Below are 72,089 nucleotides of genomic sequence, written 5' to 3' on the forward strand. Positions count from 1 at the left end.
TCTGAGTGCTCCGTCCTTTTTAGCGACAAGCACAACTGGTGAGGCCCATGGACTTGTGGACGGCTGGATGACATCATCGCGGAGCATTTCATCAACTTGCGCCCGAATAGCCTCTCGTTCTTTCGGCGATACTCGGTAGGGGTGTTGGCGGATAGGGCGCTCGGTGGGATCAACTATAATTCGATGTTTGGTTACTGACGTCTGCTTCACTTTGGAAGTGACGGCAAAGCAGTCACGGTAAGTGTCCAGAATTGCTTGAAGGCGGCGTTTCTGAGTAAGAGACAAAGCTGGGTTCACGTCAGTTTGAACAGTATGTCCAGTGCTCTCGGGAGGGTTCTCGTTGGCCAGCGAAAGGGCGCAATGGGCGGATGGCGCACTGACTTCGTCAAAATAAGCGATAGCTGTACCTTGCGGTAAGTGGCGGTATTCGGCACTAAAGTTCGTTAAAAGCAGTACAGTTCGTTTATTTCTCAAGGCAAAGATCCCCCGAGCGACGCAGACTTGTAGGCTCAACAATAAATTCACGTTCGTTTCCGCGAGGCCTTGCAAGGCGGAAGGGTTGTCGCACTGCGCTGTAACAAACAAGCTGGTGCGTGGAGGTAGAGTGACATGGTCGTCGCACACTCGGAAAACTGGCCTGTCTGTGTAGTCGTCGTTGTGCTGTCTGTACTCGTCGGAAATTGCGCGGTGAGTGGAAAACGTCACCATGAAGTCACGGAGGTCGATGATTGCTTCGTTTTCTCTAAGAAAATCAAGGCCGAGAATCAGGTCTTTGGAGCACTCTGCTAGCACAACAAAGCAGCACGAGAAAGTTACGTGGTGAATCTCGACGCGAGCGGTGCACACTCCGAGCGGCGTTACCACGTGCCCTCCGGCTGTCTTTATCGGGGCTCCGTGCCAAGGAGTCAGGACTTTTCGCAGAATGGTAGCAAGGCCATGACTCATAACGAAAAAATCAGCGCCGGTATCTACAAGGGCAGTGGTGTTGTGGTTATCAACGACGATCGGTATCTCGGCGGAATGTAGCTCACCGTCGACAAAGTGCGGCGTGTCAGGGATCGTCGGGCTGACGGGTCGTTCGTTGCGTCGAATTACGGCGTCGAAGGTAAGCTTCTGTGATCGTCGAGAGGTCGTCGGACTCGTTGGTCGTGCGGTGCGTCGATTGGGGGCGTCGGAGGAAAACATCGGCGATCGTCGAAAAGTGGTCGGACTGTTGGTCGGAGCGAAGGGTCGGAGGTCGGTCTGTGTGATCGAATCGGTGAGCGGAGGATGTTGGTCGTAGTGTCCATCGACGGCGGCCCTACCCCCGAGGGTCGCCGTCTTCAGTTTTCCCGGTGCGGACTTGGGGACTGCCTGAGGAAAGAATGGCGGCTGGTGGAAAACTGTCTCGGCGGTGGTGACCTGGACTGGCGTCGCTGGAGGGACGCAGGTGGGACGTGGTCGCCGCAATGTTATCGTACTGGCGCCGCCCTGTGGCGAGCTCGGGAGACTGGCACGCGCTCGTCTTGTGCACAGGTGTCGTGTCCACGGTGTGTAGATGGGCGTAGGGGGCAGCCAGAGGCTCTTCGTACATGGGATTTACCCGGAAGCTCCACCAAAAATGTCACAGAAGCCAGTGAAACTGGTTCACCAGGTTTACTTAGGATTAAGTAAAAGCACCGGCAAGATCAGGCACGGAACCGACTAGCGGGCGAGCACCGAGAGCGAAGAAGACGAGCGCGTGCCACTCTCCCGAGCTCGCCACAGGGCGGCGCCACTACGATAACATTGCGGCATTATGCTACTGAAATTTTAGGCCTAATTAATAAATCAAAGTGGCCTCGTCCATACGGTGGACAGTGCTTTTCATGACGACACTGCTCTGTGTCGATTGCATTGCGTTGCCTCTTTAGTTTCAGCTTTGTTTGCTTAGGCTCAAGTGCTGGACAGCTCTCGAGAGCTCCTGTTAACCCCACGTAGCACAAAGTGGGCTACGAAGGGTGGGCCCAGGAGGGTCCTATGTAGGCAATGCAGGATAGCCCGGTGGTCTCAATGTGGGTGCTGCAAGAGGGGTCGACGTGGGCCTGAAGGGGGCTGTCGACTAAGCCCCGATGGGCCCCACTAGGGACCGATGCAGGCAGCCCTTGCGGGGCTGCCCACATTTTTCCCGCATTGCCAAAAAGGCACATCCCGCCAACTCCCCTCGAGAGTCCTACTTTGGACAGATTCAGGCAGCCGCTCTGGATGAACATTTTTTTTTATTTCGCTTAGCCCCTCAGATAATGACATAGGACCGATGCGGGTTCTATAGCGCAAGCCTCGACTACTGTTCCCAAGGACGCGGGATCGAATGCCGGCCCCGGCGGCTGCTTTTCGATGGAGGCGAAAAGCAAGGCGCCCGTGTGCTGTGCGATGTCAGTGCACGTCAAAGAATCCCAGGTGGTCGATATTTCCGGAGTCCTCCACTACGGCGTCTCTCATAGCCTAAGTCGCTTTGGGAGGTTAAACCTCACAAAACAAAACAAAACTATAGCGCAAGCCGCACTTGGGCTTGCCCACATTATTCTTATAGGGGTCCGACGCAGGAAATTGATGGGAAGCCCTAGTCCATGTGTTCCCAATCAATATTTAGGCACAGTCATTATTTTATACCTGTCTGCACTTTCTAAACAGCCACAATATGAAATTTTACAACAATCATAACATTAATCTAGCCTAAATGGTTTCATGTGTTAAGAAAAAAGTTCATGTACATCTTGTTCAGGCTATGGCGATGTGTGTTCTGAACAGTAATATTGCGCTAAGAGTTGCAGGCTGTCCACAGCAACCACATAAGGGACAACAGTTTGCAGTCAGTATGTTTTAATATTTTTAGCGCAATCTGCATGAGCGCGAGAACTAAAGCCATGTAAATTTCTAACCGACTAAACATGGCAACAAGTGTTATACAAATATTCTATAATAGTAACTTAGGGCAAATCTAATACAAATAAACATTGAAAATAATGATTACACAATTGCACACACGCCTTCTAGCCCTATTAAGGCTGATGTGGAACCTACAGCGGTTTTGTGTGGGCAGCCCCAACTGGGCTGGGTGTTGTTTTTGAACCTAAAGCCCACTTGCTGTTGCACGTGTCTTCAAATTCCCCACAAGGGACCGATTTTGGTATCATGCAGGCCCTCCCGCCTTCCAGCCCCATTACGGCCTATGCGCTATCCTAAAGCGGTTTAGCTAAAGCTGCCTCATTTGGGTTTCACGAGAGCTTGCCCAAATTGAGCTCTTATTCATATTTCGCCTGCACTCAAGTAACCTACTAGGGGCCAATTGGGGCAGCGTGCGGGTATATCCGTCTTTTGCTCCACTACGGCCGATGTTGGTCCCACAAAGATTTAATGGGGGCGGCCTCATTTTGGGTTTATGAGGGCTTTCCGATAAAAAGCCAACATTTAGGTAGGATTGCCCTCAAATAACCGACAAGGGCTCCTTGTGGTCTGGATGCAGGAATGTGCTCTGCCTTAGCCCGAGCAACGCCGCTATGGGACCCATGCAGAAGGAACAGGGGCAAGCCCAAATGGGGCGGGCTTGCCCTCCTTTGGCCCATCGGGGACCGATGCAGGTTTTATAATGGTTGCCCCAGCCCCACTTGCCTACATCAGACCTACTGGGGCCCCACATTGTGTGCTACCTGGGACGCTGGTGACTTGTCTTACTTGGTTGCTTGCTGGGTGTGCCGCTTCATCTGGGCTCCATATTCAGTCCCCAGCTTGTCGATAACTTTGATTAATTAGGCTCCCAATGGTGCGAAAACAGCATTTGAAGGTTACATGGTGCGTTTTAGTGAATTCAAGCGTATATTCCGGTTTACTAGCCAAATCCGCTATTGCTACCTGCCAAAATTTCCCTTCTTGTTCTCTTTTTCGTTTTAGTACTCTCTTTCACCCTCGATAGCAGGCCCTTTTTGGCTAGAGGGCGCGAAAAACAAAGCATTCTATCTTATCGATACACTCAGCGCTAGTTCTTTTCCCACTATGCGAGTGCGTCGGCTGTGTCTTAAAATAAGCGTTAATAGGCGCTTTCTGTGATGCGTGAATTTCAAGAATAAAAATACGTTGAATGTTTCTACTGCCCCATGGCAACCAAACTTGCTGCGAGGTTTCTTTATTACGTGAACAATTCAAAATGGAAAATTTGACAACATATCTGCTTGGTGAAAATTGTGATTTCAGATGCGACCCCTCCCCCTCTCCTCGTTAGGTTGGGAGGATTATATATAGCGTGGTTACTCGTTTATTATCAAAATGCTTTCATAAGAAGGAAGGTGATTACAAGAACTCGCTTCTCAAAGCGGCAAGACCACACTGCCAAAGATGTTTTTTGATCAGCTATAATCTGCTTAAAAGCCTATTTATTCCTAGTACAGCTAATAGCTATCCTACAATACATTTCACACAATATCTTTACAAGGTGTTGAAAATGCAGCTTCTGGGGCCATTGACGACTATCTCACAATTATGTACATGTCTCTATGATGTAAATCGTGTCTCCCAATAACACTTGCAGCATATACAGCAGTGACACAGTAATAAACAGACAGGGAAAGGATGCCGATATGTTTCATTATTGATGTTGATGCAGGAGCTAAAACTGCGTTGAAAGAATGCAGTGAGCCGTTCTTGTTGGAAGAAAAAAAAAAGTCTTTTTTTTTTTTTCACAAGGGGGGGAAATTGATTTCCCTTACGGATGTCGTAGAAAGAAATATGTGAAATTTGGTGATTGTAGGATGTTTGAGGTCGTACAGGTTGAATGTTACTCAATAACGGTACTCGAGGACAGTACAGGAAAGCTTAACTATTTATTATTAACTAATAAACCGACAGACAAGATACAAGGAACAGGAAGAAATATTTGCATTTGACTAATTTGTAGTTTTACCTGACGAAACCAGCTCTCGGTCCTATCAAAACATCTTGTTTTAAACCTAATGCCCTTGCCCTACTAGAGTAATACCCAATCAGATAAGTTCACAAGTAGTCTTCCAATAAATCACTAGGGAAAAGAGAACGTAACCAATCAATGATTGGGGATATGCAACACAATCAATGAAGTACAGGGGAAAGAACACACGTCATCGCGACAAACACATACTCTGCAATCCTATACACTTTCCACTACCCAGATGACCGATTATTCCCCTATCTTCCCACAGACATCGCGAACACTCTCGCTTTCCCACGTGTACACGTTCTTCTCAGCCTGAAGAAGGTAATGTGTAAACACAGTTTCAAGGAAAGGCAACGTCCGAGCCCCATCTAATGATGTATCATCACTCCTAAACAATCTATCAACATGCGGACTATACCTAATGCACGGAGAACGCCTCCCCCATATTTCTCCAAATAACGCGGCCCTGTGTTAGCTGCATCCACCTGACCCTTGCGAACTTCTTAGCCTCGTCCGCCCACAAAACATTCTGCCGCCCCTTGCTACGCTTTTCTTCCCTTCGAATAAAGTTTGTTACACTACGCGACCATCGATTATCCTCTCTTAGCACTACATGTCGTGCCCATTCCCATTTCTTTGTCACGATTGCACTAGAATATCAGTAACTTGAGTTATATCTCGGACCCACTCTGCACGCTTCCTATCTCTTAACGTTACACTAACATTTTTCGTTCTGCAGCCCTCTGTGTTCACCTAAACTCTCAGCATGCACCAAAGACAGGTGCAAACGCGCGTTATTATTCCAGCTGCCAGCATCGCCACTGTCTCTTTTAGAGCGCACTGAAAAGCAGAACTGCAGAGAGTGAACAACGACATGACGCTGATTATAATGGCTCGTCGCCTCTCGCACGTACCTGCTAACTCGCACGCCGTCTAACTACCAGAGGTTGTCCCCTTCGATCATTTCCGTATTCGCGGAATCCTCCGCTCTCCCGTTGCCAGGACCGAGCTTGATCGCGACAGTCACTTCCTTCTTTGCTATTAACCATAGGGCAGGAAAGCACTGAAGTAGTTCCTTTCCTTCCTCCGGGTGTTTGGTCACGACAAACAGGTAACGCCGGCAGTTCACTGGCGAGAAGCATATAAGGCAGACAGACATATCTTATTTGGAGAGAATGAGCGACCAATCTACATTAAGAGAGCATATCACACACTGTCTGCATCACACGCTGCTCTCATATTTTCGCCGTACTCCCCTAGGTTCACCTAATACTCAACGACACTGTGGGTAGGCTCTTCAAGCGCGACCGCGACAAGCCACTGGCAGGCACTTCCAGCAAAGCCGCTGCCAGTTCCTCCCGCTGCGCATTCAGTGTTTGCACGATAAGCAGCTGCACTCTATAGGGTGACTTTTGCGCCGCCACGCTGCATTTATTCAACGGCTTCGCTGCCATGTGACGTAGCTCAGTCCCCCTGGAGGCACATCCATAAAATGTGGCGATAAAACTTTAATAGCTACCTTTTCAGTTCGGGTATTTGGATACGAATGAAGGCTGCCTTTTGATCAATGAAATTTATTGTGGGCGAGGAAACATCCGTACGGAAGTAAACAGCTCAGCTTATGCGGCTCCTTCAACCGGGACGCCCACCGACAATATTCTGGTAAATCCACGAGCACTGTTTTCATTTCTGGTACTTAGATAAGAATGAGGTCTGTCTTTTGATCAATGAAATTCATTGCGGGCGTGAAAAGATTCTCAGTGATGTAAGAAGCTTCGCTTATGTTGCCCCGTTTGATGGCTGCAGTTTTTTATGTTTAAGAAGTGTTGTTGTGTAAGAAGACGCTAGAGACACGAGCACTGCTTTAGACCAAGTCCCCATTTTCTCAGTGAAAATTCTGCCATCTCCTGACTTTAGACAGCCGGCGTTGCTTCAGAACGTAGGCTAGAGACCTTATCAGCCTCCCTCTCGGCTGTTATCGGTGTGCAAGCCAAGTGAAATTCTATATATGTAGCGTTTCTCCACTTTCTTACTCGCCTGCATCGTGGCGCGAAAAAGCGATTATCGCCAGCTTACATTGCGGTCTAGAAAATATCTCTGCCTTTTGTCGCCGGTAGTTTCGGTATGATAGTATTTGATAGTTTCCCGACTTCCTGCACTCTCGCACTCTTCTTGGACGACTGCCGGCAGCAGCGTAGAATCGAAGCATGCTCTGGTGTAGCCTACTGCGAACAGCCTTCGCGGCCCTTTTTCTTCTTCTTCTGAATAGTGCTGGTGAGTGAATATGCAGCACAAAGTGTACATTTTTGCACCGTACTATTTGCTTTGCTGATTTCATTGCATACAATATTCTGCTAATGGCGTAAACATGGTGTCACTTTCACTCGAAAAGCCGTAGGGTTTAACATAGCGGAAATAATTGTCACTTGTATTTGTAAAATTGCAAGCTTAACAAGTTTCGCTCGTCGGCTGGTGCCTACACTCTATCAATTTTAATCTTTAGAACACCAGATTGCTCACCGTGAGCGCTGCTGTGTACAGGCCAGTTGAAGGCGGCGTTCTCTTTAATAGTGTAGTACACTCGCTCAGTACCAGATCTCCCCAGCCTCTACGTGCGATTCGACATAACGTCATAAAACTTACGCAAAGCACAGTTTTACAAATGGGACTTCACAAGACGTTCTCAGCACCAGTAGAATGCGATGAATTTGGTCATCTCAGAAAAACAAAAGAAACACCTGCATGCCTGGATCTCTGTGTATTTGATGCGAGAGGCTGAGAATGCAGGATGTGACAAAGACTGTGGTTAAGCAGCTTCCCACTCTACTTTATGTTTTTGTGTTTTTACTGTTCTTTGCCTTTTACTATACCATAGTGCGAAAAAGCAGCATGTCGCTGATACCTACTTCACTTTGTTTACCTGTAATCCTTGGCTGGTTCTTTGTACTGTATTTGAAGCTTTATTTTTGCTCGCAAGGTGCTCTATGCTACCCCTCGAGCGAATGCGTAAACGAAAATTAGGCTTTAGTACGAGCAACAAACCATCATTCAACATCCTGACTTGTTTTATAACAATAGTAGGACGAACTGATTTTCCATTCATTATGTTATGTGACATTCGCACTTTTCACAAGAACTTGTACCACCATAATAGAAATAAAATTGCTTATTTTCAAACGCTTAGCCAAATATATTAAGCTATGTTTCGCTTTGAACCAACGTGCAGTAGGAAAATCACCTACGAGCCTTCCAGTCTAAGCCAAAGGGCAAGCATAACAGTGGGCTCCATTGCTGTTTTCCCCTACGCAGGTTTAGCATATGAGGAAAAGAATGTATCCTGTCCACATTTGGCTCACGATGAAGCAGACCTCCCTCCTACAGCACTTTGCAATGGATGGATTGATTGCGTTAAAGGGGCCAACGTGAGTGACCAGGAGCTTTATGACGAGAGTCCTGACATTTGCGGTGAGATTCGCCTGCTTTATTAGCGCGTTCATTCTGTTTCCCCATATATGACACATAACAATGGTAATCGCACAAATCCTGTTTGATAGCGGTGTTATTAACGCCAATAAATAATCACTGTATTGATTGCAGCTCCACTACCCTACCTGGAGAAAGCGGTTGAGCTGAAGAGCCGAGGCGTAACCAGTACGTCTGCACAGCTTTCTTGGTCGAATATAACCAGAAACATCCCAGGCTTCAGCTTAAAACTTGCTGGCTTTTTTCTGTCTGGGACGTCGACTCCTCACTCGTTTCAAAACTCTATATCAGCGCGCATGACATCGTATCATGTGGACTGGTTGACACCATGGACATACTACAGGATAATCCTCAGACCTTTCTACACTCAGAGTGGAAAGCCTGAAAAGGCCTACAAGCTCGGAAGGGCGGCAATGGTGACTCTACGCACGCTCTCATCTGGTGAGTAGCAAAAATAATTGCTATAGTGCATAGAGTATTGAGGAAAACCTGTTTCATTGAACTATTTCGTTTAATTGAGTGCTTATTCACAACGCCTCTAAATGACCATTGAGTGCCACAAATTTAGCGGTGACGAATAGTTGCAGTCGATGTTTTGAGTAAATTAACGTTGACCGCATGTTAGCAGAATTAAAACATACCTATGCAGAAACTGAAAGAATTGAGACAAAGAATAAAATTCGACGGCGGTCGAAATCATAGTAAGTCGATCATATACGTTACTTCGGACATATATGCTACTACATACAAAAGGAAGAGAATAAAACTTCAGGGGTATATTCAGTAAGGTAGAAGCACATCATTGCAGTCATACTCATAATAGTAAGAATATAATAGCATCACAGCATTGAGGAAATTGCGTAGAAATTAATGGAAGTAAAAATGATGTCTCTAATTACTGGGTAGCACATGTGGATATTTTACCAGTATAAATATATGCCATAACATTGTGGTGTCCGAGTATTATCTCTGTTTTTGATATATTGATGAAATGTATGTGACACGTTTAAATGTGCAGGAGGGTGACTTTAAAGGTACCTAACTGGCTGTGGCTAATATTCGATACTGAGCGGAAAATATTTAAGCAGCCATTTTTGTCCTTTTTACACGCCGTCCCTCACTAAATATTTGGCGGAATATGGGATTGCCAGGCGTGAAGTAGCAGTATCTGCCTAACTTAGTCTATTATTTGACCTCTATTTTCCATGTGATTACTAATAAAGCCTCTGTTTCTAGCCCCAATTGAATGCGAAGCAAGGGACTATGGTTCGGTCTCACATGAGATCCACGGGAGTGTGCTAAGAACCTCTGGCTATGAACAGGTAGACCTGCTAGCGTAAACCTGTAGGCTTTATCCCTGGGACCGTAATCGTTGATTCACGGAATCAGGAAAAAGAGGCTCACATGTAAACACGACGAAATATATTCGAAAATAATGCCGAAATACATTACAATATATCGCTAGTGACTCCCCAGACGCCTAAAGTTTCATAAATCAGCATTGAAAGCCCAAAAATGAGGGATGTCAGCCAGGTGTACGTGATCCCTCCCGTATTATTCGTCGCATATTTATAGAACGTACTAAATGACCGGGCACCACATCCTAACAGGATATCTTAACGAGAAAGCCTTTAGGCGCCGATACTCGTGGTGACCGTCTGTCCGTAAGAAGAAGAAGAAGGCGCTCATACTCGCGGTGACCGCCAAATCCGTTACTTGCAAAAGCTGGAAGAGGAAAAGAAGAAGAAAACCGCAGGTGAAAATAAAACCACGGTAGTTGCCACCTTGGAAGAGAGGAACAAGAACGAGTTGCTAGGCAAACGGCGCACACCCTCCTCGCTCCTCGGCGACAGGTGGCAGCGCCTATTTAATGCACAGCTGCGCATAGTAACAGGGATGTCACCTGCACCGGCAGGCGGAGCGGGTATGCGCTGCGAAGGCGCTTCTCCAAGCGGCGGAGGGCCGGAGCTCCTTCATCCGCTGGTGAAAATTAAAGGTTCTGCTCTCTCTCTTCGCCAGAAGTGTAGTTGCAGTCGAGTGAGTGAGTCAGATGGCTCCCAAGCGGCTCAGTGATTTCGCACCAAGTGGTTCGGATAAGCGCAGGAAGGCGCCCCAACATCAAACAGCGGAAGATCAATGAACGATTGCGTCAATGGCGGCTCCAGGCTTCTCGTGAGACTAAGGCGAGCGATGCGGAATGAAAGCGTTTGCGACAGTGTAATGCTCTGCCTGGGACGAAAGTAAGACAGGCAGAAAGGAAGCGCCAACCGCGACTAAATGGCATTCATTAACAGTCGAAGTGGCGCGGCATTGGCTTTCGCCTAGTGCACTTTAGGCTGGCAAAGTGCACCCATAGTTTTTCACAGATAATAATTAGGAACAGTTTCACATGCAAGGTAACGAATGTAACCTGTTTCCTCAATACGCCGATTACACTAACCTTTTAAATAACCTATGAAACGAGTCGCTAAATAAGATCAATGATATTGGCAAGACAAAAGGAAGGTTGGGCATAACAGTAAATTTGTGAAAATTTCAATCAAATGCTCTACAATGTGTAAAAATGTGAAATTGACTATTTATAGCGAGGCGATGGCATAGACAAAAGAATAATTCTAATGTGAAGAGGTAATGACCATTGCCTCGGCCACGCAATTGATATAACGAAGAAAAATTAGTGAGGTGAAAACATACAGAACATATTGGCCTTGTAGTTGGAATATGTATGATAATGATTAATACATCTTGCCTGCGTCCACAATATGGCACTGTTATCATTGTTCATTTTCTAGTGTTTAGGCTAATGTACAGCAGCCCAGAGACTTTAAACGAATGACTAGCGTACTTCGGCGAGGCGTTCACTTTTCTCACGACCACAATAAGAAACTGGAAAGGGAATGGGGAGGGGGGGGGGAGACAAAAGAGTAATCAACATGCCAAAATTGGATGAATTGAGAATGTAGAACAAAAAATCGCTGTATTTCGTTATAGAGAAGTTGGGAAAAACTGTTTGCCAAATTGCAGTCCACCTTGCACAAAAACGAGGGGTTGTCAGTGTTCAAGCAGACTTCAAGAGTAATGGCTAGCTAATATTCTAGGATAGCGAAGAGCAAAAGCGTGAGATGTTTCGAATTGCACATACGCTCCATCAACATTCGTTAATATGAAGCATTTCTTTTCAGCCTATAACCTTTCTTTTGCATTAGGAGGGGCATACATGGGAGCCCATAATAAGGGGATTGTGTATGGGTACAAGTGCTTCTTTCGTATTAACAGTTATGTTCGGATGGATATTTTTTATCTACAATAGGACCTCAGTAGACTAACGTAGGACCATTCAGAATGACCTATATATACTGGCGTATTCAGTGTCAGACAGCTTTGTATGGCAAGAATTTGTTGCATCTGGTATTTCGGGTGCCCCGACCTTTCAAGTGGCAAGCACCAATGAAACGTCCATGACTCCACACACTTTAGGCCCCTAACAAGAAAACAATATTTGTATAAATGGCAACGTATCTTTTAATGTTCAAGCATCGTGCATGTCCGCAATACATTAGGTTATTTTGTGTTCGGGTGGAGATTTCCCGCTCATATGTAAGGTAATTTAAATTAACTCAATTTGTACTTTCCTAGATATATAACCTGTTGTCAAGGCGTTCATCGCTTGCTTTTTGTTCTTGTTACATTACAGGCCAACTGGCGCTAAACGTAGAAAACATCGTCTTTTATTAAGTGCCCTAACTGTTTTCAGCACTTAGATTTCAATTTTATTGTTTACTTCCAGGCGCACCAACGCTTTAGAAATTTATAATCTAAATTGCAAAGTTTTCTTGCGACAGAAAACCGCCACTCCCTTTTCTTTGCAGAAGCATGTGAATTATATGGTATGTTATGGGCATGCTTTTAGAAAACTGCTACTAAGGTTCACGCCTTCCTTAAAGTCCCGAATCAATGTGCATGTTATTTTTCCCATTTTGTGGCAGATGTTGTGCGCTGATTATTATGTAATGTGCGCTTCTGAAAAAAAAAATTATTGCCTATTTTTCTGCGCTCGGTGTATAATATGGAATTTTACCTGCCTATTTTGGTGAATAAAAATGCAATCTTGTGTCTAAAAATCTGGCTTGTAATCGTGACACATTTTCGGTCGCACATTCGACAGCAGCTACGGAAGGAGAAGCCGTGCGAACTTACGAGACGTCAGCAGAGTAACAGCCGGAGCGCAATGACGGCAACGCAATATTCGGCACAGAATGGAAGCGGAAAGTACCATTGCTCCTAACTAGCATTGATAGCATCTCACATTCACTTATTAGCGACATTTGAACGCAGGCACTAAAACACACATCTCTTATTGTCCAGAACAAAAAAATGCAAACCAATAAAGAAATATTATTTTCTTGCTGTACTAAACAGAGAGCTACAAAAAGTCAATGAACAACCTGCGTGGTAGAACGTGCCCACAAAACGTATGGTTGCGTAATTATTTTTATTTTGTGAAACTTAAGCAAATGGGGTGTCTGTATGCATACTCGAACAAATTGTTTACAGGAAAAAACATCAAATGTGGCAAGCAAACATATGTCAGGAACGTGGAAGATACAGTCCTTTTTTGAATAAAAGAGGCTATCAGTAATTTTCATTCTCTTTTCCATCGTTTAAACGCTTTTAATCTCATTGACATTGAATTGAAGGCATAGCGGTAGCCAAAACCAGGCAGGTACCCTTTCCTTGTAAGACAACTTCCGACATCTGTGAAGCCGTGTGTGAACATGTGTGTAAAGCCGAGCATCACAAACTGTCGCACACACAAATATTCCAGATACAATTAAGAGGCATCAATACAGAGCTCGAAGAGAACACGAACACCTAAACGTATAAGATACTGCAAATAATGAAAATGGTATTGAATTAATTTCCATTCATTCAAAGCCTATGAGAATTTTACAAAATGGATGAACAGATAAATTCAGCCCCTGCCTCTTTGTGTATAATGAAGTCATACAGCAGTGATGCAGGCAGGATCTTGATGGGAAAAGCACAGGCACACGGAAGGACATAATAGCAGAGAAAAAAGGAAAGAGATTCATTCTGATGAGGCTCACAGCTGAATATTTGGGAGGCAGGAAGGAAGCCAGCAGTAGTGATCTGGCAAATGACTATAATATTGGGACCAACGTCTTACCAGGCAGGGAACTATAGTGCCAAGCTCTCATTACTCACGCAATTTGCGACCAGTTCAGAAATGCCAAATAATGAGGCTAGCAATTAAACAAATGTAAGCCGAACTTTCACTACAGCGATCACGCCGTGAAACCCCGCTGATCTGAACGATGACCAGAACACAGATAGTTCGACATTCAAGGCGGTCGTTGGTAATCCTGCGCCGCGTGTCGCCGCGAGGTTCCTTGCACAGCCACCTCAACATATTAGTGCTCAGGTTCTCGCACTCACGCGCCATACAGAAAGAGAATTGGAAAGAATCGCGGTGCTTTCTTAAGTTCCTCTTCCGGCGCAGCTCAACCACTTGAGCTAGTAAGGTGGAGCTAAAAGGATGCTACTGCTGTGCTTTGCAACCAGTCCGCGGACCGATTATTTCGATATGGGAGCGAAGCGTTTGCAGCGGGAGGACAGCTAGTGCCCCCGTGCGACTGTGAATCTGCGTCATCAGTAATAATCCTCTGAATGATTGTGAAGCTGAAATATAGCCTTTTGACATCATTTCAGTGTCCTCAACAATAACAACATGATGTCTCAGCTTAATTTACTACCCAGAATAAGTCTTTAGCAAACTACGATGAGCTGACAGCCGCCTATACTCTATGTCAAATTAACCATGCCTTTTACGCGGTCGCCTCATTCTGGTCCCAAACGTGGCGCCCGAATGTTATTATTCATAACATTCATGGCCTCGTTTGCGACATGGAACATCATTCTGAATCATTTCGATACAACACATATCCGCGTCACAAATTTGAAACAGGCTTGAAATTTGAAATCTCACCAGCTTCGGACCATTGAGAGGAACGACATGGCGCCAATAGCCAATCATGCGTGTCGCGAATTGGGCCGCAGCTATCATGAGCGGCAGCAAAGGTACGGTGAGCATTTTCTCACACCAGATGACTACGGCTCCGCGGTGCTGGCGGCCGTCTACGCCACTCTTTCCCTCACTCCCTTTATCTCCATAGGCGGCTTTAAGTGTGGCGATTAACTGAACGTACATCATAACACTGTGCGCACTCAGTGAAGGGAATGGTGTACAATTGTACTAGATCATAAAAATATGGTAAATAAGGTGTCCTAGCATCCTATATCTAACAAGTTCCATTTATTGTGCATTAAATATTTGACGTAGGTTCCCTGGATGCGTGGGTATACTTAAGAATTATTTTCGAGATGAATATGAAAATGCTAGGATAATGTAAATATAATGGTGTCACGAAAGATTACTCTCAAGATTACTTTATAGAGTACTGCATGCTACAATGAGTGTAATGCTTGCAGTAGTTAGGATGTATTGAATTTCTTTAAGAGGACGCAAATATAAACTCTCTCTGAGATGACTTTGCCACAATTTGACACAACTCGCTCCAAATTCCTGTCACATCCATGTCTGTTAAAGAAAATTGTACACTCCTTGAGTAACTTTCCACAATTGACGTGTTTTTTTAGCATACTGCTATGTCGCCAATCGAGTTTAGTTCACTCGTTCAGCAATGTTATTTGCCCGAAGCGGAAATTCTGCCTATACTCATTATAGCTATAATCTACCGGAATGGTAAAATTGAGGAGCAGCTGTCAGCCAACAGCGAATGTCGCCACTTTACTCCTGTCGTGAAAGACACCTCTCAAAATTGTTTGTTGTTCAGTGGAAAGTTTTCACGCTTTGAATCAAAAAGTACCCTAGATGCAGTCTTTTTTAATGTCACGTTTTTAAGCTGTGTCACATCATCATAACAATCTTTAAGAGAAGTGGACACTATGCTGGCAGACCCCAGAAGAATGCTGTTTGGTTTATTGAAGTTGTGAAGCTCCATACTAGGGACTGTTAATAACTAGTAGTATTGGATTCCTTCCACACACTTTCAGATCAAAATAGCTGCTCAAGTTCGCAGCTCCTTGTAACAGGACCCTGTCCTCTGGTCTCATGGCTTCACACAAGCCTCCAAACAGTCTTATGTACATTGACTTCAGTGGGAGAAAAGAAACAGAGACGGAGCATCAGTGCACCTCTGGCCAATCAGTGCCTGAACACGTCACTTGTCAGGTACCATTTGACAGCGACATTATTAGGAAGCTTCAAAATCGAGAGTGCCATGGTCCCCTTTTTATTTTCGCTTATGGACAACCACCTACCGAAAACACACTCACAAATGTTGAAAGATGAGGGGCTTAAAAGATGGTGCGCAATTGTACCGGTGTAATTCACCTACCACCTGGTACCCGACAGAGGCATGCTGATAACATCGCATCAAACGTTGATCAACAATATCAGACATTTTCTCGTAATCGCCCTTTCATCGGCAAAAGTCGATATAGATTGATCACAAAAATGAGGCATCAAACGTTTGATGGCCATTCCCATAGACATTTTTTTCGGACGTTAGGGTGGCGCTCTCCAGTTTAATATGCCTTCCAAATGGATGGCAACGATTTCTTGGGGCTACATGGGTTCAAGCCGCGAAAGGCGACGCTACCCATACCGCAATATTTTAACGTAATAACGTTACATTTCCCGTTCCCCCCAAATCGGCAAAAATTCAGGCGTACGTCTCTAGCAGGTGACATGGCCGTGTATAGACCTGTCGTCCGTTTGTACGATGTCAGCAGGCAACAGCGATTTCATAAAATGTAGTATTTTACTGCTGTATCCTAACTAGCACGTAATGATTAATACAGACAGTATTAAATATTATTATATAGCGGGGTAGTAAAGTGCTTGTGCACGGACGAAATCATTATTATCACCGTGTGGCAGCCTAAAAAGTAGAGCGCAGGCACACTCCCAAGAGCTATATCCACACCTGAGTAATACAATTCTCTAATTTCCTTTTACAGGAGGACTGGGGCTCTTTACGGCAAGGTAGAAAAAGGCATATTGGAGAGATTCATAAAAGATCAAGTTCGGAAGAGCGTAGAAAGGGCATAAATATATCCTTTAAACACAGAAGAAACTGAAAGCAGTTTTGTAATTAACTTCAAATCAAACTAAACACAACATAGAGTCAGGGGCAAAAGTTTGCAGGACGTGAGTTCGTGGAAAAATACTTATTTCTATGTAGCTGGACAAACATAGTCATGAAATATGCTGAATCGCGTGGGGACAAGCACGCCGCATTTAGAGGAGTAATATCAGAGGAAAAGCTAGCGAGACAACGTAAAAGGGAATGTTTTTTTTTTTGTTTCACGAATCCCTTTTGTCGCTGACTATGCATCGAATTCAAAATGCCAGGGATACACTTAGGTACACTTGACTTGCACATAAGGGGCATGCTTGGCTCTCTTGGCGTTGGGAGATTCTGGCGGAGGACTCTCTGGTTGGGCCTCCAGTTTGAATGGACGTAATGTACGCATATATGCGGTAGGCTGGGCTCGCTTGTTGTTTGGCGAATGGGGCTTTCGCTCTTCATTGGTTGTACAGTTTGTCAACAGCTCAACTCTACTTGTGCCTGGCGACTCGTACATCGCGACGCTGTCTGAAGTCTGCAGGGAGCGTGCCCTGCTTTTTTGAGGTGGCTTGACTCCATGACCCGATCACAATTATATTTTGGTGTATCAGCCATGGCGTGATGGCCTAATGGGGACAAAGTGCTTCTGGTACTGCTTGTGTGTCTCTAGCGCTGGAGAATGTTTGTTGTCTGTAGATATATAGAATATTCCCCGTGGATCCCAGGATTTGTTCCAGATCTTGGACGCCCCATCAGTTTACACATTTCGTTCATAGCTTCCGCTCAGAGGATTCTTTCGCACCTCTCACGAGGCAGGAAAGGCTCTCTGCTTAAGATATTGAGTTCCGGAAACAGTCGTCAGAGAGTGAATAGAACAGCGTCATTTCACAACATCTACTATTAGCAGACAGGTTATTGGTTATTTCTCAGAGGGATGTTGAGGGCATATGCAAGCCCTTTCGGTTTATCAGCCTTCTACATGCATAATAATAATCTTCATTTTGAAATTAGATGACAGAATTCGACATCCAGGTCGGGAAAGCCACAGTGCCGCTTATTTGCTCTTCCATGCAGAGCCAGAAGCTCCGGGCTTAGTATCAGTGCTCTCGTCACAACAACGGAACGTGGTTTTGAACATCGTCGGTCCTTCCGCTTGGAACAGCGACCCGGCCGGATTTCATGTACGCTGGGAGGCAACGAATGAGCGTCACGGCCCCCGAGGAGTAATGGATATTGCGCTGCCGGAAGAATGGTCCCTCGACAATAATGTGATAAATGCCACGCTGCCTCTGCCGGGAGGCATCGAGTACCGGCTGTTTGTGAGCGCCGTGGGTTCGTCTGATTCCGGAATCACTGTTCGGGGTCCCGAGGCTGAAGTGAACGCCAGTGTGCCACTCGGTAAGTCGTGTGAATCTTCAAAGAAACTGCAGACCACCATGTATTCCCTGCCATGCACCGATAAGTGCTATTGTGACTAAAGCCTTGAATTAGTGACATAGGTGCCTGGAATATAAGGTCATGCTGTTGCCTTCAGTGTGGTCTGGGCGCTATTGATCGAGCGACCCATGTGGCAGCAAAACATATAAAGCAGGTCACGAGAAGCGCAGTCTAGGAACAGATATTTCCAAAACGGCGCATTGTTGCTGCTCACATTACTTCATCAAAGGTGGCGCTAGCGTTCCGGAATGATACAGAGGTACAGTCGACATTAGAAATAAGTCAGAGAGCCGTTGGTTGATTAGCACTAGGTGCGCACGGCAAAACCACAAATGAGGCGGTACAGGTAGATATGGGCTGGGGATCTTTCGAAATACGGGAAGCTCAGAGTAAAATATTATATAAGGAGCGCCTGAGGAAATTGGACAGTAACAGATGGGTAGCTAAAGTATTTAGATATCTATACGTAAAAAGCGTTGACTCACAATGGAAGAAACAAACTAGGAAACTAACTGTAAGTGTGCTAGTCACAAAGACGGAGAAATAAAGAGCGTTAAGTAACAGGTGCAAAACACAGAAGGTAAAAATTGGATAAATTCGATGGAAAAGAAACAGAGTGAGAAATTATACCGAAAGTGGAAATGGCAGATCAGGAAGGAAGCTTTGTTTGATAACTCTAGAGGCAGTGCCCTACTTTTTGATGCTAGATCAGGGTGCCTTAGAACACGCAGCTACAAAAGGAAATTGAACAATGAAGATGGCGCATGTTCTGTATGTGGTAACTCCAGTGAAACAATTCACCATATTATACTCGAATGTAATGGTATTCATTCGGAAGTTGATGCAGGCGCAGTCACTGTTCCTGAAGCTCTGGGGTTTAGAGATACCAGTGGCCGGGTGAATAAACCGGCGGTGGAAGCTAGCAAAAAACCAATGGAAGATTGGTGGCTTAAAAGCATAGAAGTGACATAATGTTAGTAATGTAGAAACAAAAATTTAATAAATAGAATGATGGTATAGTTAACCAATATAAAACAATAATTAAGATATAGGGAGAAAAATGAGCATGATAGTGTGAGACAGCACTTGCACAAAACGTCTGTTGTATTCCAGAACCAGCTGGCACACAGCGCGCGACGCTCCGCGCAGCAGTCAGCGATGATGATGATAATGATGATGGATCTATACAGATGAAAGAGGTGAAAGTTCACGCGTTGCACTCACACAAATCCCCCTGACAAAAGAGCGGCCACCCTGGTCGCTGATTACAGGGATGAGGGACGACGGGCATAGGGCTTCATGCGCGAGACGTGGACGATCTCTTCGGAGCGACGACGTCGATCTGCGACGGTGTGCGAGGGAATAACGCGATAGTTCAACGGGTACGTTTGTTGAAGTACTGTATAAGGGCCAATGTAACGATGGAGAAACTTCTCACACAGGCCAGGAATGCGGATTGGTGTCCACAGGAGAACTTCATCACCGGCGTAAAAGGAGGGAGTTCGATGGCGTTGATCATACAGGGCTTTGCGTTCTTGTTGAGCATCTTCAGTGTTCAAACGGGCAAGTTGGCGACACTGGGCCATACGAGTGGCAAACTCTTCGCCCAGAGATTCAGACGTAGAGGGAGCAGAGAAGAAAGTAGTGTCCAGTACTGTCGATGGTTGACGGCCATAAACTAAAAAGAAAGGGCTATAACCAGTAGTGCGCTGAACAGCGGAATTGTAGGCGTAGGTGACGAAAGGTAAAACGTTGTCCCAGTTCCGGTGATCAGGAGCGATATACATGGATATCATGTCGGACAAAGTGCGATGAAACCGCTCGATGAGTCCGTTGGTCTGAGGGTGGTAGCTAGAAGAAGTCTTATGGACGATGTTGGCTGCGCGCAGTACTTCCTCAAGGACTTGAGAAAGAAATGTCTTTCCACGGTCGCTAATGAGAATACGAGGAGCACCATGACGCAAAACTATCGCACGCAGGAAAAAATCGGCGACTTCAGAGGCGGCACCGGAGCGAAGAGGTGCGGTTTCAGCGTACCGCGTTAGATGGTCGATGGCAGTGATAACAAAACGGTTGCCGTCTGACGTCAAAGCGAGAGGACCAAACAAGTCAATGGCGACCGTGTCAAAAGGCCCAGATGGGCAAGGTAGAGGTTTCAGTAGGCCAGCAGGAGGGGATGCTGAACGCTTGCGATGCTGGCAAGACGGACATGATGAAATGTATTTGGCGACGCTGGCAGAAAGCCCAGGCCAGAAGTAGCGGCTCTTGATACGGTCGTTTTAAAGTGGCCTAAATGTCCAGCAGTGGGGTCGTCGTGGTAAGCCTCCATAATTTTAAAACGAAGGGAGCGAGGGGCAACGGGTACCCAGCGTTGACCCCTAGGGTGATAAACGTCGCGGTAAAGTGTTCCATGGTGAAATCGGAACCGACGAAGCTGACGGCGCAACCGACTGTTTGGGACAACTGATTCTCCACAGAGGCGAGCGATGATTGTGCGGCAGTAAGGGTCAGTCAGCTGCAGGGACGAGAAATCAGCATTGTTCTCGAGTGGAGCTATAGCGATGGGTGCAACATTCAGGTGGCCAGCAGAAGGCTGACTCGGATGCCAGCAGGGAGAGGAGACCGTATGTGGGGCCGCGTCAGTAGGTAGCAATGGGCAGCCGGAGAGGGCGTCAGCGTCGAGGTGTTTTCGCCCAGATTTATAAGTGATAGTGAAGGTGTATTCTTGAAGACGTAGTGCCCAGCGACCCAGTCGACCCGATAAGTTCTTCAGCGATGACAGCCAACAGAGTGCGTGATGGTCTGTGACAATGGTGAAGTGGCGGCCATACAAATAAGGTCGAAATTTTTGAACCGACCAAACAACGGCGAGGCACTCTTGCTCGGTAATAGTATAGTTACGCTCAGCTGCAGTAAGCGTACGACTGGCGTATGCGACAACTTGCTCTTCAGACACTGCGTTGCGTTGCAAGAGAACCGCGCCAATACCGTGGCCACTGGCGCCTGTGTGAAGTATGGTGGGCGTCAGCGTCAAAATGGCGAAGCACAGGGGTAGAAGTGAGTGCCTGCTTGAGAGTTTGAAGGCGTCTTCACATTCAGTGGACCAGGTGTAAAACACTTGGGATGACACGAGCTTGTGTAACGGGGCAGCAATTGTTGCAAAGTTCCGAATAAAACGGCGGAAGTAGGAGGCTAAGCCAAGGAAGCTGCGAAGATCTTTCTGACGTGGGGCCGAGGAACATTAACGACAGCCGTAATTTTTTCGGGATCAGGCTGGATGCTTGCCTTACTGACGACATGGCCGAGTACTTTGATGGTGTTACTGGCAAAGTGGCACTTCTTAGTATTCAGCTGAAGCCCCGCCTGGGCAAGGGACGTGAGGACATCACTGAGACGCTGCAAGTGCTGAGTGAAGTTTGACGAGAAGACAATGATGTCGTCGAGATAACATAGGCATGTTTTCCATTTCATGCCGCGAAGCACGGTATCAATCATGCGCTCAAAGGTGGCCGGCGCATTGCAGAGTCCGAAAGGCATCACGTTAAATTCGTAGAGACCGTCGGGGGTAGAAAAGGCAGTCTTGTCCTTGTCTGCATCGTGCATAGGAATTTGCCAGTATCCCGAGCGGAGGTCGAGACTGGAGAAATACTCAGCGCCTTGGAGACAGTCTAATGCGTCATCAATACGAGGCAAAGGGTAAACATCCTTGCGCGTGATCTTGTTAAGTGCCCGGTAATCTACGCAGAAGCGGACTGAACCATCTTTTTTACGAACGAGGACTACAGGTGAGGACCAAGAGCTCGTGGATGGTCGGATGACATTTCGAGCAAGCATGTCAGCAACTTGCTCCTCAATGACTTTGCGTTCTGCTGCTGAAACGCGATACGGCCTTCGTCGAACAATAGCAGAGCCGTCCGTCTCTATGCGATGAGAGGTGACGGAGGTCTTCCCCAACGTTGATGCGCACACATCAAAAGACTCTCGGTGCCGCAGGAGGACGTCTAGCAGTGCTGTGGACTGCTCGGATGTAAGGTCAGGGCTGATGGCGGCTGCGAGCGCAGAGGATGTCGGAAATGGAGGCTTGACAGGAGGCGGTGGTGCGCTGGAAAGTGTGTTGAGGGGAACGGGATCGCAGTCAAAAATAAACCCAACTGTGGCTCCTCTGGGCAGTAAGAACGGCTGGAGAGTTGTATTGGGGGCCGCAACGACCGCGCAACCGCGGGTGAAGGAGGTGAGGCACGAGGCAAGAGCTAGGCCGTCGGAGGTCCACCGAGGAGCGGGCATAACGAAGGCTTCGCCATCGAGAGGGTAGTCCAATGCCACGATGATCAGCTGCTCGCGTCCTGGGGGCAAAACGAAATCAACTGCTGCGAACACGTGTGGTGGTGAACAATCAGAAGTCGGTAATATATCGGGGTCCGCAAGATGAATAAGGCGCTCACGGCAAGAGATGAGGGCGGACGCCGACGATAAGAAATCCCACCCCAAGATCATGAGATGAACGCACGTGGGGAGGACAATAAATTCGATATGATGCCGCTGGTTATCGATGAGGACACGTGCTGTGCATTGACCGGTGGGTTTCATAAGAGTTCCATTAGCTCCACGAAGTGGCGGACCGATGTATGGCGTTATAACTTTGCGCAGATGAGAACACAGAGAGAAATGCATGACGGAATAAGCGGCGCCGGTGTCGATGAGGGCCTCAACGTACAATCCTTCAACAATCACTACTAACATATTCGACGGTCGCCCAGGAGGAATTGTAGATTTCGAACTCGAAGCAGCTTTCCCTCCAAAAACTGCTTCGGTTAGTTTTCCGTTATAGGTTGGAAGTGTTGCGAGGCAGGACGAAGCGGTGACGTGCGGCGAAAAGGCGAAGGGGATCGGCGTCGGGAAGGACGCGAGGGCCGTGAAACATTGGTGGAATTCGGAGGAGAGGAAGAACGCCGGTAAAAGTCTGAGTAGGGCAGTGCAGAATCATCAGGCTGGCGCACGCGGGCACGTTCAAAGGGAGCATAACCCCGTTGCTCGTCTTGTTGGCGGCGGCGACAGACACGGGCAATGTGGCCACGTATCCCACAATAGTAGCACACAGGGCGGGAGGGGCGCCAGGCTGTAACAGGACGGTGCACTGTAGGGTATGGTGCCATGACAGCGACGTGACCGCACACGGGTGCCGAACAAGTCGGGGAAGGCGGAGTGGGTTGACGTGAAGTAATCTCGGCATAGGTTGGTAAGGAATGTTGGGGGGCGTTGGGAGGCGGCGAGGGAGGTTGGGAGGCAATGGGAGGTGGGGCAGGTGCCACAGTGCAGTTGAAATTCGTCAGTTTATCTTTGATGATGCTGTGCAAATTCACCGTTGCTGGCGGAAGAGTTGGAGATACTGCAGAGGGGTTGGTGAGGCCGTAGAGCTCCTCCCGGATCATGGTGCGGATTAGGGACCGCAAATTTCCATCTATGAGGGAGCCACCATCACTGGGGTCTTGCACGAGGCGGCAGGACTGTAGCTGGTCCAGACGTTGACATGTGGATGTGATGTCAGATACGGAGGACGGGTTTTTAAACACGAAGGCATTGATAGCAGTAGTGTTGATGCCCTTAATTAAGTGGCGAACACGCTCAGATTCAGGCATAGCAGCGTCGACACGGCGACAAAGGGCCAGAACGTCCTCGATATACGACGTATAGGACTCGCCGGGCTGCTGGAGACGAGCTTCAAGTTTTTTCTTTGCCTGCTCTGAGCGACCAGCCGGAGTGCCGAAAATTTTCTTTAGCTGGTCCGTGAATGTAGGCCAGTCAGCGATGTCATTCTCGTGATTGAGGAACCAGGTTTTGGCGACGTCAGCCAAGTAGAAGACGACGTTTAGCAGTTTATGAGCGTCATCCCAGCGCTTAAATTCACTGACCCTGTGGTAGTTGTCGAGCCAGTCGTCGACATCTTCACCGCGAAGGCCAGCAAAGATTTGGGGATCGCGCTGGCGGCTGGTGACAGTCCAGGCAGGGGCAGCCGCAGTAGGAGGAGGAGACGCCGGGGGTGAGCGAGCACCGTTGCCCTCATCCATAGCACAGGACCGTGGACGCAAGCGAAGGCCTGAACGGAGCTCCAGGGAGAACGGTAGGTGGGTCTAAAAACGAGAGGTGGGGAATACGAATCGCACCTCCGCCACTTGTGAGACAGCACTTGCACAAAACGTCTGTTCTGTTCCAGAACCAGCTGGCACACAGCGCGCGACGCTCCGCGCAGCAGTCAGCGATGATGATGATAATGATGATGGATCTATACAGATGAAAGAGGTGAAAGTTCACGCGTTGCGCTCACAATAGCTACTGCTACTCCCCGTTTCAAAGGGCACGCTCCTATATTCCTTCCATCCATCGATCGATCCAGCAGCGTAGCTTTCCCTGTTTCATATGGAATGAGAAAGACCCTGACAACAAAATATTCGCTCCTGATTCGTATGCTTCAAATGTTGCACAGGATGACCACATTTACCCGTATTTTGCAAATAAACTTTTCAAAACAGCCGCACTCACGTCGCTTTTCCCCTCGCACTCTCGCATTTTAGGCATACCGTTCAAAAAGTGACACGAAAGTTTGTGAAAAGATTATTTTTCTGATTATGCTCAAAGTATCTACAATAAGCTGGCCAATCGTTTGTCTTCGCTAAATTAGGGACGTTAAAGGCATAGCGACTAGGAGGAAATTTTTTCGCGAAGTTTTGGAAGCCTTCTCGCGTTTGTAATGATAAGATGAAGAACCTAATACACGTAATGATACGAATCCACGTAATCAGGAAGTGAGAAAACGCGAACACTCGCAGAAACCACATCTTTTTTAAGCCTGTTATGTAATATGCTTGACGAGGTTAGATGAACTGTATGCCGCAACGTACTGAAATAGCATACAAGGAATTTGATCATACTGAAGAAGGAAACGTTGTATTTGGCGGCTAAAGATGTGAAATTGGATATTGACTCAGTCTCATTCCAGAAAGTTTATTGTTTTGGTAATATATCAAGATATACTGATGAAAATTTTGTAGCAATATTATTAAGGAAATAGGCAAAAAAAAGAATAAAGGTTACAACGCTCGCAGTCAGGGACACATCGGGGTCCACCGAGACCTGCCTGAATGTGAACAGCAGGTTTATGCGGCAATCGCATATATGACAGCTACATTTCTTGTCTTCCCACTAGGCAGCAAGAAAGTACACTAGATAGAATGCATGAGAGCTTAAATTGATTCCATCTTAAATAGCATTCAAAATTACGGTTTCGTATGGATACGTTAGGCGTAGCCAGTACACAAAACATCACGGCTACTACTTGCCCAGTCTTCTATCTCGGTCACCCAATTTGTATACAATATTGGAGTTTTTGATTAAATACAAATAATAAAAACTAAATATTAACCCAGCTGAGACGCATTTTTGCTTCTTTTGTGACTGGGCTATTGACCTCTTCATTATCATCATCTTCTGGAATCAGATCTTCCATCGATCTATTCATATTTTGTGCAGTTGATGGCATATGATCGATCTGGAGAAATATAAAACCAACCTCTCGAAACCAATAAACGCTAAACGATTCAATCAAGCGACAAACGTTCTCATACGTAACAGTGGGAAACTTCGATCCGTACTTCTCAGGGGTCTGGTTAATTTTCAAGTCAATATTTTCAGTCGCGCTTTCCCAATGGCCCATTTTCTATACTTTCAAAAGAAAGTAAGATCCAAAAGCTTATCATTACGGTAAAATTGGAACTGGGTTGGGGTTTTGAATATGGCTCACTACAAAAAAAAAAAGAAATCCTCTGCGGCTTGTCAGTTCCCTCTCATCAAAAAATACTTGGTCACTGAACAAGAATTTGGGATCTAAGATTGAAGTTTATCATTTCAGCTAATAGCTCTGCTTAGATGAGCACTAATGTATTTACCGCCCTTTCAAAAGAAACCCTTTGTTTATGAATATATCACCTGTGTTGCTGTTGGCAGTAGGCACTCAACTTGACGCAATTTCAAATGGATAGGAATTGTCCGATGTTTCAGAGATGGAGGTAGCCGCGCGTGCGTCTAGATGGCAGGCCTCGTTATCTGACCTTGCCACATTTGAGCATCCTTTTTTTGTCGAAATTGGAAAGAAACATCGTCTCCCAGGAGCGTTCCTGGCCGGAAAATCCGCCAATCTTGGTCTCTTGTCTTTCGGCTAGGCTTTGCACTCGGCGTAGCTGGCCTCACTGTGCTTTACTTCGCGTCCCGTTTAGCCGCTGCCCTTTTTTTGTGCTCGGGCACTACATTCTACGTGCTATGGTTATTTACATGCTCGACGTGCCTATGCAGAACCTCGATGTGTTACCGCCGAGTTCGGAAGCCTTATCAACCTTCTTGCATTCGAGTGCCGCTTTGTACTGACTCTAGTGCAGATATGGACTTGTTTTCTGTCTTTTGACTCAATTGATTTTATCGCACGGTCACAGAGAAAGGACGAAGATTCAGAACACCAGACAGCAGTTTATAGATGTCAATACAGACGATTTAGTGGCTAGAAACCGATGTATAGTATGTTTCAGGATAGCTTGGGGCGAAATTTTGAAAATAGGCGTTTTTAACTAAACATAGATATTCTCTAATGCGACGCTAGCCTTTCAGGAAGTTGTAAGAAGACGAACCGGGTTAACTAGTCAGCTGTTTAACTATTGCTAATAATTTTTATTACGTATTACTGATTGACAGGCTGTTGTATTCGTAAATCGATAGCTAAAACTAAATTATGAATATAAACTTTTTAGGATTTCAGGCCTACGACTCCCCTAAAACTTTATGCCTCTCCAAATTAGGGCAGTTTCGCATACTCTTTGAAAGCCTCCTAGTGTCTTAAACGGAACCTCACGTCGCATCACATATGCCAAGTGACCATATCGTGCGCACCTCAGCAGAAGCAGCGAGTGATGGCGAGAAACGTACCCGAGGCGTATTAAAACATTGGCCCAATGCTGGCAATATGATGGCAATGGCCGGCCCTACGTATGACCAGTACATTGCGGAAACAGCTAATATTGGGCAAATGACTTGTGCGGCTTGGGGTAGGGCGGATACCGCGGAGAGAACAAACACGATGACATCCCACGCGCACTGTGGGAGTGGCGCGATTAAGTACCCGTCTCAATGAGCTCACTGTTTACGCGCGATGTTTTAAATACATAAAAACGGTTAAGGTTTGTCCTCGAATACAGCAAAAGTTCTCATGTTTTCAAAGTTTTGAAAACAAATATAGTTATTACTAATGGTGAACTAGATATCTGTGACTGCAGTCATGCTGCTACTGTAATAATTACAGCTAACTTGATCATTCAGATAACCAGCTGACTAGTTTCATGATTGACTTTTTACAACGTCTCTCAAACACACTACTTTGGAGACATAACCAGTTTTTAAAATCAGATTTACATACATTGGTCGTCAACTTCTTCCCTAAAGCAACTAGGCTTCTGTTTGCAACTGATACCACAAGACCATATGCGATGGCTCCGGCCTCGGGAAGTGGAAAAAAAAAACCTGTATCAGCCGTAACGTTGACTTCGGAGATGCTTGATTATCTTCGACTTGTCTACTATCATCTGGGCAGCGAATGAAATTTTTGCAATGTTTCCCGTCGCATTGTTCTGTGTTTAGCATCAACATGCCCAAGGACTGTAAAAGTTTTTTTTTTTTGTCAGAATAATGGTAAATGAATATCAGCCTAATCATTCAGCCTTCTTGTGACATAGAAAAAAAGTCGTTATTCAGTGTGAGAACGCAATAGGAATGCAAAGTGAAGTGGGAGCGCGAAACAAATCATGTGGACGATAACAGATAAGATGTAAAAAGATAAAGACAAGAACATTTAACATGCGCGTCTACTGGACCAGATTTCGTGCGGCGTTCTATGCGCGTGCCCCAAATGCACAGTAACGTTGCCACAACTTTGCGTTGAAGATAACTTACGGAAGCGTACGTCAAGTAAGTAGTTGTGGGATCTAGGCTGGCGTCATTTCACTCAGGAAGATGTTATTTGCTTATTTTTGGCAGAAGGAAGCGCTAAGTTACGGGGGTAAACAAGGGAAAAAGCTGCGCCGGAAGCAGCTTCACAGGGCCCAAGTTCCATTAAAAAAGACAGCAGCAGGACATAATAAAAAGCTGTCAATCAACAAAATAAGAACATAAAAAGCGAAATTCACACAAAAAATGTCGACAATGGAACGAAGAAACCAAATCGCAGTTTTTTTTCTAGTTTTAGCGGTGCAGTTGCTGGACGCTTTTAACCATAATGTCGTCTAATGAATAGTCTAGTTGTTAGCTTCATTGGTGTTTGACATGAAAGCCTTATAGCACTCCTTTGTAGACAAAAGGTATAACTGGGCGAATAAAACAGAACAAGAAATGAAGGAACAAAAAATGACAACACGGCGCAGACATGCAACTGTTTGTGACCGAAAGATGTTATATACGTGAGGAACCGAGGGGCGCAACCACTGCTATCATTCCCACAAGACGTGGTAAAAGGTAAAAAGATGCTATTGTAATATTCTTTTATTTATGGTAAACATCTCATCATTGCGAAAGGCCAGATAAAAATAAGAGGACTCAAACTCAAATCCGAAGAAGCGTCAAGGGAAAAAAAATGGCTACAATCAGACTGAGTAAATATGGGTGACAATGCAGATGAGAGAGTCGAAAGCAATGGTAAGGCTTTAAAACATCACGGAGCTGTATGGGAAAACAACGGTGGCGTGAAGGTATTAATAGAGTTGAAAAATAAAGGTGAATGTTAAAAGCAAGGACGAAACCCTATAAGGTAAAAAAACAGCGGCGAAATAAAAAAACAAGGAAACGTTATTGAGGTTAACATTAAAACCAGGTAAAAGAATCTTGTGAAGCAATGCCGGTATGGAAATAACAAGGAGTGGTTGTAAAGGTGAGCATAAAATCGTGTAACAAACGGCATTTCCAAACCTCAGAAACTGTAGAAGAGTAAGCTTGGAACATGAAGGACACGAGAACATTTAGAAGTGTGCTCTCAAAAATGTGATTTCATTCTTTGAAAGCGAGATGGACGGAGTGCTGACATATCTCTCACCAGTTTCCAAATTATGAAAAGCTTCAACAACCTCATTTTCTGCCTTATCTCCTTATTTGAACAAAAACGCGACTGTGCGCCAAATCGATGTGCAAGTTACTTTGTTATTTCTCCTGCCCTTGCATTCACATATCTTACAATACTGTGCTAGATGTCCTGCAGTGTAGTTCTTTATTGCCAATTTATGTTCACGGGCCCTTTCGTTCAGCGCAAAGAAAGATCTGCCGCATATGTGAGGGAGGGTTTGTACACACAACCTCAAGCAGACTGGTGATTCTTTTTCGTTATTCTTGTTACGCTGAGGCTTGCTTTCCTGCAGACGCCAAAGGGCAAGCGCTACACAGCTCAGTCAGCGCCGAAAAGACCAGCCTGACACCACATCGGTTCGCCACTTGTTTCGTATTGAGAAAAATAGGTTAATGTAATTAATCAACCACAAGGGTTTTTCGTTAACATTCTCATCCTTCTTTTTGCGTTCTTTTAGCATCTGCAACAAGATTTAACATGCTGCTTTGATAATATGTTCTGGATAACCTGCGGAGCGGAAGCGCTTGACTGGCGCTTAAGGTTGCAGCCCATATGATGTCAAAGGATGTCAAAACTTATTGCAGAAGCCAAAAGGACGTAAAAAGAAGGATGAAATGGTTAAGAAAAATAGTTGCAGGTGATGCCTTAGATTCACCGTGTAGCGCACAACGTAAAAAAGTGGAGAAATAACCATTTTCATGATATGTCTTCGTCTTCAGCAACTTGCCTTCATGCGTACTAGCCCCACAACACATTGCTTTGCCGCCTTATACCCTAGTTACACGGCCGGCTTAACCACGGTTTCGCGTAACCGCTGTTACCGAACTTAACCACAGTTAACCGCCAATCGCGGTTCGCTGTTGTTACACAGCTCACCGCCGTTGTTGGTTATGGCGGCGATTGCCCGTTACGGTGATCGGCGGAACGAAGCTGCATTTACAAACATCCTATATATATATGGTTCCCGGAGTTAACCGGAGTGTCGTCCGACGAGGCGTCAACAGCGTGGTCAAGCACCGCACGATGGCAGCACCTCCTCGACCGCCGTAAACACCGCCGCGACGGTGGCCCCTCCTCCCGCAAACCGTACGCGAACGACACGGCGCATCGCTAGCGCCGATGTCAGAAATAAAGCGAGCTAAAATTTGTTGGTGCCTGTAATACTGCGCAGAATATCAAGAATGAATCACTCTTCATAATGGCTGACCGGAGGCAAATTGCTGGTAAGAACGATGACCACTACACAAGCACGTTTCTGCTCAAGCTATAGCTGCCACCGGTGCATTGGGCTCAACCGCTATGCTTGTGCTAGCTTTGTAATTAATCTTCGCCAAAGTTAATCATATCGTTCTTTTACTATGGCAGAATAGGATTCACAAAACGGTAGTTTCATGAGTAGACCATTTACGAAAGCGTCGATCTATTCTAAAGCGCCGACCGCCGCGGCTTCGAAGCGAAACAAATTAGGCCTAGCGACGACTAGGGGTTACGCACGGCGCCGTCGTTCGCCGCGCTAGCGCGCCCCACCACCGCGGTAAAACAGCTCGGCCTGCTCGCAGCATCCAATGCTTTAAGCGTTGCGAACTTGTGCACTTGCAAGATACAGCTAAGGCCGTGCATATATATATGTATATATTATATTTTTTTTATGTTCCCCTCAGCGACAAGCCCTGCAAACGATTCTGCAGAGACAGGACGGAGCTTCAGCACGCAGTCGCTGCGCTGTCGGCCGTAACCGATGACTTCGGGTGACACCGTAGGCAACGGTCATTCTACACGCCGCGGTCTTTAAACGTGACATAGTAGGCAAATGAGTACATTGTTGAAGCAGACCCGCTCGTACGCTTCGCGCAGTCGGGCGCCGACAAGCAGCCTCCGTGCACGGACGCCGCCATAACCTCGGTTAACGACGCAAACCGAGGTCGCCAAGCTCGGTTTGCGATAACCGCGGTTAGGGATGTAACCATGGTTTGGTCCGCCGTGTAACATGGGCTAACTATGGTTTCGCGTAACCGCGGTTACGCTAACCGCGGTTAACCCTGCTCGTGTAACAAGGGTATTAGAGGGCGTTAAGCGGGTTAAAACTTTTATAGTGTGCCTTATCACTGTGTTCGCCAAAAACGATTTTTCCAATATTTTGTCTCAAGTTTGAAGACCTCAGACACCCAGCCTCGAACCGAAAAAGAAGTGAAACCATTCTTGTAGCGCAGCTAAATCAGAATTCGCCGAACTAAGCTAAGTAATACGCCATTGTTTTCACTTGCTGCAAATTTGACAACTGCAATTTTTGTGCATGCATCCAAGAAATTACGTACCAAATGGCGGAGGTGAAATTGAGTTTTTGGTTTGTTGCCAATATTGCATCTCTTTACCTTTGGCTTTAACTTTACCTTTTATCAATTAGGAAAGGCTTTTAAGACTTGGAATTTAGCAGTTAGCAATATAATTATAACGGAAAATCACCTAATTTCAATAGATCAAGTTACGTCAGGTGCCTACATTCCAATGAATAAATTATAAATATCGGTTGCGTAGTGTGAGTTTTACTGTCAAACTTTTTGTACAAGTGTTGCTTGCCTTGAGTTAAAAAAATGCCGAGATTTTTAGGAAATTTTGTGATAGTCGGTGACCGAAATCGAGCTCTTTATGTGGCGTAGAATCGCTCAATAGCAATTGATAGTATACTGTCGGGTAACTTGTTCCAACATGCCAGGTGAATTTCAGCTCATGCATCGCAGATTCGTACGACATGTCGGCGAACGCCATCGATTCGTCAAGAGCAGCTGTGTCCTGGCGTGCCTCGGAAATAGTGGAGTACTTCTATGTAAGTCTACTACGTGGATAACTAGGTTTTCGACCGTGTAGGTTAAATGTTTTTCTGCAGTTTCTTCCTTCACTGCCGATGTACAAAACGTTGATAAGCAAAAATTGTATGCCGTATTATCCAGAAAATTCATGTGCTCGCTTCGCAACTAGAAAATTTGCCGCAATCTTCAGTCCAGCAGGCGAAAAGGACAATGAAATTAAAACTGAAGGCATAGTGTAGTGATTAAAAGGTAAGGAAATTAATGTCCATGAAACGGGTTGAACTCATCACACGTTACATACGAAGGCGAGGACTATCCTCTAGGCCTCAGTTTCAGCGTGCCCTTTTTTTTTTTTGAACAGCGCTGATCTCTGTGTGGCAAACTACGCGGCCATTGCAAACTTGTTTCGGCATGAATACCTTTGTTTATTCAATAGCGCTTTATTTATGCACCAGCTGCAACACCTTTGAAGGCTGGAAATACATGGGTATATGCAAAAAAAGGCAAAAGTGTTAATCTAGATTCCACCTATTGCAGATATTGACACGAAAACACGCAGAACCCGAAAACTGAACTCAAAGAGAAATACGCCGAAAAAATATTTGCAGTAAAAATAAGAAATTCTTGAATGAAGTAATGAACAAGACCAGGCAGCAATGCGGCAAGTGTGATATTGTGATAATAAATGAGTCTGATGGCATATTTTGTTGGAACAGCATGGAAAAACGAAAAAAAAAAAAAACAACGACAAGGAGTTGTTAAAATACAATGGACCGCACAACCTATATTTTATCTAATTTGCTTATACGAGGTCATGTAAAATACACAGTAGTCTCCAAAAAGTGTCATCGTTTGTACTACACGAAAGCGGAGATTATTGTAGTCTCATTCAGCTCTAGAAGTCAAACGTGTTTTCAAGAATCATTGTACAACTTAAATGTTTACTTTCTTAACGCAGTTGTGAACGAGTGCTAATCAATAGTCAGCGGGGAGTGTAGATGTCGGGAGAACCTAATTTAAGGTGTTTAAAGGAAGTGTAACTGCACTTGTATGAAGGATGCTCCATGCTCTGTTCGCGTCCTGCTAGATGAGATTTAATGTCCAGCTGAAAAACGAATCGCCATTTTTTGTACCTTGTAGTGTCTTTGCTGATCGTCAATGTTGGGCCGGTATGGGAGTGGAAAGTAAGGTAAACGTATTTATGGGGCAGATAGCAGAGGTGGGCATTTAAAAAAAAAATGTTTCCACTAAGCATACCATTATCATACAACGCCTCAGCTTCGAGGGTGTAGTTAGATAGCTAGCAGATATAAGTACCATCTTCAATTCCAGACCACTTGCTGTCATAATATCACACAGCTGTCAGATGCGTTTTAACACCTACTCATATATTGCTGGGAAAAAGCTTTAGAAAGATAAAGCACGATGTGCAAGTCACAGTAAAATCAACCATGACCCGACGGGACGCATTTCATTGCGATGTGAAAATATAAAACGAATATATGAAGGAAAATACGTTAGAGTTTCGTTCTTTGCACTCTATGAGAGTGCAAAGAACGAAACTCTGCAACGTACAAGACCAACCCTAAGTTGAAGTTCTTTTAAATTTGTCAATCGTTAGTGGCTACAATAGAGATGTTTTCATAGGGATTCAAGAGAGCTGAATAATCATGAAACCTAAGCTATTGCCAAGCATATAGGTACTTATATTGAAACACTTTAGAAAAGTAATATAGATGAATGTCGCATAAATATTTCACATATAAAGAGCTCCATTTCAACAATAAAATTCCGCTGTTTACAGAGAATCACACGCCTGGCTAGATATTGATGCATTTGGGAGAAACTATATTTGCTTTTGTTACAGAACCAAACAATTTTGTCAGTAAACAAAGGAGGGATCTGAACACAGCCTTCCCGAAGGTGTGCAATATATTTTTACTGCTTTCTTTTCAGCTGGAGGTCATCGGGCATAAGGTGAGTAAATGTGATTTGCTTACTAAATCTTGGGCTGAGTGGAGACACTCAGAAGCTATGATCTTATCGCGAATGCGACCTAGTTCAGCAGAATTCGCTACATTAAAATACTCATACGATTCCTTATCCGGCTACTTTTCCTGAACTCTTTTGCGATCTCTCCTGCACGTGTGAAAAAAAGCACAAGAAAACGACATCGGACCAATTGCAGCTTTTTAGGCTTCATGGAAGTGTATTATATTCATACTGTAGTCGACTGAACACAACTGTAAAACACTTAAGGCTCGACATTAAGGGTATGATAATACAGAGTTGGCTCCCGTTTATGAACCCTTGAGCGCATGCGCTTCGCTAGTCGTTCAATGCCTCAATGTGTGCCTCGTTTTCTCCCACACGACTCTTAACATATGGCGTTTAGCTAAGAATTTATATGAAATGCAATTTTAAATGACATCTAGCCCACCTTTCATCACGCCGCAAAATGATGCGCGTGTTTGCTTGTGATAGTATGGGTGAATCGAGATTCATGGGTAATTGACATTGATTCCCATCCCACTTTCTATAATTATCTGCCATGTGACGTGGTCTGGTGACGCCATGTAGTCAGTAAAAATCGGTGTGCAACAAAATCCCCTGCTAATTACCACCTGCCAGAAGCACGCTCGATAGTTCTCACTTATAATGCTGGCAACTATTGCAGTGTGACCCAGAGTTTTCTTTTGAACGGCGCATCTCACGATGTCGCTTTAATATCTTAACACCGATCTCCCGCGGTGCTATTCTGCCTCCGTATTTAACGCTCGCTCATAACGGCGTAGCTGTTTAAAATTATTAAGGCGAGAGCCTTTAAGGGCTCATGCGGTCGTGGACAAAATGTGTCCCGCTTTTGCGGCATTCTGATTGGCCGAGGCGGGATACATCCCTGCCATCTGCAAAGCCACACTTGAACGCGTGCCAAGGAACGCTACGCTACAGGAGCGGTGGTGTACCGTCCAAAAACACTTGGCGGAGAAAGTGGGATAGATACTGCACCTATTCTTTCCTGTAAACCTATTATAATTATATTTAGCACTGCAACGAATGCCGACAAGAGGCTAACGATGGGAGGCAAATTATAGGATAGGAAGGGTAGGCTTTCGCCATTCTCCTCTTGAGACTTCTAAGAGACCCTCTAATTATTGCTGACTTCTCTGGAAACCATAGTGGAATAAAATAATCGTTTTCATGGGAGCACATGATATCAATTCAGCTCATTCAGGGTCTGATGCAGCACCTGGGAAAAGTCACAAAACGTAGTGCCTTGTACGTTTCTTGTCAACGTGGATGACCACTTGTGGATAAAGTGCAAGGCGAATAAGGCTCCGAACACATCTCAATGAAGGTCCCAGGAGGATTAAATCTGCAAGCATTTAGCGTCTTCCATAGGACGGACATTTTATTTCACAGGTACTGAACCTACTTCCATTTTTTTTCAGCTTGAGGAAGAATTGAGAACGCACACTGCTAGACATGTCGAAGGGAAGGAAGAGGTGACATCGAGGTACGACTTAATATTTACCAATCTCGAGCCTTGGACCTTCTATACCGTGCACCTCAAAGGATGTTCCGTTGGAAACTGCAGCGCTGCTGTGAACGCCACGTTCACGACATTACCAGAACGTAAGCCTGTCATGTTTACTTCTTCTTCCTTCTCTCCGCCTTAAAAAAAGCATTGAAAATTAGCACGTAAAACAAAAAAGGAAGAAAGAAATGCTGGCTGCAGCAGCTCGTACCAATATTTTGCAAATTACTAGAGGTAAGAAAAGTTGTACTCCACTTCAAAGCACTGCCTGTAGGCGGGCAATGTCGGGAGGAAGAGTGCCATGGTATCATATCGCATAAAACCAAATAGATATGCGAATACGAATTTCTTAACGAATGGTAAAACTTGTAAACTCTGCGGTGAGGGTTGTAATCTCTCATCAGATAACAGGTGTAATTTAGAGAAGGCAGCACACCACACTTACCTCCATGAAAGATAGAAATGGAGCGAGTAACGACCGTATGACAAACATCAAGGCCTACGAAGATAGTGCAGTTGTTATACCATGAACGCGCCGCTGGGTTAAGCCTGAGAATTATGTATTATTCATATCAACTTTTGCTCGGCTGAGAAGAAAATATTTGCGCCACATAGCATGTGTTGTTCACAACGCTAAGGGCGTATCACGATGTTGTTGGCAATGGGGGCTGAACAAAATCGACGCACAGTGATATAGGCCCCTGAAAAAATCCATCATAGCAAGCGTTGCAGCCAGGTCTTCTGAAAACTTCCTTTTCTATAATGGTTACAATGCAACTCACATATTTTTATGAAACTTTGTCTGCCCCTGTGTGATCTCCAAAGCCAAGAAAGAAGCGCACATGCTGCGACAACCCTCCATATGGGGATTTTTATTGAACTGCTGTCGTTGTGGGCAGAACGGGCAGCCTCGTGCGCCTGGCGGCTTTCATTGACACCGCAGTGTATACGTTAGCTGGTCGGAGGACTTTCTAGTTAACATCCCTGCCTTCCTTCCTCCTCTTTTTACATATATTTGTCGGCCACTGCTCGTTTGATATAGTCTCTACAGGCTACAATTAATGAAATTATTAAATAGTATGATGTTGTAAAAATGACGGCACAGGATTATAATTTATATCGTGAAATGCTTACACCAACCAAACATTTATTTTAGCACAATGTTTCAGGACACTCTCGGTCCCTCTTGTGTGGAAGTAACTTTAAAGTGATGAATTGGATTTATGGAACGGAAACGCGAAACTGTGGTTCTTTTCAACTACGCTAATGCAGTAAAGAGGAGCTTATGAAGAAAAGTTTGGTGTCTTACTCATCCTTGGCTCTTGCCATCTGGACGTGAGAACATCTGCAGGCGTCATTTAAAAGCAATAGGAAAGCCATATCTAGTAATATTCGATTTTTGTTAATATTTACATTTTTGCTCATCATTTTTAGGTACATTTATTTAGCTGATTTAAGCTAGATGTCCTTGATTTCACGGACTCATGATTAATCATAATTTTTTGAGCTTAATGATAATCGGTGAAATTAATTCTGTGCTTTTTATAGTACTCGTAGTGCCATGTGCTGTTGTTCTGTTTCTTCATCACTGGTGCACACCCTACTAGCGATATTTTCACCTATGTTCACCTTCAGCATAAGTTACATCTACGATAGACCAAGGTTATAAACATACTCCGAATGACAATGTTCGTCATTATTGTGCGCATAATTATTCGCAAATAAACAAGATTCAATATCTACGCGCTTTGCGGCTGTAGAAAACAGCATTTGATTGCGCTTCAAATGATAATATGGCACTGTTACCAGCCAACATGACTCGCCTGTTTCTCATGTCAACCATGACTGGTTTTATAAGCAAAAATTAGCGTTCACCTTTTCTAAAATACCCGTTATAGATGTCTGACGTCTTTCAAGCAATTCTTCATTTGGCAAATGTACGCTAATACGCATGTCTGTAATTAGAAAGGAATACATGCCACCGTGGGTTCGTACATTTCAAGCAGAACATTTGGGTCTCAGTTTCTACTCGATTTTAACGAAGCTTTACCTAGAATCGCAGCTCTAAATACATCTGTAGTGATGTACCCTCCAGTGATTTCTATATTTTACACTCTTTTTTTCTGGAAGGTTTGCCATCTCCAGAATTTTCGTTCATCGCTGCGACGGGCCCAAACACATTTGAGCTGCAGTGGTTCTTTCCTCAGAGTGATAGACGCCTTTATGACGGATTCAGGGTTCGTCTGTGCAAGAAGAACGCCGACTCATGCAACTTGTTTAACACCGAAAGCAGGAGCCTTTCACTGGAGGGGTTTGGGCCCGGCACAGTTGTCAATATCGACGTGCGAGCACGATTACGTGGTGTTGATGGAAGGCCTTTGCTCGGACCGGCGGAAACAGCGTCGCTCACTATGTGGGAGAACGGTGAGTAGAGTGTTTGCTCCAGTGGATATTCCTGCCAATTGACCGTTTTCAGAAGCCATTTACTGATGCGGGGCCATGCTGCCATAAAGCGACCTTGTATTCCTCAGCTGTGCGATGGTCCAGGGTAGAAAGAGAAAAATAGGTGGCAATACAGTATGAAAGAGCACTGAACAAGGGTTGAGGGGGCGCCTCAGCTCGCAAGCCGAGCCAATGTTTCGAAAAGTGGACTTGTCTTCGTCTGGGCTGAGACGAAGACTAGTCCACTTACCGAAACGTTGTCTGGGCCTGCGAACTGAGGCTTCCTATCTTCCTTTGTTCTGTGCTCTTTCATATTGAAACGGGACAGGCATTCCGAAGCGACCTGATAAGCAGTGCGGCTGCAGGGGAATAGTTATCAAAAGCTTTCCAGAAGAAGGACAAAACAGAACAGAATAATAGCTTATCAGAGTAAGCCCTACCTGCCAAGCATGACACTATTAAAGTAAAACCTCAAGGGGTATTGAGCCAAATTAGGTGACAAGAAGAAAACATGTCTGGAAAAACACATGAAGCTCTCTGCTGTTACGTTGAGGGAAGAGGTGGACAAAAAAGGTGCTGTGAATAAACTGTCCAATTAACACTTTTTGGCATTGTTTCCCCGAATAGATACATTGCAGGTGGAATATATCTAAAGGGTTCCGATGTTCCTTCCGTTCTAATGTTCTAACTTTATAGAGATGCCTCTCTATATAAATTGTCCTTTGAAGATTGAGAACGTGACTTTAGAATAAATCATCATCATCATCAGCCTGACTATACCCACTGCAGGGCGAAGGCCCCTGTCATATTTCTCCACTTAACCCGGTCTGTGCTAGCTGCATCCACTTGACCCCTGCCAACTTCTTAACCTCATCCGCCCACCTAACTTTCTACCGCCCCCTGCTAGGAGAATAAATAATTTTACTTTTATTAAACTTGTGGTCATTCTGACTGAACTGCTGGGAATCTGCTTACGGGAGGTTACTGCTCCTTCTAACTTCTAGAATGCTCCGCGGAAAACGTTGCGAGCCATCAGACTGCACAAACTCGAAGACGGAGGCGTGCTGTGACAAGATGTTCTTCAAGATCTGGCGTTGTGAGGAGTTCAACGACGTGCTGATCACCGGAAGAAGCTTCTGGCCAGCCGGACATTAAATAGCGTGCTTGCTAAGGGAAGCAGTAACGATAGTCACGTAATTCATGATATCTGAGCTACATGAAGCTTATTTCGAACCCACCGAAAAAACAAAAACTGGTTCCAGTGAGCAGTTTACAGTCCATAGTCCGGTACCGTCCTCTTTGAGGTAAACCAAGCAAGGCGGCAAGAAAACAAATTTTTCTTGGCGCACTGTAAATAAAGAGGCGCCGCAGTAGCCTCAAAGGAGTCTCTAATGGCACGAGAGCAGGACACTTGAACGTACACTGCAGAATGGGGCGCTACGACGACTTCATCACACACTCACAGAACTTCTAATTTGATGACACTTACAAAAGTTCACGAGGAGGAGAACGACTAACGCTTAGCGCTCCCGTCGGACACTCAACTGCAGCGCCGAACATAAGAAGGAAGTCAATTCGCAATAACATAGGTCGTGTGTAGATCGATGTAGTACTGCAATCTCCAACCAAAATGCCATGCCACCAAAGAAACTTTAACGCTGCACACCCCAATCGTATACAATAACTCTCCACTCACTCCACCAAAATTAGCACATTTGTCCCAAAAACATAACTTTGTTCTCCAAAAAGGTTCTTAAAATCGAAATTCATGACCGAAAAATTAACACCAGTGTCTACCAACGCCATTGTAGGCAAACCGTCAACAAGCACATTAACTTTCTTCTTCAACCTGTACACAGACGGAGGAATACTAGGTAAAAGGTGCACATTTTCCAGCGACATGACCTCCATCGGCCATGCTGGCTTTTCCTCCAAGCGTGGCGGAGATCGTTGTTGTGGTGACGGGGAACGGCGCATACGAAATGAAGGAGGTGGTGTCACACTACGGTCGAACGCGGAAGAATGGCACCACCATCATTTTTGCCAGCGGCTCCTCCGGGTAGGATGATCTGGCTGATGAGTGTTGGTTCAGGACTGGACGGCAGGTCGGGTTGATGCCGCTGGAGGATTGTACCTTTACGGTGCGTGTCGTGCCGATTGACGTAGCGAAATTGTGACCCACGACACCACACCAGCAGCACATCAAAAAGGGGCGTCTCAGGGGACTCGTGCATGATAGGACGCGACGAATATCCACATGGTGGTTGCGGAATAATGTAGCTCTCGGGAAGTCGACGAGATGTAGGATTTGAGTAAGAGCGAGGGTCTTGACTCTGATGGAAAGAGAAGTGTTGGTAAATCTGGTCGAGTCTTGGTGGTGGGGTGTCCAGGTCGTTGCAGCAGGCGAAATCGGTGACATTCGCTGACATCGGTGGATACGCACGTGCGTAGGTTAGAAGAGCATATGCATCATCTGCGAAGCCAGTGGGCCGGGTGAACGGCTCACGTCGTGACATATCAGAAAATATTTCACGGATGGCGCACATGAGGCTTTGAGATGGATATTCTTCGATACTGGCCACAGTAGCGACACCGTACAGCCGTCCTATCTTCGGTGTAATGCGGCGAGTCTTGAGGGTCTCGAAATTCAGGCCGTAGCGAATAGCGTCGGAGACCGAGCTCAATTGGTCGTTGGCAGTGAAGAACTGGCAGACGTTTTCCGCAATGTTTTTGAGCATATGGCCTACTTTAGTTTCCTCAGCCATCTGGTTCTTTACGGTAATATAAGATACATCTGGCTATTTGGTACGGTGGCATATTGAATGTGCCAATCACGAGGAATGTCTTCCACAACTTGAGTTTTGCCTCGGTGTACGTGATTAAAGTTTTCCTGCTGCCTGGGCCCTCTGAGCAATTGTCTGCTAAGCCTGTTTCACAGCTAGGTCGACGAAACAGTCTTCAGCGGCATTTACAAGACTCTCCCAAGTGGTCAGGGAGTGTTTCTGGTTCTCATACCACATTGAGGCGGTCTGCGTCAAAAAGAAGAAATTATCAAGCTTAGCCGCCGAATCCCGTAGGTTATAGCAGTTCACTCCTTCATAAACTGTGAGCCACTCCCCAACTTTTATTGCTTGACCGGAAAAGGAACGACAATTTCTAAGCGGTACTGTCGGGCAGAGGGCCCTGCGCTGATGTTCGGGACTGCGAGATAGTCTCCTGCATCCTCACGGGAACAGTAGGGAGACCATTAGGCGACGGCTCCAGCGACGTTCCAGCGGTTGAGGATGTTTCGTGAGGGTAGGGGCACTCCGCACGTGACATCAATTTCTAACGAAAGGGGGTTTGCCGTCGGAGCGCCAAGCAGATCGAGAAGGCAGAGCACTCATCTGATTAACAGCGTGATTGCTTCTTTCGTGTTTTTCTTGTCTTGTGCTATCCTGTTCAAAATTCTTGAGGTCTGCTACAGAATGATAGTGAAAGTAGCCGAACAATTCTACCTTGATCCGTAACGTAGGTGTAGTGACCTAAACGACAATACGACTGACAGTACAGCAGAGCAATCAGACGTTCTACCGGTATTAGAAAATTGGCCTCTAATCTGTGCTGAGCCTAGATTATTCTACTACAGCAATGCATGCCCGCTGTCCCATGTTCTGTCGACAGAAGCAAAGCACACATTGTGATGAAATAATTTTAATCTTGTGTGTGCTCTGGTGATATAGCGCAGGAAAGCAAGTAGTGACGTGTGATAACGAGTAACACACGTAATTCATGCTGATTACAATTGACATGTAGTGAAAAGATGTAATCATTACAAGGTACACTTGTGATGGTGGTTTTAAATAAGTTATTTAAAACAACAATCGGCCATACCGTCTCAACAACAGAGGGTGCATATGACGAGTTAGTTGTGCAAAAAGGGAATAAAAAACAGTTGTTCAAGCACGAGGACCTGTTTAGTGGAGTATACGGCAACGTTTTGGTTAAGTGGTGCCATTTGGTGTCGTAAAAAAATTCAAGTAGTTGCGGGCGCAGTATCTGCGCCAGATGGCGCCACTGGTTCCATACGGAGCCGCAGATGCTCAGTAAAAGCAATCCTTGGCGCTGGGCTAGACGTTGACAGTCTTGTACCTTCGCAGCGTTTATTTTGGTGGTAGTAAATTAGAAACGACTTCTCACAGTTGGTATCTTTTCACCTCATATTATTTTGAAGTAACGCTTGCTGCAAAAAGAAAATAATTTTTGAAAATTCTCAGATAGTAACTGTTCCACATCGGTATCTCCCCTTGCCTAGTTGGACGAAACTGTAACTTACAGTGACAGCTGAAAATGTAGCCATTAAACGCAGTCCTGGATTAAAAGGAAAACTCACAAGGTTCAGTCGAAATAAAAGAAGTGGTGCAGGTGAAGAGGGTCACCTGCCTGTAAGGTTAATAGGTGCTAAAAACTTGTGCTAAAAACTGGCTTTAAAAAAGCACGCAACGGACAAAGCAGAGGCGAGTAGACCAGAAAAGCCTATCAACTACTTAATATATCTGGAATTGCCCGAATATATACAAACTGTTCTGACAAGGAAATGCGTATGTTAGTAGATAACATTAGGATTAACATCAATCAGCTTCGTCAAAATATGAGATTGTCTGTGCGCTGTGTTTTTTATACACTGCCACGCCAACTAGCTGAACTTTAAATTTTATTAGAAAAAGCTAAATAACGTCCTTACGCAATGCTTTCTGACTTCGAGTTTAGCAGTATCTTGATATATCCCTGTATATAACACCAACAACACGTTATACAACGAAGAGGTATACAGATTCTGCACAAAGCAGACTGATCAGATAATTGGTCATTGTATGCATCGTATTTACTATGGTAACTAATAATAGAATCATGACAATCCTAAAGTTCAATGAATGAAAGCAACAAGCAGACCTTCATAAAGGCTGCTAACGACAGGTCATACCAACAATCTAATACAATAATTGAAAATACAACGAATGTAGCCACCTCCTAAATATGTCTCTCAGATCAAAGCAAATACTACGACTAAATCCACAGCTTTGCAGTCAACTATACATGCGTAATCAGGGTGTAGATGAGCCATTGGGTAATGTTCTGCCAGATGCTGTCAGTGCAGTGTGTGTTTGTCTTCCTCTTTCACCGTGGCTCTAACGCTGTTTCAATACAATGTCCAACTAACTCGCCCAACAATCCACCTTGCTGCCAGATATTAACTGCAGCTACTCAGCATACTTGATACAAGGTACCAAGTATGCTGAGTAGCTGTAATAAATATCTGCGATATCTGAGTAGCTGCAATAAATAAAAATTCCATATACAAGGTAATGACACTTTCATAAGGGACGCAGCTATACAAGAAGGTACGATCTCTCCTGCACTATTCACAGGTTGCTTAGATGAACTCTGTACAGACCTGAAATGGAAGCAGTGAAAAAAAATTAAATCTACAATACCTTAATAAGAGTCTCTTGGGTGGTGATCTTGATTTAATTAAAAACATTAAGGACAAACTTAAAATAGCATATAAAGCCTAATATAAACAAAAGTAAAGGTTATGCTTAAAGCAATGATCAAGAGCTTCTGAGGCCGGAGCACTTTTCGATAGGTGCGCGTAGTTCGAAGTGGTGAGGTAATACATCAACGCAGGAAAAGTGGTAACTGCTCATAAGGACCACAAAATAGGTGTAAAATATTTGCGTGGAATCATTTTATTAAGCACTCTCACATAATGGATAGGAGTTTACTAGAATCATTCTATTGAAATGTACACACTTTTCTTAAGTGTGCTCCCCTATTGGGCAGAAATATCAAGACTAGCTGTAGAGTTAAATTTAAATTGAGGAAACTCAGAAAGCTACGAAACTAATAACGATAGATATTTATTTTATTCATTGATGCACATACTACAGACCATCGGTGAGGTCCAAGCAGGAAGGGCAACAGCAGTGAACAATGATGATTTAGGTAGAAAATTAAGAGGGGACGGAACCCTATATATAGGGTCGGAAGCAAACGATACTTACTGATGTTGTAGTCATAGTCAAGAACAAATAGGAGAAAGAGAAACAATTATATTGTCACAAAAATCATGGAGTTCGGTGAGTCATGTGGGCTCAATGAATTTGTGGCTACGTAAAGGGCTAACGATGTCGGATTCACATGCCTTGTCTTCGCCCGCTTAGCATGGGCACGGCATGTAATCCGATAACAAGGTAACCAGTGGATAGTGACCCACTGGATTGAAAGGGAGAGCAAGGATACCAGAAAAGGGGAGAATGTTACGTGGACAATGATGATTAGGATGCTTCCGAGGATTATGTAGCCCAAAAAGGTGAAAACCGGTAGAAAATGGGAAACGTTTTTGCCCACAGAAGTCGGAATCATGTTCAGCACTAATTTTCTACACACATGGAACATTCACTACGCAGTTCCGGTTGCAAGCCTGTGGAACGAGGCCACTATTCAAAACGCTGATGACGTCGTCTTTCTCTCCTGGAGTTGTACCAACAGCAGCGTCGATTACATCCAGGTATGATCGAGCAAGTATATGCATACGTCAGTGTCTGTAGATAATACTCGACATTGAAAATAAGATTAAATTACAGACAATATACTGGATGTGCAACAAAGCATACCACGCATTCCAGCTCTGTAAAATCTACAGAGCTCGCAAGAGTTTCCTGACCCTGATTGAAGTAATTTTATTGGGTGGTACTACAGCTTGCAATACGCGCAAAGCATTGGTTTGTGGTTCGGTTTCTGAGGAACCGCAGTCGTTGAAAAAAAACATTAACTACATATGAAAGATAGGTAATGTGATTCCGGTGTTGTTGGATGAGTTCAGTTTCTTTAGGCACCTAGAAGAAGCACGATGCCTTCATGGATGCCCAAATCTCAGCGTGTTTAATAACCCATGCTGCGCCTAGATTATCGTCATCTCAAATTCCATTCGCGTCTAATGAATCACGAGCACAATGCTATCGCATGACCGTCGTAAGGTTCGTTTAACTGTCCGAAAATATAGCAGGGCGCTGCAAGTAAAATTTCAAATTATCATTTTTGATTTAACTTAGCCTCAGTAGCGTATATACTTTCCTCGTTTACTTTAATTCTTATGTCGTATATCGGCAAGCATTGCTGTGGATATTTGTCCTAGGATACGGAGGTTAATTGATTTCACAGCATAATATGTGAGCACTTTTTCAACCCTTGAGTACCTTAATCATCAGCCTAGTCACCCCCTAAGGACCACAACTGCATATAGTCACGGTAGCTGGCAGAGAGTGTTTTGATAACAGGTAATAATGAAAAGCACGAAGTGTGGCCTCTACCTGCTTCTTGATAGCATAACGTTTGCTTTCTAAAAACCTAGAGATACGAGTTGTAAACTATTTTGGAAGATCACTGGAAAAGATTGAAAATATGTTCAAGTGACAGGTGAATCGCCATGCACCAGTGCCGCGGGAGAATGTGTTTGTTTTCAAACGTACCTTAAACATTAGATGCATTTACCGAGGTGTAGCTCTCTTTATAGACGATTACCGGTTAGTATTTGTGAGATATTGAAGTATATTTATTGTACGAAGAAGCTTAGTATATTCCGTGCAGCCACATGGTCGCGCGGTGCCTTATTGCTCTGTTTTTCATATCGGGGCTGTGTATAATATTGTGGCTGATTTTGTTGAAGCAGTGAATAGCAAGAAGCGGAGGTGCCCGGACGGCTATTGATGCAGCACTATTGATGCAGCACTGTGCGCAGCCAGTGAACAAACTATGGCATCTGCATGTGCACTTGTTTCGTTAAATTATACCACACCAAATGAGCGCCTGACTCTTCACTAAATATATATTTTCAGTGTGTTTCATGACTAGCGATGTAAGTATTCCACTTCCTGCACTTTCACTAGCTTCAAAGACTGGCGTCACTATATGGTCACGGGCTATGCTTAAAAAATTAGAAGGGTTCAACGCTACTGAACCGAATACGGAGTGAAAGCATTCGCTGCGGGTAATCGAGCGTTCTTCTTCTTCTTCGCCAGTCCACAGTGAAGCCTCGCTTTAACCAAGCCATATGAACGTGCCTTAGTGGCCTCGAGGGGTAACATGAATACAAGGGTCCTGGCAGGCTGACTCTGACATAACCGTCGACCCCACGTGAAACAAAAGACCCCACTTGGCAGCTCATGCCAGGGGACCACAGACACGGATAAGTACACGAACAAGTACATGAACACGTACACGGACACGGACACAGACATGGCATACAGCGACGAGCGGTTAGACCTGGCGTAGTATCGCTTTCGCAATAAAAACCAGCAGGAATAATACTCTGCGTAATATTAAGAACTGTTCATAATTGTAAAACAGCGCAAACAACGGTACACAAGAACGAGAAAGACACGAGACGCGCGCTTACTCTCAACTAAGTTTTTAATGCCAAACCTTGGCGCCTTTAAAGGAAAGACAGTACATTCTACGTCACACTGAAGTCGATGAAATCAAACCAGAAGGCAGAGACACGTGCGACACTCAAAGGTCACCAATAAAAGCTATCTCTTTGTCATTTAGAGTGACAGATGGTTTGCTTATACGTTTTGAATCTTGACTGATATGGAAGGCTTCCATTATTTCCCGCGTTGTCTGATTGCAGTGCTTGTAAAGTATATCTGTTCTTCACCATAAGGCTGTGCAAATTCCCTTCTTTTTCATTGTTTCACAATTCTTGCAGTAGCTTACCAGGTAAGATAGTTCCTTGTTACTGTCTAGATTATTTTTGTGCTCGAGCAGCCTTTTATTTATGCAGCGTCCCGTCTGCCCAATGTATCGGGCTCCGCAGGAGAGCAGAATCCTGTAAACAACTCCTTTGCGACCTTCGACGAACTTGTCCCTATGCGCGATGCCACACCCGTTCCATTTTTCTGACCGCTCCCTTCTACTTTTGGATTGCCGGACATACCTGTTTATGTTTGATGGGTGCTGATATGGCTACATTCACATCGTACCGTCCTGCCACATTTTGTAGCCCATGGGTGATGCGATGCAGGTAAGAACTGTGCACCTAAGAGAAAATATGCCAGTTAATTCCACAAAACTAAACTTAAAGAAAGCGGTCTCCGTTGGATTCATTGAATGTACAGTAAAGTACAAGAAATCATCTTCCCTTGAAATACATCGAAACCTGCTTGTGATATATAGACGGCCGGAGATTTTATCTCAGTGCAAGTGATAGGAGGGCTTCACGCGTGATGTTTGATATTTGGTTGGGAGTCTTGAGACTGACTACCGCGAAGGCAAGTAGCACAGAAATATGAATACATACAGAGAAAGCGTCGTGCATATGAAATTACTGCTGGCACTCGTCAGCTATGCGCTGGTCAGTTTCAAGTCTGTCAGCCTCCTGTGGGCTTCAGCCTTGCACCTTTACGGAATATGATTTGGCGGGAGATTGTTCTCAGACGCAGTCACACACTGTAGTGGCCTAAATATGTGGATGCGTATTGGAGCGGGGCATGCTTCATAAGAAAATAACGCTAATCGAGCGGTCAGGGGCTACAAAAACTTTCTTGCAAGCTCCGAATCCTGCAGCCATTTAAAGTAAACTTGCGTACCACTTAGGCGAATAGAAATAGCATGCATCCTTTTTCACATCGGCAGCATCTATCGGTTCTTCAAAAAACGTAATCAAGAAGAAAATAAAATGCTCCTAAGGTCAAATTCGCTCTTCACACTCGGAGGTAAATCATTGCTCATCACTCATATGGTGGCTTGCACCGAAAAACGCCACAAAAATTATTTAAATTACGACCAGCTGATGGCATATCACATTTACAAGGAATCTGGCCTGTTGGACGCTGTGTACTGAAGGGTTAGGAAATGCGATATGCATGGGCCATCGGGTTCTCTTAGTTTTCCATCTAATTTATGTTCTTTCTTCTTTCGTTTTTATGCACAGTACAAGACAGATAATGTGGACTGGATGACCTGTGGCGTGTACGCCGATTGCGAAGCTACCGTGAACGATCCTCGAAGTGCAGCTCTCACTAGTGGTGACCTGAGGCTCCTCCTCCAAACACCGCCCCAGGACCAGTTCCATGTTTTCTTTCGCTGCTGCAATAGCTTTGGATGCGGACAAGCGGATAGCGTTAAGATAAATCCGCACAAATCAGGTATGAAAATCAGCATATTTTGATGCTTCCTATCATGTCTCTCATCTGGTTTTTAAGTAAAAACCTAGAGATATGGTTGAATTATTACTTGAAGCCTGTGTTTACCAATCGACCTTTGTGAAAATGCCATCTCACATTATATTCGCTCTTTCATGTGTTATCTACATTTGGCGTCGTATGTCCGTATTGTCAAACTTAAGTTCTATGGAGTATAGGTTATCATCTCTTATATACATGTAACACAGCTTGGCTCGTTTAAACAAGCAATTCTCCTATTAATGCCATAAAGCAAAGACACTTCCTGAGAAAAGCGTCAGTACATGAGGGAGGCGAGACAGCAAAAAAATAAATCAAAACCGCGCTTCACGCGATTTCGGCCAGGCAAATCTGCCTGGTCCCAGATCCCAGATCCATTCCCAGATCCTTCGGAACGGGAACGCATGTTTGAGACTATGTTATTGCGAGGTAAAGCGCGATCTGCCCGTTCAAAATAAAGGACAAAGCGTGAAGCGAACTTAGACTGGATCCGGTTCCTGAAATCTGGCTGTCATTTTCTCTTCTAGCGGAAAAGCGCGGTCGTACGAGTGCGTAGTTGGAAACATAAACAACGAAGAACTTCATAACGAGGCAGTATCACGTGACGTGCTACATCCGACTGCTCTTGACCGAACAATATCGAAAGATGAGAGCACATTTTACTTGCAGACACTATGCTATACCAGGAACGTAATTGAAAAGCTCAAAGGGGAAAGCAAGGGTCGGAGTGCGACGAAATAGATTGATTATGGTGGCTAAACGCCTTACTCCAGGCTGTAATAAACAGCTGTACCCTTCAGCGATCAAGATGAAGTCAGAAGTAGGGAAATTTAGACGTATGCGCTGAAAACAAGGGGCAATGCCATGGCTGGTATGGGTAAGCTGGTCAAAGTGCCAGAGGAGATCTACAATTAGCTATACAGTAACGGACGATATAAGGACAATAAAGAGAGTAGCAGTGGTGCGGACCATTGAGACGTTAGGGTGGTAAAAAATAAATACCAAAACAATACAAACAATTAGGAAAAAAAATTTACCTGAAGAAATTCATGTAATTTTAATCTCATTCAAGCACAGCGGAGAGACCGTGAAAGAGGCACTGGAGCCACGTACAAACAATTGCTCGTTTTCTCTTGAGTGCTGCAATCATCAAAGAACGCTAACAATTTTCACTCCGATGGAAAGGGGACGTCAGACCAATCAGCTGATCATCAGTGGCGTGAAACGATTTTAGTAAGGTAATCGGTAACTACATTGGGAGCAAGCGTATACTTCAAACGTCAAAGAGATAGGCAGGCATTCCTAAGAGCTGCTATTGGAAACAGTTACAATTAAAGGCTGATGGGGACTAAGTTAGTCATCTATAATTGACTGATGACATTCTTTTGCAAGTAACTCAGGGAACTGATTTGAACGCATGATTGTTGCCGTCCACAGACAAATCAGAATTGTGTCTACAAATAATTGTACACAAGACTAAATATGTTCGATACCGTCGTAAAGAAAAAGCAGTTTGCGATAGATAGCAGGGTGCTGATAGTGGTAAACAAATAAGTCTGCTTAAGACGAGCAGTTGCCTAAGATAAGGATCTCGAATGGAAGTACTAACTAAAAAAAAAAAATTGGCAGCGGCTTAGATATGCTAAATTCGGTTATGCGAGCACATGCTTTGTTATGCTTGATATTCTGTGTTACTAAGCCAGGTTAGAGGGATATAAAGAACATGTTTTTTTTCATAGTTTGTTGCCATTTGGCATGATTAACAACGTCAGTGAGATTATCAGGCGCATCTCGTCGTCTACGTGACCGTCCAGATGGCGGAGATGGTGCTAGATGACTCGCTTCATTCTTTGCGAAACACTGCGAGGCGGCTTTCGTTATGTATCCTGTGGATCATCAAATTCGGATGAGCGTATACGATACATAAATTTAACTCTGTTTCCTAAACGTGGGTCCTCTTTGGCGGGGTGGGAACCTGAAGCTAAACGCCTCACGCCTTTATTTAGGAGAGTTGCGAAATGCGTGGTTTCGTGTAAATGCCAGGCGATCTAGCGCCGCCAGATCTGTGTTCCACAGCTGCGGCGGCAATTTATGCGGCACGTCACATGGCTGGGAAAACCTCCAATCCTCCACTTGAAGGTCGAATGTACCACGCAGATAGCCTTGGCACGGTGAGAATAGTAAAGCGTTCTCTTTAAAATCAGACGTGGCCGCTGCACACTTGGCAAGTACTCCGTGATTATGAGCAGCAGCAGGAAAACATACAACATTTCTTTCTTGCCGGTGCACGCCTAAGGCGCAGAAATGTGCAGACATACGAAAAGAATACAGCTTAAATTGACCACCACATAGATAGTTATGGAACAGAACACGGAAGCTATGACTTGAAGAGACAAGAAGTCTGTACAGTGGATCAGGGAAACAACACGATTTAATGACACTTTAGTCGAAATCATTAGGACGAAGTCATCCCGGTCAAGGAATGAAATACAAAGGTAAGATAACCAATGGTTGTTAAGGATGTCAGAATGGATTCAAGGGAAAGAAAAGCTTAGCAGGTGACTTGAAAGTCAGGTGAGTGGATGAGATTAAGAAGTTTTCCGGGGTTATGTGGCTGCAGCAATTAGATGAAAATGGCGCAAGCCTTTTACCTGCAGTTCGTAGTCACACTAATGGGTAGCTGAATACTAAATTGCTTTCCTCAAAAACTTTTGGCAGCCCCATGGTAGAAAAACATTTTTGATCGCTGTCTCCTCTATGGTTGATAGAGCTATCATATTTGATAATGAGAGGAGGTGAGGGAAATAACATGGGTGTCACAGATTAATAGCCTTATACGAGAGTCGCACACGTTTGTGTAGCAGCCTTGAGACACCCTGTTGACAACCCTCGCATACACAAGTTCTATGAAGACGTAACAGAGCATGTAACCTATGCACGGCATTGTCCTTGAGGCAGTCATGTCACACTACTGAATTATTTGTAATGTCCGTCCTCCGAGCAGAAATATTACTGGCCGCAGTGCACGCTTTATAGTGGAGGGGGAAAGCAAGGAGCTGGTGTGTTTTGCGATGGCAGTGCATGTAATAAATTCGAGTTTATGGAATTTTCTGGATTCATCCAGTACGGTTTGCATCATTACCTAATGTGGTTTGAGACTGTAAACCCCATGAATCACAATCAACGTAACACATAATAAAAGACAGGAAGACTTGTTAGGTCGTTCAGAGTCCAAGCATCACGTTCAGAGCTCCCTGATACTCCTCTCAGCAAGTTGCGCGCAGTCGGAACACGGTTGGCTAACTGTACGGAGGAATATATGTCCATCACCTCTGCCACCACGTCACTTGGACATATTTTTCAGCGGCAGCGTCTTGTACAAAGCTGCTTTGTGCTAACACGCATCCATAAAGGTTTTTTGTGAGGGCGCGCTCAAAGGTTTTGGATTCGAGGGGAAGAGGAAACAACTGCGCAGCTTAGTTGCGGTCAGTATGAGTCATGTTTGATTAAACGGCGAAGAAGAGCCCACGAATTGCTGAACAGTGAAACGATGGTCATGGAACTGTTTCAAAGAAGGCTCCATAAACATGGTAGTTAAGCTCGGTATTTTATTTCAATGCTTTACACTAACCAAAATTTTTTTATCAGGCTACACAAATTCGACAGAAAGTTCTATGCCGAGTAAAGGTGTCTGTGTCGCGCCAGGTTGCAACGGTACAATGTCGAGTGGACGTATGTGGGCTGTGGAGGTCGGTAAACAGAGTGTTATAATGGTCTTTTACAGCTACCATAGAAGGAGAGCAAGTTTTGCGTTCTTGGGGCAACAAATTTTACCCGTGATTCGCAACGGCAAGCTACCGATTTACTCTGCAGGACAGCACGCTAGCAATTTTACCGCTACCTTAGCGAGAAGCCGCGAAGACAGAACGTTAGATTCCTGCTTTGAGCGAGTATATCGCTCGTATACAAGACACCAAAAAGACACCTCATTAATAGTGTAAAAACTATCTGCAGGCAAGTTTATAATGAACAAATTCCGCAACAAATCCAAGAACGGTGGTTTTTGACAATTCAAAAGAGCTATAAGTAATGACTTGAAAATTATGATGAAGGGCATACTATTGCATATTTGTGGGATAAAGCATTGTGGTATTACGCGATATTCTAGCGCAAAACAAAATTACTCAGGTTTAACTCGCTCTGAACTGGGCGTATTTTATGTTTACATAGATTTACAAACTGCCTGCAAATGGAATGGCGCATAAGAAACGTTTTTACCACGCCACGTAGAAAAAGCTTAGAGACCGTAATTTTTACTTTCAGCGCACTGCTGCCGGACTCGGCCCCCATTTCTATGAAGCCGATGACGGCACATGGAATGAATACTTTTCCTACTCCTAACTATTGTGCCTAATGTTCTTTACTATTTATCAGCCCTAAACTTAGACCCTCATTTATAAGAGGTGCTGCTAGTGATCGTTGAAGGACTCGACTATGAACGTTCAAATTCGCTTTTTGCAACTGGAAAGATACACATTATTTTTCAATAAGAAAAGAGGAGATATACACTGCGCAACTACTTAGTTCCAAGGCGGAGATATCACTGATTTCTCGTTATTACTTACAAAACAAATGATGTTTTGAAATATTATAACTTGGGGGAAGAGTGAAAATATATTGTTTTTCTTTCTGCCACTCTGTCATCCTGGCTGGGTTCAGGGGGAAATCGTAAGAATGGCTTGTAGCGAAATCTTGCAGTTGACCTCTGAGCGCCACTAAAGGAGAGAGAAAGATTGCTGAAGCAGAATAACAGCCTTGTGATGACAAAATAGCAACTTCTGAGCTGGAACTAGCCAAGTGGAGGCAGTTGTGGCGCTATGGTAAAATGTGCATAAGATTGCCATAATACGAGGTGGAATTTTGAAAGGAAAGAAAAAGTACAATTTGTCGCTTTTAAGCTTTAACCATAACAAAAAACGGGCACTCAATAAGTAAATAGAGGGTCACTGTGCAACTATGCGAAGAAATATCATGCAGTATAAGAGGTATTCTGCTACGATTAAGGCCATACATTTATATTTATGCATACGTCTATATTGCTAGAGATATACGGTGTTCTATAACTTTATCGAACCTCCGTTTGAAAAATTTTCCCACCTCAACCGGAAGCTCATTTAGGCTGAAACTCAGCACAAAGGTTGCGAGGTGTTGTCCCCTTCGTTACAAGGTAATTTTGACCATGGTGCTTACTTGGTTTGGGCGCGCATGATGAGAAACCAGAACCGTCTGCGACGAGACTGAGAAGCAAAAAACGACAGCACAGAGTATAGTACAGCAGAAGACGGCTCTGGTGCCATCTGGCGTCGCTTGAGGAAAGCGCTATAGTGCAAAAGCGCCGAGGCAAGCATGGCACGTTCCTGCAATGGTGCTAGATGGCGCCACGGCTGCTATTTGGAGGAAAATTTACGTTTGCGTCTTTTGCTCTCCAGTCCCGTCGCAGACGGTTCTGTTTTCTCGTCATGCGCGGCCAAACCAAGTAAGCACCATAGTCAAACTTACCTCTAAAGGGGGAGACAACAACGCGCAAGCATTCTGCGCAGTTTCAGCGCAAATGAGTCTCCAGTTGAGGAGGAAGAACTTTATCAAACAAGGGTTCGATAAAGTTGCAGAACATCGTAGAGTATTTATGTATGCGCCGGCATCCGTTTAAAATTTACCGTTGCGCTGTGCAGCTTGCCGCACATTTTAAGTGATGTGGTCGGTGTGAGCGGCGCTCCCACACGGTTGCCAATTGCGACGAGCGTGTGATTGCGCTAACGGGCAGTAAGATGTGAAAAGAGTTCCATTTATGAAGCGTTTGTGAGCGCTTGCTGCATGTTCACAGCTCGAATTGACCGCTCCCAGTGACTACCGAAAATTTATGGACGTTTCGATGAAAGCAAAGCCCAGGAAAAGAACCCGTGTGCTTAATATTGTCAGTGCACAATAAAACTCTCTAGTCATTCAGTATTAAACCGGAGCGATGCATGAGGGCATCCCTCACAGCACGAATTGCTTCGGGACATTACATGGCGTATAAAATACAACACAACTATATCAATGCTTGACGGACTCGAATTTTTTAGGGGCGTCATTCCACACCAGGCGCTGTGCGCAAAAAGTGGCGCTTGCTTATTCAAAATGTAGAAATCGTGCTTTCAAAGGATAGGCGTGTAATGCCGCGCAATGCACGCGCAGCGCTCTCCAACCCATAAGCAAAACTCTTTCGTGTAAAATAAAGGTGCCCGCTTCGAAGCATTTTGAACTGTGAAATGTAACTTCTCGTATTTTCCGTTTACAGGTCCACCTTCACTTTCTGCAGTCACTGTTTTCCCAAGTGGACGCAGCGCGCTATTAAGATATGTGCCTCAACGTTCAAGTCTGTACGATGGCATAGAGGTCACGTGGTACTGTGACGGCAACAAGGATAGCACATTTGTCAAAACAGTACCTCAGAGTTCTTATTACGACTACAACAAGGAGAAAACCATAAACGGTAAGCACCATTATGCGCAAATATATATATATATATATATATATATATATATATATATTATAACGAGCAACCTCCTTTCCCATTAATTGATCTGCTTGTAGCTTACGGGGGTCTCGGTTCCGGTAGTCTTGAAGCCATAGGTAGCGTAAGGGGGTTCTAGCACAGCTTTCGCCCTCGCTCTTGATCACGTTCTACGTGACGCTGACGGTAACAAAAGACGTTCCACGTCCGCCGCTACTGCTGAGGGTGGCGCTGGTGAACACTCTCAAGGTTCGTATACAGACAACATAAATACCCAAGCAAGTAGCAGGGGGGACAGCGGCTGATGTAGCTCACTTGGAAGAGCACCGGACGCGATATTCGGAGGTCGTGGATTCGGTTCCCACCATCGGCACGTTGTTTTTTCTTCTACTTTGTGTTTAATTATCTTTCCCCTAAACAGATTACATTAATAATTTCTGTGATTATCCAAGGAAACGCTAAAAAAAAAGGCAAAATACCATCCCCAACGCTTTCCTTGGCCTCGCCGACTGTTGGCTTCTTTCCTTCACATCTATATATATATATATATATATATATATATATATATATATATATACTTGGTTGCCTTTGTACGAGCTTGATTGTCAGATTCATGCGATTTAAGTCTATCCTCACCGCGCCCAAATGATCTTGTCCAATTCAAACAATCGCACGGAATACACCATTCCGAACGGTCATGGCCTCTTCTGGACAGGCAAGCCCTTTCAATGTGCCACATAAAGGTAACAGTAATTCAAAAATCAGGTTGGGCATTAGATTACGATGAGGTAATATTAAATTTAGCACGAACGTTGTCAATATGGAGAGCTCGCGGAGAGTGTGGCAACCAGGCTGCAGTACCCGTCTCTAACTGTCCTTTCTTGGCAATGACTATTGCCGCAATTTTTGAGTATTGATTCTTGACTTTGTAAGCACAAGCGACAGTTGTGCGCGAAAACATTGCGTCAGTTCAGCATATCTGATAAGACAGGGCTGATTGCTACTGCCAGCGCGGACGTTCGACAGATACCTGTCTATTCTTTTCTTTCCGCCGTTGTTGAAGAGGCCCACTCCTTTCTGGGGTAACTGTGAAGCTGTCGGCCATGTCGGCAACGACACTGTGCCACCAGATGTGCAGCAGACACAATTTTCCCTGATCTACTTGACATCGACCTTCGCAATGCACCGAATTGTAGGTTAGACGGCAGAGCGTGTGAAATCAATTTAATTTTTCGTTACTTGCTCGAGGGTTTAAACTACAATCTTCGCAAAACATAACATTCGTTTGAGATGTTATAGTAACCCAAGAACACAAAAAATGTGCGTACCTGAAGTTCTATTCTCCTGAAATCTTATTTATTTTAGTTACTCTTCTTGTATTATTTATTCGAGAAATTAAAAGTTAAGTTTTTTTTCCGCTTTCCTTAATGTTATCTCGCATGACTTCGTTTAATATGACTACAGGGTACTTCTGCGCCATTTACCACTAAATGATGATACACGAAATATATTCTGGGACTTCTACGGATCTGCAATTATTCCTTGGGGAGTAGTCTGCTAGATCAACTTAATTCAAATGTATTTCGGACAGACAGAAAAACTGGCCGGTGTTCATGACGAGTACCTCACTTCCGTAGGTTGACGGTCCTCTCCACATGCCCATTAATGAGCCGCCTGAATCAATCTTCACATTATAAATACATTCTAACCATGTCTCACTGTGTTTTCAGGATTGTCAACCAATGCCGATCAATGCGAGTTCGAAGTAGCACTCTTCTGGGACAATAACGGACAAAGATATTTCAGCTTTCCTGTCCCGGCCGTTCCAGCATAATTTCCTTCCTGTAAAAGAAGCGGAAACGCGAAAACTCAAGAGGGAGTTTAACGCTGTTTTTTTTAGGGCTCTCAGCGGAGAACAACAAAAAAAAGTTTCCAGCCATTTTTCTACCAAGCCAAGTAATTCCTTCAGTGTATTTTTGCACTTAAAATAATAAAATATTTTGTATGCTCATGTTATATGCAAATAAAAAGATCTGTACAGGCCATTCTCAGTGTGTACCTAATAAACACAGCATGACAAAATAAACGCATTATATTTCCGTGGCAATCCTCTTTCTAAAAAAACTCAAGTAACACCATCCCTCTCGCATTAAGGATTGTGTCAGTAATTCTAGCAGAAACTAGCGCTGAGCCTGCAGCCGAAGATACCTAAAGGTAATCAATCCCCAGCGCTACTGAAGAACAAAAATTTGACTGAGTTGCCTTGCATATGGCACGTTCCTTGTAGCCGCGTGTCATATTGTCTCTAGTAGCGTTTCGACTAAGACCAGAAAAAAACACTATGATTGCGAGCAGAGTACGGATAGCACCGTATTTCGAAAGCAACATGTATAAAGCTAAGAAAATATGCCCATTATAGCGGTCCTGGACCTAATAACTTCAAAGATTCTTTGCGCTATATGATATTTAATTTTTTTTATGAGTGCAGTATATAGCACCATACGTTAATATATCATTTGCAAGTTACTGCGGTCTAAAGCCGCTGCGCTGTAGTTGAATATCTGAAAAAGTATAAAAGTATAAATTCGTGTAATATCGCGGCCAGATATCGCGCCACATAAATCTTGTGAGCTGTGCGAAGAAATGTTCAGAAGTCTTGAGTGTTGAAGAAGAAATGATTAAAGGACGCAAGATTTTATTCTTGTAATTTCGAATAACAGGTAACAGACTCGATATAACACTGGTAAAAATGAAAAGTACCTCAATTTCAGCCCGCAGCTTGTCAAAAAGCACAAAAAGGCAAGGTTTTAACAATATAACCGATTTTGCGAGCTGAACCTCTTTAGCTTCGTGCTATTTCGTTTAGCTAGACGCAGCAATAAGTAAGAAATATAAAACTGCACAGCGTGATTCAAGTCTCTTGTAGATTGCGAACCAATAGGCGGCAAGAAAAATTACTAACCTGAGAGTGAAACTGAATACCGTGCATCTATATAAGTATATGAGGTTCGAATTGATCCTTATTACAAGAGTAAGTTCCGCTAAGCAGTGCCTCCTAAGATGTGCACAGTGGACAGCTTACAGCGTTGCTGCAAAAAACCGTAATAAACAAGAAGACCCCAAATATCGAATGATCATATTTATGACTCTGATAAAGACTCGGCTAAGGGGGCCACTGCTCAAAACTTCCATTGAAAGAGGTGTAGATCATGCTGAAAGAATGCCTGCGCGTTGTGCATAACCATCCTCTTGGCACTTGCTGCAACACAAACATGCACAAAACTATCGCGATCAACTGTTTAATGCTATGATGCTCTTACTCTCCTGTACAATAAACTGCACATCGACGGCCACATAAATCCAGATGCGCATATTTGTAGATATGAGCTACAATTAGAGGTGTTGAGAGAAAGAAAGGGGTCAAAACTTCTCAAAAATGGAAGCTGAATGAAAGCTTCGTTCAAATGACAGCGCACTAGCGCTGTCCAGTGTGACAGAGCTGGGTAGCAGCACCGACTTGCCTTAATTTAATATCAATACGGAAATCAAAATGCAGAAATAAAGAAGTCTAAATACGTGATGAAGCTAATAAAGCAGAGGTAGAGTCAATACTGCAGTGCAACGACTTTAATAACGTCATAAATGTCCCTACGCCATTACAAGCAGCGACAGCAATCGATGTGTTTTTCACTAACTCTTCAGCTGATGGTCTGACTTCTGGAGTAATAAATGGCCAGATTAGTGACCATCTTCTAATATACATGCTTATTGAGAGTGTCTCCTGTCCTAAAAATTGTATGATCCCATTTACTACCTTTCGACGAATTAATCATGACACAATGGATCATTTTAGGGCAGTATTATTAAATGTTAACTGGAATATTGTGCGAAACAAAGAGGACCCAGAAGAGGCTTACAATACTTTTATTGCCATATTTAAATCTATTTACGAACAATGTTTTCCTCTTGCAACATCCAAAAAACCCCGCAGAGCTCGCAAACCATGGATACCCGCTGAATGCCTCAAGATGATAAAAACAAAAACAGACCTGTACAATCGCTTTATCCTAACCAGGTCATCGGATGATCTTGTACAATTCAAAGCATACCAGAACAAAGTTACGTCTTTTATTCGTCAGGCGAAAAAAGAATACATAGAAAAACTATTCAACCAAGATTTATTCAAAAGGAGCGATCTTGTGTGGCAAACCATAAATAAAGTTTTAAATCGAGTTACAACTGCTACTAGTGCACTTGAAATGTTGGTGAACAATGAAAGAATGAGTGGGAAACAACTAGCCGACGAGTTCAATAATTAGTTTGTGTCTCAGGCAGTTTCCGGGAATAACAGTTCTAATAAAGTGAAGTGCCTTGACTCGCGGGTTGTTTCCAGTGCATTCTTGTCTCCAACCAGTGCTAACGAAATCGAAAATTGTATCCTGGCTTTACGAAACAGCAAATCGCCTGATATCGAGGACCTCAAAACTTGCCTAGTCAAATATGTAGCTGATGTAACCAGTCCAGTGTTGAAATATATTTTTAACTGCTGTATTGAACATGCAGTATTCCCTAAGAGAATGCAGTTTGCCAGAGTCACAGCCATTCACAAAGGTGGAGACCGGAATAATCTGTGAAAATATCGTCCCGTATCTATTTTACCTGTTTTCTCAAAGTGTTTTGAAAAGATCTTGTTCACACAAATATTACGTTTTTGTCACAAATACAACATAATAACGCCGGGTCAGTATGGTTTAAGAAAGAAGTTTTCAACAGAAACTGCATTGCTAACACAAAAAAAGCTAATTTAAGAGTCTTTTGAGCACACACTTGTAACTCTTGGCATATTCGTTGATTTTTCAAAAGCATTCGATCGCATCAATCACAAAATAATGTTGGCTAAACTCAAACACTACGGTTTCCGCGGACAGTTTCTTCATATATTACAGTCCTATTTAAGTTCTTGATCGAAACAAGTACAAATAAAAAATGACTTATCAAATGTCAAGCACGTGGTTTCTGGTGTTCCGCAAGGTAGTATCTTGGGACCGTTGCTGTTTCTTCTTTACATCAATGACGTTGTCCGTATCAGTTCTCTACCAACTTTTGTGATTTATGCTGACGACACCAGTTTATATTTCAAAGCTGCCCAATTGGTAGATCTTGAGAAAAAAGCCTCAAAATGCCTACAGTCGCTTCTAGAATGGTCTCAAAATAATTTTTAAACATAAACACTGAAAAAACTAAAGCTGTGCTGTTCAGGCCTCGAAACAAGTTGACAAATATGCCACCGCTCTGTTTAAAGATCGGTGTGTCACGCATCCAAACGGTCTCGGCGGTAAAAAGCTTGGGCGTTATTTTCAACGAGAATTTCAGTTGGAATGATCATGTTGATATCGTGGTGAACAAGCTGTCAAAAGTTGTCGGTATCTTGTGTCGATTGAAATATTTTATACCAAAGCGTATTGAGGAAATCTTGTATAATGCTTTGTTTTCTTCTGTTAAGTATTGCTTTTTGGTGTGGGGTACCACAACGTTTACTAATATTAACCGCTTATGCCTCCTTCAAAAGAAAGCCGTTCGAAATGTTATGAATGCTCCCCGACTTGAACACACTGAGCCAATTTTCAATGAACTTCGAATTATCCGCTTGCCACATTTATACGAAACATTACTCTTGCGGCGGTATGAAATCGGTGTTCACAATAACAACTGCCTGGTAATAAAGCTGTCAGGATTGCAACGCAAAGAGTCAATATACACTACACGAACGACACCCGAATGGCTTGTTCCTAAGTTTCGAACAAATTATGGCTGCCAAATGCTGAGCTACACTCTCCCGCAGCAATTAAATAAACAGTCTGAACGAATGTATAGATAATGAAAAATCGATTGTTTTATGTTTGTTCTTGTTTCTAAAAGTGATAATATGCTATGTACCACTGCAATGCCTCTGTAGGATGCGTCGGCCTCGTCAAGTCTTTCTACTGGATTTCTCCGGCGCACCCAACATCCTCAAGATGTTAAATCAACAGTATTTTTATTCTTCTCATTCTTCTTAATTATAGCCGGCGCCAAAACATAAACTCCAAGTAGTTTTATCCTTAGCCGGGTTGCATGCCTGTTGTACCATCCGTGCAAGTCTCGGCTTTCTAAATGATAAATACGAGAGTTAAGCTCATGTTGAAAAGCCCTGGAACTTTTTGAAAAATAATGAGCCACACATTGTTCAACCTCTTCAAAGATTACGTATCACGTACTGTTCCTTCATACACATTTATTTTTGAAAGCAATGCAATCATTATCGTGTATACCTATCATTATAATCATCAGCGAACGCAGCAATTAGCAACTCTATAGCGACTGTAGCAGTTAGGTGCTTAAATATTTCTAAAGAGAAGAAAAAGTATAGGTTAATGTTGCGAGGCAAAAGAGGACTGAAATATTGTTGGGAAAGAATTCTTTTAGCGTCAAATATAAGCATGAATGCCCACCTATAAAATGTTTTCTTTTAAACACAAGAAGCCGCATGTTTTTGAAAAGAATCAGAATGCCGAAGAACATCGCAAGGGAAAACTCGAGAACACAGCAGGCAATTGCACTGTGTCGAAATCATTTGCATCTCCGTAATGTGGTGAAAGATAAGCGTGATGCAGGGTTAGAGCCACCGAATTGATTTGTATTTCACCCATAATCTGAATCAAGCTGACTTTCTCGTTCCTGTTTAAAACGTTTCCCTTCGCACTCTATCTATGAACCACAATCACAACTGAGTATTTCCGCTGAGGGCAACTCTTGCGGGTCGTTTTCACACCCTGAAATTTTGAACAAATTCCTGGAAAGACTTTTTCAGCGTATTTTTATCACGTATTGTGAAGGTGTATTTAGAAATAAATATACGCGCAAATTCGCTCTCAGCCAGCTGGCTTGGAACTCCTTTCTTATTTTTCAAACCCAATCAACGCAATTTATGCACCAGTTCCACTTGTTCCTTCTGAATAAAGAACAGGTTTCAGGGTCTAATTTGGACAGGCATCGGAATCTTCGGCATTTTAGCTTATGTCCATAAACGTATCTTGCTATATTCTGCAGTTCACCTACCATCATGTATAAACGTATTCTGTTTTCTTGGGCATTTTTAAATACTCGTTGCTGCTTCTGGACAAGTATCTGAGGAAGGATTTTAGTAGGCTGGGGAAAGTTAAGCCACTGTTAAAATACATTCATAAAAGTATCTTGAGATATTCAACATTTGCCTCATCAGCGTATAGAAACGCAACCTATTTGTTCTCCCTGGGAGTCTTAATTGCACGTTGTGAGCACGGGAACAACTGCAGGAGCAACATTTTGCTACTAGTGGGAAGATTTCCATCAAAATTTTCCAACATATGTCACAATATTTGGCAACTGCCTCGCAACTTGTTTCAGAAAAACGCTACAATCTTCGAATGCAAGAAAATCATTTCAGCCAAGTTTTGTCTACCCACTGGCATTTTAGACTGCTCCCGTCAACATCACGTGAAACTATTTTACGCTACTAGAGTTGCCTCGGAATTAACAGCATTACCTCAGAAGAGTCGACCGCAAAGATCGTAAGTCATTTTGGTGCTGCCCCTCGCCCTTTCTGCATAAAATGTTTCTGGTGTGAACCTCATTCGTCGATCAAAAGGGTATGCAGTGGTTTGAAAGAGCCCATGAAAAGCAATTTAGTAAAGCTAAAAAAGCAATAGATACTGCAGCAATCCTCTCCGCAAGAAAACCATTTCTGAGTTTCAATCACAACGAACACATCAGTGATAGAAAATGATAATATACCTCTCCCAGGTCAACTAAGCGCACTCTGGAGGGTCAAGAAAAAAAAGAAACATTTATGACTGCGCTCTGCTACGCCCGTCTCACCCGCGTCAGATGAGAGCGTACACTGAGCGGGCACACAACCAGAAACGCCGATCAAGTCATCGGATAGGTTTGCGCGCAGGGATTTGTTTACCAAATCTTTTGCGGGCTGTCTGCAGGAGCACTTTTCAAAATATACTTATAAATTATAGGCTAAGGACAAACCTTTGAACTGTCACATGAATTCTCACAAAAGGCACCTTCGTGCCTTCTTGCATTACAGTATTACCTCATTATTACCGTTTCAAAGACCCTTTCTTCTGCAGTATGCAATACGTTGTGGGGTTCTCATGGGGCTCCGGCTCCGCTCTGAGAACCCAGGCCACACCGCTACCTCTGAACACACGCGTGGCCGTGAAGAACGTCACACCGAGGCAAACATAGCCAGTGGGCCAAGTTGTTTATTGGGAACATCCAATGTTCTTCGTCGCGGTCGTAGAAGCATCCGCGCGCTCCGGCGATGCGGCGTCGTCGCGGTTCTCAGAGCGGAGCCGGAGCCCCGTGAGAACCCCACAAAATGGCGCCCAACGTGGGGCCGTTCTCTCATCCCCGCCCTCTCTGCCACAGCCCCGGGGGAAGGAGGTCAGGAGGGAAAGATAGGGGCTCCCCGAGAGAAAGAGAGGGTGTTCACCGCGTCGTGCGGGCGAGGGAAATGTTGAATCCTCACACCCTTCCTCCCTTAATCGTGACCTCCACCTGGGCCCCGTTTTCCCCTTTGAAGCTGCACTGCTGATCCCTCAGGAGGGCCATGCCGTAGGACAGTTCGACGTAACGCACGCGCGCGCGCATGCCGGCCTCCGCGACGGTACGTCGGCGAAAAAGTGAGGTCTATTGTCCAACGTCACAGCGTGATGAACGCAGCGAACGGGAGCTAGAGCAGGCCAACGTCGCCGACGCGCAAATAGAATCTCGCCTATATCCCGCCGACCTCGCCGGCCGCGCCGGCCACGCATCCAGCATTCTTCACACACAGTGAAGATGGCGGCTTGCTATGTAGACAGCGACCGCGCGCGCGTTTCAGACACTGTTGCGGTAAAGCTGCTAGAAGGCATTCGAGGGCAGCCCTGCGTCTATGATACCAAGCGGATCGGCTACAGAGACGTTGAGAGGAAAAAAAAATGCCTGGGATACAATCTGTCAGCAGTGCGGCAGGGCACATCTGTGAGTTCTTCCCGCAGTGCTTATGCCATACCCGTTTTAATGCAGTGCTCTAGGAGGTGTAACCATGGCTGTGTTTCACTTATCTAGAGTACATTCAGTGCAAGAATGCCAGAAACTGCGGAAGCGGCTTCGCATAGAGTTGTGACCGGTACACGCCGGAATCGAAGGCCGTACTTGATTCGGCCGCACAGAACGTCAGCGGCTCAACAACCAGTGAATTCGCGAAACGGATGGAATTCTACAAGAACTGCGACCCACCGAGAAAGGGCTCCTCATTGGTGTGTAATCTCCAACCCGTAAAAATACTTAAATTATGATTAGTTTTGAGCAAAACGCGCACGTACACAATCATCGTTCTTTCCGTCGCCGACGCGGGCAGGCCGTTTCTGGGCTGGACGTCTCCACGGCTGGCTTTGCTTTGTGCCATTTGAACATTCGCAAATTTTTGAACATTCGCAGTAAACACATCGCATCGTTGCCTTAATTGCAACAGTAATTAGTGTCTCGATAGGCAGCCAGTTCTTCCCTGCAGATGCCCTGTCGTCTGCTCGAAAATGCGCACTGAAAACGTACTAGACCTCGATGGCGTCTTGTGCGCATGCACGCCGGGGCGCCGTGCACGCCAGCCAGAATGTAGAGGCGACAATTTTTTGACGCGCCCGTCGTAGCCGACGTACCGTGGCCGACGTCGCCGGCTCTTGCAGACGCGTCGAAAACGTCGGACTATATTGTGGCCTTAAGGGGGCGAAGTCCGCTGGCCTGCCATCCGGTGGCGGGCAGTCCGAACGCCCGCAGTGCGCTGATCGCCACGACCGCGACCATGCCTACTCCCCGCAGGTCGTAAATCAGGGCAGCAGGCTCCGTCCCTCCGCGTACAGGAACCACTCCGGCCTTCGTATCTACACGGGCTGGGTACTTCTCCAGGTCGAGCTCTAATGCGAGCTGCTCCAAGAACCTTTCTGGGCTAGCGCAGCCACAGGGCGCGCCGTCTAGTTTGGAAGGAATCCAGGCATTGCCTTTAGTGATTTAATAATTCTGTTCCGCACCTTACAGTCGTCTTTCTTGCGCAATGTCATTTCTTCCATAATTTTGCTCCGAATCCGGATGTGGCTGTCGCCATAGCCGCTGCTGGGCGAGTAGGTTATCCCGTCTGTCGGCTCTTTCTGCGCTCCTCGTGAGGTTCCACCCTCAATCAGAGCACCGAAATGAGAGTGGCCCACTTGGAGGCAGCCTGCAAGTTCGTGTATGTTGTTCTCAACTTTCAATTTGGTTCGCGCACGCACGCACGCACGCGCACGCACACACAAACACACACACATATACATACATGCATACATGCATGCATACACACGATACACACACATACAGGCAAACATACACACCCCTATCGCTAACTTGGCAGGTCAGAGGATGAAGTAACTGCTGTCTAAAATGCATGCGAGAGTTCACCTCTTCCCGTTCACCTCTTCCTAGCCGCAGTTCCTCGCCGTCCTCTGCCGGCCGCTTCACGGGAAACTAGCCAATTCAGCTCCCGGAGGTGACGCTGCATTGGTACCCCGACCTGGAAATCCTCTACCCATTTCTTCGTCCTGTAACCCCCTCTCCCTGTTCGAGGATGGTGTTCCCGTCTCTTACCCATTCACACTGGTGCCCAAGTCTCGATCATGAAGTCATCGTTTTGCCGCCGCTTTAAGAAAGCACAGACCCCCGCCGCTTCGCCCCCGTTCGTGTTGCCGATGGCAGTACTGCTGCCGTCACTGGGCTGTGCACTGCCCGAGTCACCCTTGCCGGTCATCACATCCCTGTTATGTTCACCGTCCTCAAACAGTGCCCTCACAATGTGATCCTCGGCCTTGACTTTTTAACGGCCCACTCTGCCCTTATCGACTGCTCCAGCGGCCTTCTTCGTTTGGACCTACCTCTCTGCTCAGCGCATCCTCCATCTACACCCTGCCTCCGCTCCACCGAGTTCGCTCGCCTACCCCCTGATTCTGCACTTTATCTACCTCTGTCACCTTTCCCACCTGTACTTGACGGTGACTATGTTGCTTGCCCTATCACCGAGGTCTTTCTTCACCGCAACGTCTTTCTTCCTCATCTCATCGTACGCGTTACACAGAACAGCACCTGCCTTCCTATCCTGAACTTCAGTCTGTCACACCAAGTTCTCCCCGAAGGAATATCCCTTCCTACCTTGTCCCCTCTCACAGACTGCATCATTTGTGCACTCACTCCTGGCCCACATTCAAGCATCCTTCCAACACCCGTACTCCTCACCACAATTACCGACCCTATTTCCGCAATGATTGCCTTTGACCTCAGCCCCGAGCACACACAGGACCTGCACAACCTTTTGTTATCCTTCTCCGACATTTTAGACTCTGCCGCCGGTTCTCTGGGCCAAACATCAGTTGTGACTCACCGCATTGACACCGGCGATGCAAAACCTGTACATCGGAGGCATTATCGTGTGTCCCTCTCTGAGCGCCAAGTCATCCAACAGGAGGTCGACAAGATGTTGGACAACGATATCATAGAACATTCGAACAGCCCCTGGGCATCTCCTGTCGTGTTCGTTAGAAAGAAAGACAACAGTTGGCGCTTTTGCGTCGACTATCGACATTTAAGCAAGATTACAAGAAAAGATGTTTACCCGCTGCCGCGAATAGACGATACCTTGCACTGTTTATATGGAGCCCGCTACTTCTCCTCCATCGACATTCGTAGCGGCTGTTGGCAGATCTCTGTTGACGAAGAAGACCGCGAGAAGACAACTTTTGTCACACCCGATGGACTTTACCAATTTAAGGATATGCCTTTTGGACTTTGCAACGCCTTTATTACGTTTGAACGAATGATGGACTCCTTACTCCGCGGCTTCAAATGGACGACTTGTCTATGTTACTTGGATGACGTGATTTTTTTTCTCGCCCTCGTTCGATAGCCATCTTCGTCGCCTTTCTTCCATCTTGGCACTTTTCCGCCGTGCCGGACTTCAACTGAACTTGAAGAAGTGCAGTTTTGGTCGCCGCGAACTTAAAGTGCTTGGCCATTTGGTGAATGCCACCGGCGTTCAACCCGATCTCGACAAAGTTCGCGCTGTCAGTGCTTTTCCATCTCCCGGTTCACCCCGTGATGTCCGCAGCTTTATAGGACTGAGCTCTTATTTTCACCGGTTCGTTCCAAACTTTGCCGCTGTTGCTCGTCCTCTCACCAATCTGCTGAAGGAAGGCGTTCCTTTCTCATGGGGACCAGAGCAGGCTAACGCATTCTCCACCCTCAACGCTGTTCTCACCAATCCTCCTGTGTTGGCCCATTTCAACCCGTCTGCCCCGACGGAACTTCGCACAGACGCCAGTGGCCACGGAATTGGTGCCATTCTTGCACAGCGACAACGCAGCCAACACTGCGTGATTGCCAATGCCAGTCGTCTCCTGTCATCAGCAGAACAGAACAATTCTATTACGGAAAGGGAGTGCCTGGCTCTCGTTTGGGCCGTTGGAAAATTCAGACCCTACTTGTTTGGCCGACCCTTCACTGTAATTACCGATCACCACGCCTTATGTTGGCTCTCTTCCCTCAAGGATCCTGCTGGCCGCCTCGGCCGCTGGGCACTGCGCTTGCAGGAGTATACCTTTTCCGTTGTATACAAATCCGGTCGGCTCCACCAGGATGCAGACTGTCTGTCCCGTTATCTCGTCGATCCCCTTTCCTCTGCTGACCATGAGTCGATCTGTGTCTTCTCTATACCGGAATTTTGCCACATAGCCGACGAACAGCGCTTGGACCCAACCCTCAGTTCTCTTATCGACCGCCTCCTGCCACACAGCCGTGACTATTCCCTCGCCCTGTTCGTCCTTCATGGGAATACGCTATACCGCCGCAACATGCGACCTGATGGCGCTGAGCACTTGGTGGTCGTTCCCCAACATCTGCGCTCTGCCGTTCTCGAACAAATGCACGACGCCCCTACAGCTGGTCATCTTGGCCTCTCACGCACATACGACCGTGTGCGCCGACGTTTCTTCTGGCCTGGACTCTACCGATCTGTTCAACGTTATGTAGCCGCTTGCGACCTCTGTCAATGCCGGAAGAAACCCCCTGTGCTACCAACTGGACGCCTGCAGCCGACTGCTATCCCGACTGAGCCATTTTCTCGTGTTGGCCTTGACCTCTTAGGGCCCTTTCCCGAGTCCTTGTCAGGAAACAAATGGATAGCTGTGGCCACCGATTATGCCACGCGGTACGTGATCACTCGCGCCATTCCAACCAGCTGCGCCACAGACGTTGCTGACTTCCTTTTGTACGACGTCATACTTCACCATGGTGCTCCCCGTCAACTACTTACCGACCGTGGCCGCTGTTTCCTTTCCAGAGTTGTTGAGGAAATACTTCGTTCTTGCTTCGTTCGGCACAAGTTCACCACTGCGTATCACCCTCAGACGAACGGCCTTACGGAGCGTATTAACCGCACACTCACCGACATGCTCGCAATGTACGTATCCGACCGTCATCGCGATTGGGATGTTAGTCTGCCATTTGTCACCTTTGCATATAACTCTTCGCGTCATGACACTGCTGGGTACTCTCCATTCTGTCTTCTCTTTGGAAGAGACAACTTACTGCCCTTCGACACTTTGCTTCAAGCCGCTGGCCCCGTCACAACCTATGCCCGCAATACCATCGCCCGAGCCGACGCTGCTCGCCAGATTGCTCGTCACAATCTCACCATCTTTCAAGAATCCCAAAACGCCGCTACGACGCTCACCACCGCGATGTGCACTATCCTCCCGGATCTCTGGTGTTGCTCTGGCTTTCGTGCCGTCGTGTGGGGTTGTGTCAAAAACCTCTGCCCCACTACACAGGTCCTTACCGTGTACTACGCCCAGTGACCGACGTGACCTATGTGATTGCATCCCACCACCCAGAGTAACCGACTGCTACACCCACTTCCGAAATCGTACATGTCGCCCATCTCAAGCCATATTACTCCCCCTCCACACCGCACGCCTAATACGCACCGGGACGTTGCCTTTTGCCGAGGGGGGTAGTGTTACCGGGAAACGCGGGACCAAAGTGATGTGCTCACTGACAAAGACGACGACCGAGGAACGCGGGCACGACGAAGCGTTGAGAAAGAGGACGACGCTGACAGTGTGGATTCTGTACGGCTACTGAAGTCTTAGCGTCGAGTTCAGCCCATCGCAGTGCCGTTACATTTAGCATATTCCCGTAACAATATGAATATCAGATCACTGTGCATGCATCATCCCGTTATATTTGTCTACGGCCGCTGAACTATATATAATCGAATTTTTCAAATTTATTTCTGTTAGTTTTCAACAGCCGAGCAATAGTTATGGCGTCAAAGTCAAGCGTCGGTCACGCGAGTTCTTAAAAAAGAGCACAGGGATATACTCTTTTCTTTGTCATTTTATTCCACAACAGTGAATGCCACCTCTACAAGACCAGCAATCAAAATATGTGAAGAAGTTTGTATTATATCGCTCATTCCTTACCCTTCACTTGATCTAGTTTTAGAGTAATAAAACGTACAGAGCAAAAAATGAAATTAGAAATTACTCAACGGCCATGGGCGAAAACCACGTTCAACTCATTAAAAGAAAGCCTTGAGAATTATTAATCAGTAAGAAAAATGCAAAAAACAATCGTGTCTGCTCCTCTAACTTTATTCATGGAGCAAAACGCGGAAAGGGAAGTTACCATCAGTGAAAGAGGCGGACGCTTGTGAATCCGACCCAGGCTAGATTCCACTAAACGTAAGTAGTTAAGTACAAAAATATTTGGTTAAATAGATGCTGCCATAGCTCAGTTAGTAGAGAGCAGGACGAGAAATGTGGAGTACCCGGTTTCGGATTCGGATGCCCTGTGGCGTGTGGTTGCCGCGCACAATTGGCACCCAGTTAAGATTCAGACGTAAAATTATATTGCAATTTCAGATTGTATCCACCCTACTACGCCCAAAGAAAATATTTAACCCCATTCTTTCCATATTGTCGGCATTTGTCAGCTCCTTTCACAATAGCGATAAACTTGTCTTCTGAAATAAATATCAATTAGCCATATCTTTAACAGTAGATCTATATAGCTCTAGCAGTGAGTGTAGTGATATCACTACGATTTCATGAATGCAGCAGTATAAAAATCAATACCACCGTCTTCCCCAAACGACAGAACAGGAAGTGTACACTCAACAGTCCTAACGGCGAGCCTCCAAACCTCATCCGATTGGTAACGTGGCATCTAGAGTGTTTGGTTTAGTATTTATTGTCCCAAAACCAGTCGGGCTATGAATTTGAAGTACTACGGAGTAAGCTGTGTAGCCTCCACGTGAGGAGGCTTACAAACAGCGTGTATTACAAATGAACGGGGAAACTGCGAGGAAAAGGAATATAGAGTTTTCATCCAAATCAGGGTAAATAAATACGCAGCCTTTATTTGATTTTCTTGTAGGTACGATAATCTGTTAAATAAATAGCGGACAGTCATATCTTCATTGGTCTGCGTCTTAGCTCTGTTTTCCAGCACAGACTCGGGTTATTCATTATTTATCAAGATACGCGATGATAAGAAAGAGAAGGAAAAAAAATAGCCGGGTCTTAGCTTTAGTTAAACCCGATAGGTTTCGTAAGCAAAGCTGGCGTAGCTTGTCTTTCTGTTCTTTCTTCTTCTTTTCCTCCTTTAACTTTTCTTCTTCTTCTTTCTCTCTTTCTTCTTCTTCTTGCGCCACTCATAGCGACGGCAGAGCCCCCAGTCGACAGTGGCGCCGCTCCATCTGCGGCTCACCATGGCTACCGGCCGCAGACACGCGACGACTTGAGCTGGGGCCCAGCGGTATCCACCCCTGTTGCCATGCGACGGCAGCGGAGCCGCTCGATCTCAGGCGCACCGTGGCTACTGGCCGCGGCCACACGACGGCTTGAGCTGGGAGCCCATCTGCAGCTGCTCTAAAGGTCACCGTGGCTACCAGCAGCGGCTACGCGAAGGGGCTGAGACCTGGAGTAGTATTGCTTACGCAGTAAAAGGAAACATTAGCTAGGCTTAGCACTGTAACAATTCCACAGGCAATAAGAGATCTTATTGATCGAGCACTCGAGAGTATCGAAATGCAACTCTCAAATAGAAAAAGAATATGATCGAAGCTAACAAGGCATACACACCTCTTCTAAACAAGCAATTATTAGCATTAGGGAGTTCGTATCAGTCTTCCTAGGACCCTTTTTTATGAGGAGCTTGTCACTTCTACAAAGGACGTTCGCTTACGTGCAGACGATAGATATATATTATTTTAGTTTCACATATGGCTCATCTATTGCCTGATTTACAATGCCTGCTCGACTGCTTAGGTCGACTGAATCTAACGCTTTCTTGTAGTCAGGAATACTATAGGTATAGAGATAGCTTTTATTCCGAACATTTTTATATCACCTCGATGGGACTGTGGATATATATACTTATTGAGTTTCACTCCAAGAAGCCTGCCTGGCCCATGTGTAGAGTGATGATTGAAGTTATTCGGATTCCTAGTGTCTTCTTTCAAAATACAGTCTTTGTAAGGAAAACTAAGAACCAGATCAATTTCAGTTTTCGTGTTCTTGATGCCATGATCCTTATGGATTATCCTTATGAATTATAGATCCTTATGATCCGTATGGAACTCACATTTCCGTCCTCAGTTCCTCGCTCCGTCAACGCCTCAACAAAGTCCTCACACCCGCTTCCTCATCTACCGTTCGTGTTGCTGATGGCAATACAGCTACTGTGATTGGTATGTGTACTGCGAGAATTGCCATTGCCGACCGCCATATCCTTGTCCTATTTACAGTCCTCACCAGTTGCCCTCACGACGTTATATTAGGACTCTACTTTTTAACTGCACATTCCGCACTCATTGACTGTTCTTCTCTGTCCTGACAAACAGGCCTCTGATACTTCAACACACCGTCTCTGCTCCTCTACATTTACTCGTCTGCCACCAGAAGCTGCAGTGTATGTGCTCATGTCGCCTTTCCTCTCCGTTCCTGATGGCGACTACGTTGTTTGCTCCATAACCGACGTGATACTGCAGCGTAGAATCGCTCTCCCTCGTTATGCACGTAGAAAATAACAACGCTTATATTCCAGTCTTGAACTTCGGCCTTTTTGTGCACGTGCTTCCTGAGGGCATTACTCTCGCCGAACTTACCCCACTGTCTGACGTCACAGTTGCCGCTCTTTTGCCTGACCCTACTGCTAAAGCGTCGACACGACCTGCACAGTCCCCATCTCCGGAGGCCCGCATATC

General features: G+C 45.1%; 1 protein-coding gene across 1 annotated transcript; it reads left to right on the forward strand.

Moving 5' to 3' along the window:
• Positions 1–7,092: 7,092 nt before the first annotated feature.
• On the forward strand, positions 7,093–56,827 carry LOC146186685 (uncharacterized). The gene is made up of 12 exons (XM_084608082.1): positions 7,093–7,198; positions 8,234–8,389; positions 8,522–8,848; positions 17,656–17,979; positions 31,903–31,988; positions 33,928–33,948; positions 35,424–35,607; positions 37,640–37,933; positions 44,401–44,501; positions 47,925–48,138; positions 54,515–54,709; positions 56,461–56,827. Exons 1-12 carry the CDS (start codon positions 7,132–7,134, stop codon positions 56,562–56,564), a joined length of 2,073 nt encoding a protein of 690 aa, XP_084464208.1. The 5' UTR covers positions 7,093–7,131; the 3' UTR covers positions 56,565–56,827.
• Positions 56,828–72,089: the final 15,262 nt, after the last annotated feature.

This window comes from Amblyomma maculatum, chromosome 6 (genome assembly GCF_055883805.1).
Source record: "Amblyomma maculatum isolate TAMU_Amacu chromosome 6, ASM5588380v1, whole genome shotgun sequence".
NCBI classification, from domain to species: Eukaryota; Metazoa; Arthropoda; class Arachnida; order Ixodida; family Ixodidae; genus Amblyomma; species Amblyomma maculatum.

Coding starts and splice junctions, on each gene's coding strand:
- LOC146186685 (XM_084608082.1), top strand. CDS start 7,132: ATGCTCTGGTGTAGCCTACTGCGAACAGCCTTCGCGGCCCTTTTTCTT. Junction 35,608..37,639: donor GTTCACGACATTACCAGAAC/GTAAGCCTGTCA, acceptor TTTTTCTGGAAG/GTTTGCCATCTCCAGAATTT. Junction 54,710..56,460: donor CAAGGAGAAAACCATAAACG/GTAAGCACCATT, acceptor CTGTGTTTTCAG/GATTGTCAACCAATGCCGAT.